Source organism: Genypterus blacodes, unplaced genomic scaffold, assembly GCF_046128005.1.
Source record: "Genypterus blacodes isolate CSIRO-AG114 ecotype Tasmania unplaced genomic scaffold, CSIRO-AGI_Gbla_v1 ptg000077l_1, whole genome shotgun sequence".
In the NCBI taxonomy this organism is placed as follows: Eukaryota; Metazoa; Chordata; class Actinopteri; order Ophidiiformes; family Ophidiidae; genus Genypterus; species Genypterus blacodes.
The window spans coordinates 356,689-407,734 of NW_027466886.1; the positions used below are offsets into that span (position 1 = coordinate 356,689).

General features: G+C 46.3%; 3 protein-coding genes across 8 annotated transcripts; all 3 read right to left on the reverse strand.

Annotated features, from left to right (window-relative positions):
- Nucleotides 1–894: 894 nt before the first annotated feature.
- On the reverse strand, nucleotides 895–7,256 carry klhl8 (kelch-like family member 8). Of its 4 annotated transcripts, XM_076158466.1 has the most exons (13): nucleotides 7,172–7,256; nucleotides 5,200–5,419; nucleotides 4,953–5,014; nucleotides 4,436–4,601; nucleotides 4,034–4,354; nucleotides 3,763–3,949; nucleotides 3,424–3,567; nucleotides 3,219–3,330; nucleotides 2,975–3,143; nucleotides 2,736–2,895; nucleotides 2,137–2,338; nucleotides 1,898–2,036; nucleotides 895–1,639 (listed from the first exon to the last, which is right to left on the reverse strand). In XM_076158466.1, exons 2-12 carry the CDS (start codon nucleotides 5,395–5,397, stop codon nucleotides 1,913–1,915), a joined length of 1,845 nt encoding a protein of 614 aa, XP_076014581.1. In that variant the 5' UTR covers nucleotides 5,398–5,419; nucleotides 7,172–7,256; the 3' UTR covers nucleotides 895–1,639; nucleotides 1,898–1,912. The 4 variants fall into 4 exon arrangements, with proteins under 4 accessions (XP_076014581.1, XP_076014578.1, XP_076014579.1 ...); XM_076158463.1 differs by having other exon boundaries at nucleotides 895–2,036; XM_076158464.1 differs by lacking the exon at nucleotides 7,172–7,256 and adding an exon at nucleotides 5,831–7,162 and having other exon boundaries at nucleotides 895–2,036.
- A 252-nt stretch (nucleotides 7,257–7,508) lies between these two features.
- sdad1 (SDA1 domain containing 1) lies at nucleotides 7,509–12,868 on the reverse strand. The gene is made up of 21 exons (XM_076158469.1): nucleotides 12,685–12,868; nucleotides 12,471–12,575; nucleotides 12,295–12,393; nucleotides 12,080–12,190; nucleotides 11,780–11,851; nucleotides 11,555–11,655; nucleotides 11,409–11,466; nucleotides 11,239–11,313; nucleotides 11,040–11,141; nucleotides 10,665–10,734; nucleotides 10,477–10,580; nucleotides 10,295–10,352; nucleotides 10,127–10,185; nucleotides 9,889–9,965; nucleotides 9,641–9,738; nucleotides 9,441–9,517; nucleotides 9,067–9,193; nucleotides 8,672–8,954; nucleotides 8,481–8,565; nucleotides 8,236–8,397; nucleotides 7,509–8,145 (listed from the first exon to the last, which is right to left on the reverse strand). The coding sequence occupies exons 1-21, from the start codon at nucleotides 12,772–12,774 to the stop codon at nucleotides 8,098–8,100; spliced, it is 2,061 nt and encodes a 686-aa protein (XP_076014584.1). The 5' UTR covers nucleotides 12,775–12,868; the 3' UTR covers nucleotides 7,509–8,097.
- Nucleotides 12,869–14,273: 1,405 nt separating this feature from the next.
- On the reverse strand, nucleotides 14,274–49,178 carry ptpn13 (protein tyrosine phosphatase non-receptor type 13). Of its 3 annotated transcripts, none has more exons than XM_076158412.1 (49): nucleotides 48,748–49,178; nucleotides 44,079–44,198; nucleotides 41,623–41,789; nucleotides 40,076–40,141; nucleotides 38,762–38,947; nucleotides 38,261–38,348; nucleotides 35,347–35,973; nucleotides 30,562–30,654; nucleotides 29,226–29,325; nucleotides 28,048–28,264; nucleotides 27,875–27,949; nucleotides 27,559–27,730; nucleotides 27,307–27,457; nucleotides 27,073–27,211; nucleotides 26,813–26,965; nucleotides 26,518–26,700; nucleotides 26,210–26,372; nucleotides 25,232–25,676; nucleotides 24,580–24,686; nucleotides 24,395–24,454; nucleotides 23,767–23,856; nucleotides 23,552–23,659; nucleotides 23,311–23,442; nucleotides 22,651–23,183; nucleotides 22,149–22,265; nucleotides 21,206–21,299; nucleotides 21,026–21,111; nucleotides 20,762–20,930; nucleotides 19,861–20,075; nucleotides 19,657–19,755; nucleotides 19,145–19,524; nucleotides 18,908–19,061; nucleotides 18,647–18,802; nucleotides 18,383–18,554; nucleotides 18,076–18,286; nucleotides 17,894–17,976; nucleotides 17,751–17,812; nucleotides 17,445–17,600; nucleotides 17,164–17,329; nucleotides 16,867–16,947; nucleotides 16,675–16,781; nucleotides 16,507–16,562; nucleotides 16,316–16,413; nucleotides 16,070–16,218; nucleotides 15,887–15,977; nucleotides 15,451–15,788; nucleotides 15,150–15,365; nucleotides 15,012–15,074; nucleotides 14,274–14,923 (listed from the first exon to the last, which is right to left on the reverse strand). In XM_076158412.1, exons 2-49 carry the CDS (start codon nucleotides 44,191–44,193, stop codon nucleotides 14,846–14,848), a joined length of 7,767 nt encoding a protein of 2,588 aa, XP_076014527.1. In that variant the 5' UTR covers nucleotides 44,194–44,198; nucleotides 48,748–49,178; the 3' UTR covers nucleotides 14,274–14,845. The 3 variants fall into 3 exon arrangements, with proteins under 3 accessions (XP_076014527.1, XP_076014526.1, XP_076014528.1); XM_076158411.1 differs by having other exon boundaries at nucleotides 22,134–22,265; XM_076158413.1 differs by lacking the exon at nucleotides 22,149–22,265.
- Nucleotides 49,179–51,046: the final 1,868 nt, after the last annotated feature.

Here is a 51,046-nt window from a genome sequence, read left to right on the forward strand (position 1 = left end):
CCGGCGTAGAATAATGATATATGCGCAACTTAAAGCATCATCTGCAGAATGAAATGGATGATATGTTATAATAAGTGATACAGGAATCAAGAGAAGAGACAAGTACTGTAAACGTTTAGCTTTAGGGTGTTTTCTGATCCCAGTTTATGGCCCATCATGACCTGAAGGTAAATTCCATCAAACTTTAAAGAAAACAGAGGAGTCCCGTCAGTGAAATAGATCTGCAACTTTATTAAAACAACTTATACTGGTACCACGTAAATGAACAGCACAACATGGAAGAAGGAAAACAAGTCAAAATACAGCAACTTCTACAAAAGGTTGTGGCTCATTTTGCTTACAAGTAATGTGCAGTCATATAAAGCCAATTTAAAAACTAAAAAAAAAAAAAAAAAAGTCACCAGCAACAATTTATTTTTTCTCAGAAATGCCACAAATAGGCAACAGTTAAATAAACATCTTCAAACTTCAAGTCTAAAAAACAGACATATCAAGTAAAATGACACCAAATTCTCTATATAGGACAAAAATATACTCAGACTCCACATCTATTCTAGGAAAATAGTGCACAGCGATGGATAAGATAGTGTAAAGAATAACAAGATACACCTATTTTATTATACAAAATTTTCCATATATTAAAATATATCTGAACCATTTGCCAGAGACTGTTGAATAGAACTCAATGACTCACTAAATATAAGGCTCAGCATCCATTTTCCCTCAAAAACAGTCACAATTATGCCACTGTGGTCAAATAAAGGAAGAAAATACAGTACAAAATGTCCAAGCTGACTGTAAACACTTTCCTCGGGAGGTTCAGAGCTCGTCAGTCAGTGTGTGTACAATGGGTTCAGCATTTATCACGTTATTGTTAAGTATAATTTATCTCAACTGTTGATCTGTCGGCGGATCGGGGCCCCGTTTCCCGTTAAGTATTTCATGGGTTAAGGAAGTATTTGGGTTTATTTGTACATATAGCTTCTTGATGGCAGCTCTCCGTGGTTGAAGATGATGTCGCCTGTTCACGCCAGCATTTTGTTCAGTAAAGATTGTCACACCGAGGACGACACAAACGCGTCCTTATTTACAGTCATCAGTCAAGAGTTTCCAGCTTTGCATTTAACATGATACTACCGCAAGGAACTAAGTTTAAGAGGGTAAACTTGGCAATTATGCTGCTCCAGGCAGACATTTTCCCTTTACAAGAATGAATCGAGCACTGATTGTTATTAAAAATCTCTACAACTTAAAAGGTGGGACTGATGTTACCAAAGTGTAAGCAAATGTTGATTTATAATCCATATTACGGAAGCGTTCGATGATGTGGCCAGACAGCACCGTGCTGCATTCATGGTCATGGCTATTTAGAAATATTAATATTGCCTGCGTACTGACACAATTACATGATCGCACATATTGGCACAAGTCAGTTTTTTGTTTTCTTTCTTTTACTCTCTCTTTCTCTTTCTTTTACTATCTCTTTCTTTCACTCAGCCATACTGTGAGCTGTAGTTCAGTTACTGACCTTATTGATCATCTGACAGCAGGGATTGTTGACTAATATTTTCTGCCATGCCGCTTTTCTTGTTGCAGGAGTGTGTGATTGTAGTTTCAAAAGAATGTCTGCTTCTTTCTGCTGCTGAATGGCAAAAACTGCAGTGAGGCACAATTTTGTGTGCCCTGATGGTCACGAACGCAAATCCACAGTTTTACTAATGAAGATGTTGTTCCAGCGATGTAGGCCTAATTGTTTCTTTATCATCTGTGGTACATTCAGCCTTATTAATCTAATTAGTTCTAAAAATGTGATGTTGTGATGTCTTTTGGAAACACTCATGAAAGTCTAAGATGCTTTTGGGACATGGGCCCGGATGTGATGGTGACCTGCAGTCACCTGGGTTGTGGCGTGTCACATGCAGTTGACCACGTTGCTGGAGCCCTGGCCCACATCCCTGATCTTGCTTACGTGAGAGTCGCAGACGGCCACGCCAGCCCCTGCACGGCAATGAGATACTGAACCAACCAGCTCCCACCTAGAGAGGGTAAAGGACACTCGTCACAAAAACAAAATTGTAGGAGGAAGAAAAAGATAGACTCGGCACGTGGCAAAGTTCTCATCCATCTTCGGCTTACCTGTTCATTCGCGGCTCAAACGCCTCCACCGTGTTCAGGTAGATGTTCCCGTTGTGACCCCCGACGGCAAACACCCTCCCCATTACCGTGGCGACACCAACGCCGCCACGTGGCGTGGTCAGCTCAGACACGTACTCCCAGCGGTGCATTCGAGGGTCAAAGCGCTCGACGGAGCTCAGGGGCGAGTTGTCGTCAAAGCCACCTTTAGGGGAGACGGAGGCGTAAATGAGCAGGAATGAAGGGAACAGGAAGCTGTGACATTACTGCATGTAAAATAATTCACACACAATAAACGACAGCAAAGCACGCAGCTCTCAAGGTAAAATGTGACAGCAGAGGTCAAAATGAACCTGGAATGACTCGTCAAATTCTAAACGCTACAATAAAAATCTCTCATGCTTTGGCTGTAAATCAGTAACTAGATACATAACATGAACTTTTCTCTGAATCACACATTTGTGTTTCATATTGTGGGAGGTTTCACCCTGGAGACATGAGATCTGAATGCTGCACACAAAAGATCCACTTAAGAGAAAAACACATTTGTAAAACCGTCAAACCAAATCAAGTACATTTCCCTTTCCTGTCCTTCATCTCACCTACTACATAGAGGCAGCCGTTCAGTTTGCTGACGCCGTTCCCGGCCCGCCTCTGGCCCATCTCCTTCACCTGCACCCACTTGTTGAGGTGCGGGTCGAACCGCTCCACGCTAGACAGCGACGCCACGCCATCGTTGCCTCCCACCGCGTACACGTAGCTCTGGCAGGGGGAGAGGGCAGAGGTCAGCCGAGCACGGAGACGGGAAATTAACAAGTTTGGGTTTAAGCTTGTGTTTTACCCCGAGCGCCACGGACCCCACGCCTCCTCTGGGCGTGTTCATGGCGGCGACGGCGCTCCAGCGGTCGCACTCGATGTCGTAGCGCTCCACGTCGTTGAAGCAGGAGTTGTCGTCCAGGCCTCCGATGGCGTAGATGGGACCGCCGAGAGCTGCCAGGGCAATGCCCCTCCTACGACATCACACAGATACAGAGATCAGATAAGAAGTAAAGTCCCGTCCAGCTCATGCCGTCGCGTCTTCCTACCTCTTTGTGTTCATTGAGGCTTTCATCATCCATTTGTTGGTGAGAGGGTCAAACATCTCCATGTTGCCTAAGTGTTCATTACCATCATGGCCTCCTACAGCATAAACCTTCCCTACAGAGACAAACACCACAGTTTCTCCACATTTCCTTTCATGAACACATAAAGTTAAGAGTTTCAGGTAGGATTACGGTTCCTCTCTCTCACCTCCTACAGAGATCACGCCCACGTGACGCCGTCGGCTGTTCATCTCAGGGCCGAAAAACCAACTGTTCTTAGTTATGGAGTAGCACTCGATGCTGCGAAACGGGTCGCCGGAGCCACCGCGGCCGCCCACGCAGAACAACACGCCTGTGGGAATGTATGTGAGGGGAATATTACACCTTCTTGCTATAAAACACGGAAATATGCCGGTCAATAACACAGGAACGATCACAGAGCCACACGCTACGGGGAGTGACCTCGGCAAAAGATGCTGACCGCTGCTCCAGGTGATATAAAACCAGTAATGATGCCTTTCAGAGCCAAACAGCATATAAATCCTACCTGCTGTGTGTTTCCGGGGGATGGTGCGGACCGAGTACTCAAAGTCCGGCACCACTTTGTTGCTGAGGTGGAGGTGGTAGTTCCTGGCTTCGTCCAGCAGGTCGCGGCAGCTCAGGTTGCCTTTGATCATTTCCTCCTTGGCCACCTTTCCCGTCAAGAAGTCCACCGGGAGCAGAGGGAGGCGCACCTGGAGAGGGGAAACATGTGGGTGTGTATCGCTGTCTTAAAAAGGGATTCTATGGGGTTGTAAGCATGTAGCAGTGACTCCTACCTCAGACATGATCTGGTCCAGCCAGGCCTCGTGGTGCTGCGGGTTGGATTTGAGCCACTTGACCGCCGCCTTGTAAACCTGCGTCTCAGAGTGGATGTTGAGCTCGCCGGACGACAGCAGCGTGCGCAGGTGCTGCGGCGACACGCAGGTGAAGTCCTCGCAGTCCACCACCTCCGAGAAGTGCTCGCAGGCGTAGCGGTCGGCCATGTCCATCAGGTCCACACGGTTGTGGCTCTCGGCGAAGGTGCGCACCGCCAAGCAGTTGGTGGGGTGGAAGTGGGCCTTCATGTACTCACAGCAGGCCCTTGCCACCAACTCCACCTGCAGGGAAGAAATAGAACTGATGATTACCAATCTACAACGCAGGTGTTGGTGTTGCGTCTGTGTCCGGTGATTCCTCACCTGAAGGATGCAGGCGGCGTACAGCAGCGGCTGGACATTGTCCACGGTTAAGGTGAGCTTGGAGGAGTAAGCAAAGTGCACTAGGTCCTGGATGGCGTCGCCGTCAAAGTCCTTGATCTCAATCAAATTCTGCTTGGCCTCTGACATCTCTGACAGGAACATGGCCCTGAGGCAACAAACACACGCTCAGACAACAGACCCACAACAGATCCTGTCTCCTCCAAATGTAAGCTTCATGTTTACACAGTGATTCTGGAGCGACACATGGTCAACTGAGCTTAGAGGGAGGAACCTGCCTGACCTGCCTTTGTCTCCAACCAAATTAAATTAATCTGTGCCTTAAAACTCCATCAACATCCGGATGGAAGTATAGGATTATTGAGTCCATTAATTGTGTAAAAAAAATGGAAATGAAGCAGAGACATGTCGACACGTCATATTATGGCTTTGTGAAAATAGAGAAACAGAAGTGAATGCTCCGGTTAAAGAGGAAAGGAAACAATCAAACGGAAAGCACCTGAAGTACGGGATCACGCAGGCCAGCACCAGCTTGTGACACGGTATCAGCCTACTGCCCACCTGCAAAGAGAGGAGAACACGCACGCTTCAAAACGGAGAGTGTGACTGTCATTTCAGCAGCAGAAATAGCAGCACCTGGAAATCCAAAACCACACTCTGCTCTAAATTTAGCATTGAGAGAGGCTCAGATCTATAAAAACTGAACCTGTTGGCCGCAAACAAGAAGGAACCAAAACTCTGCTCACCTTTAACGTGACATCGCAGAGCTCCCCGACCTCGTAGAAATGTCGGAGGGAGTTGTGGAAGTCCTTCCAGGCCTCGTGAGCCTCGAACACGAAGGAACCGTCGGCCTCGCAGTCGGCTTTCAGGGTCTTGCCTCCCGCTCGCTTCTCCTTGGGCTTCGGCTGCTTGGCATGGTCTGGCACCACGTCGCCTGGTGCCATAGCTCTCTACGCAAACCGGCACCTTGACAGAGAGGCGGCAAGAGGAGGAGGAAGATGAGATGATGATGCTATTCGGACAGAAAGCAGAAAGCAACCTGGGGCCAAACAGACACTCTTGGCCGTACCAACTTGGGTGTGAGGAGGAGACCTCAACGGGTGAAACAAAGGGGAAAGTTGTGTGTGTGTGTGTGTGTGGAGAGGGGGGTGGCATTTCCTGCCAGCTGAGCAAGTTTGGTCAGTATTCCACCCCCTCTTAGTGTCACTTCCCCTTTACCTCTTTCTTTTGTGAATGAAAGCAAACGTGAAGAAAAGAGGAAGAGCAGATTGCCCCAAGCTACTGGAAGCATAGCAGAGTGCATACACACACAAACGCACTAACATACAGATACCCTGTCAAGAAAACAAACCAAACACCCTAACATACCATACTTACCAACTGGTGAGTGGGAGGAAAACTCCGCTCAGTTGATGATCCAGCCAGAATTGAGCAATGAGCGAGTGAAAGCGTGCAGGCAGAGGCCAGAGGCTCCTCCCACTGCTTACACATGATGCACTGTGTCTCTTTGAAACTGTCCTCCTGCCACTGAATAGACTCAGTGTATCGCCCCCTCATCACTAGTCCCCTCAGCTATAAGAGCAGAGAGCACTCAGTCCCATCATAGAGACTCAGCCACTTCTGTCCTGATTCAAAGGCTCATGGCCGAGCCTCAGCTGTGACCTTTGGGTCTCTCAACCACAGACTAGAGGGGCTTTGACTCAACTGTAGACCAATCAGGACGATGAGGGACACTTGCTTTCCCTTAACATGCCAACATACTTAGACAATATATGATTCATAAGCAGTAAGTAGAGCGGGAGTCAATAATTCAGCAAAAGATAGTGGAGCATCTCTTCAGCTCAGCAGGAGATCTCACACATTACTACAGTCCATCGTTCAGATTGGACGACCCGCAGGCGCCCAGCATGCCACATTAAGCACAAATGTGCACAGAGGGAGGGACACACACACGCACACACACACAAGAACACACTTTTGTCACATCAATTAGTTTATCCTGCACCAACAAAAGGGACAGGGACGCTTCCTGCCGCAACTCTACTAGAAAGAATGAGCTGCATTCTTCTATCAAGCATTCCCTCATCAGTGTTCATTTGGGTTGAGGTCTGTTGACAGCTGTTGCCATGGCGTCTGATTTACGGATGGAGACAGTTATTCTGGAAGAGACCAATTCCATCAGGAGTGAATGGTTTCATCTTTGATCTTTGATACAGTTTTGATTTAGACTGACCCTCCGCTTTAAGAAGACAAATGGACCCAAACCACCTGTGTATTAAGAAGTTCACTAGGTTGTCACCCGACACAAAACAACGTAGAGACATCCGTAGAAAAGGCTCAATTAAAGTCTGCACCATAAGTTTGAGTCGCAAGAAGAAGCAGAAGTCACCGCAATCCCTTCGGACAATCAAAGTGACCAATTCCGCTACCAAACCATGACGAATCTTGACCTCGCAGAGCAAACATACAATAAATAAGTCATGACAATACTGAAAACAATTTCAAAGTGTTTCAAAAGTAAATGAATGTTAGCTTATTTGCTTAAACAACCATCAGCCGAGCTAGCAGGGGAACCAGCTAGCTAACATTAGCTAGCACCAGACAGGACGCAGGAATTAGCAGTCACGACTTCATCAGTGAGACTAAACGAACAGTTGTGTACGTTTCTTTAACACTGGGTTATCCTTTGCGTGAATGAAAAAGAATGAATGTTTGTACCTCATTTCGCAGAAAGATTGAAAGCGCCGGCTGTGTGGCTCCGAAGCGGCGTTTGGCAGCAGCACGTTTGTTGTGGTTCGCGGTGGTTGATGGGAAATGTAGTTTTACAGCATAACCAACAGAAAGAGGCTATTTCAAGTTCATCAAGTTTTATATTATATAAAATAAAATATATGTATATCATTCTATTTCGACAGCTTCATCCAACTAATATATGTGTTCATTGATAGCATATGAAAAATCTAAATGATTAAAAATGTGGCCATGCAATTTCTCACCACTGACCAAGAATTATCTTACTTTGACTAATTAATTCAATGAAATAAATAAAACAGTATTGAAGCGTATTCAGAGGCTTTATTTGATTCTTATGAAGGGAACTTAGTTGACTTTGCTTTGTTTTCCTCCATCTCATCCAGCACTAGTTACAGCACTAACATTGTTGTGGGCACTAAACCAGCAGAATGTGCAAAGTAAGGAAATGTGTGTCCATAATCCCTATTGTTATGTGACATAAACTTTATTCTCCTATGATATTGCTCCTGAAATTACACATTAACACCTAACTCAACACCCACAGGTTTGGTGAACGATATAATTTAGATAAGTGTTTGTACACGCCAACATACACATATACGTTAAGTGTTTGGACAACTGCATGCATATCTGCTATTCATGTGCAGGTCTGTAAATTTGGTTTAAGAGGCAACGCAAAACAAGCAAATAGAATTGACCTGATAAATAAAGCATCGTTGTGACTAACTGGTATAAATTCACAATCGCACAATTATCAAAGATGATTTATTTCTATGCAATCAATCCACTTGAAGAATACAATAATAGTACAATATTCTTTGACACAGTCAAAGATCACGTTTGGACATTCAGATGTCCAGGATGACAACTTGAGTTTGTCCTCACATGTCCTACTTATGCTGCCTCTTCCTCTTCAGGAGTGCGTCTCGTAGAGCAATCTGAACGAGAAAGACAGAAAATAGTTGGAGGTGGTGGCTTAGTGTTAACATAGCGTAAGAGCACAGCTTTTATGGGCAGGTGTGGCTTACCTGTTTCTCTCTGAAGGAGCGTTTGCCTTTGCTTCGGACATTCTGACTGTGTCTCATCATCATGAAGTTCTTGGTCTTCTTCTTCTCCTTGTTGCTGGTGCTGGCGTGTGGGTTGAGTTTGGTCCGCTTCCTGACAAACTCCTTGCGGTCGGTTCGTCCTGCCTAGAAAAGTCAAACGCCGAAATGTAACGTCTGCAAATCTAAAAGCTGTGTGGGACTTCATCTACAGATCCACGGGTGTTTACCAATGCTGTTGCCAGTCGTGTTTCCTTGTCAGCTTTTGGTTTCTTATGCAGTTTCTCGATATTCCTCAAAGTCAGGATCTCCCCTCTGAAAGCAGATACACACTGTATTTACCTCATTTATCCATATTTTGATCACCATCCGAAATCAGACACCGTCATGAATATGGAGTATAAACAAATAGCTTGCTAACCTGTTGTCCTCCTCCTCATCAATATCCACATTCTTCCTCTTCATGCCTTTGCCCGGTGCAGCGTTGACCTCCTTGGCCATCTGGACCAGGCGGATCTTCTTGAAGTCGTCCTGGGTGAGGAGCCTGCTGGCACTGACCGCCGCCGCCTTGGCTTTCCTCTCCTCCAGGGGCATCGCCTGAAGCTTCTCCGCCACTTCGCCCGCGTCCTCGTCAGAGGAGTGGTGAACGTCCACCCACTCGCCGTCTTCGTCGCCGTCGCTGATGCTGGCGCTCTCCCAGCCATCTGTCGGAGAGGGGGTGGGGGGAGATTAAGAGTGAAGTAACAAAAGCCAACTCTTGTCACGTCTTCATGTATCCGCCACTGGAATCCAATCATTTACTGAAAGAAAAGTTACCATCTTTATCTCCTTCTTTTTGCTGCTCCTCCACCTCGAGGACTTCAGCTCCAGGTATGTAGTCTTTAGCTTCCAGCTCTCCGTAGTCTTTGACCTTGGTCTCTGATGACGCCTCTGTTGGTCTCCCCTGAACAACAAGACACATGGTTTCCAATGACGTCTGGGTCAATAATTATGAGGTCGTCTTCTTATTTGGAAAGAAAAACAACTACAAGGGTCATTTCTTGTCCGTGCTCACAATACCAAGTGCACACTGTGTACTTTTAACTGGTGCATGATCTGTGATACCAAATATGTGATTACCAATTTTTTTTTTTGTCTTCTTTCTGACACAACAATCACTTCTCAGTCTAGAAACTCAAACGCCGCCTCACCCTGTCTCTCTTGTGCAGCATCTGTGGATTCAGATTCCTGAACAGCTGGATCAGTCCTCTGGCCGACATCATCACATCTGAGACAAATACGTAAATACATTCAGTCTCAAAATAAACTTACAGCTGTGTTAATGAATGCACTGAGGGTTGTTACCAAGGTAACGTGTGTGTGCATGAGGTCACTGTCTCGGTCAACTCACTCTTGTCTTTGTGGGTCTTATACTGGGCCAGATCCTGCAGCAGGTCTCCAGTAATGGCGAGTGGACAGCGAGCCGTCACCTCCTTGATGGCATTGATACTGAAACACACACATTTATCACAACACAACCACACTGTAAAGTTGTTTGAGGTGTTTCCTATAAAAGGGTTAATAAATAGTCTATAATCACATTTTAGAATATTAAAAACAACACAATCTTTAAGAGAGACGATCCCAGCTGCTACTCACCCCACAGTCATGACCTCGCCCGAGTTTCTGTCCGTCACAAAGTTGTTGGCAATGGTCATGATCAAAGGTTCGATGACCTGTGAGGATGGGAAAGTTTGAACAGCGTTAGATCCCCGTGCGGTGTGTGTGTGTGTGTGTGTGTGTGTGTGTGTGTGTGTGTGTGTGTGTGTGTGTGTGTGTGTGTGTGTGTGTGTGTGTGTGTTGCCTCTATCGAGTAGATGAGTGGATGTGGACGTACCTCTGGGGGTACGAGGTTGTGGGAGGATTGGGCAGCACACAGGAGAATCTTCGTCACCTCTGGAAAGACAACAAGATGTCAGAATGAAAGCTTAAAGCTGCATGTATCCTGCTCAACCTCAACACAAGGGATAAGAGTCAGGCTTCCTTTAATAAGGGCGACTTTTACCTCTCTGATGGGGCTGGATGAATCTCTGGATGAAGGGGTAATAATTGAAGAGGAAAAGCTGTGGGAGGAGGAGGAAGAGGGGGAGGAAACAAACAAGCAGCTTATCACTCACTTCTAACACTTATTACTGGATAATAATGGACAATAGTGTAGAGCAGCTTGTGCGATGACGAAAGACTCACCTCGTGGATTCCAACCAGTCTGGATATGAGCTCCATCATCATGATCTTCACCTCGAAGCGTTCTTTAGAGTCTTCCAGCTGCTTCAACATCTTCTCTGAGAAATCTAAACAAGGGGAGAGGGATCAGCGTCACCCACCCAGAGCACTAAAGGGGGCCGAGCTGTGGGACCGGGATGAGCCTGACCCACCTTGAGGATCGTGGATCAGATGGATGGCAGAGAAATTGAACACTTCCGGCTTCTTCTTCTTCTTGTTTTTCTGCCAAAGTGCATAAAAAGAAAAGTTGATTCATCTGCAACAGTACAGGTCATATAAAGGTCATATAGACGGGAGGCAGTGGCTCAGTGGGTAGTGCTTCTGCTTGGGAACCGGAGGGTTGCAGGTTCCAGCCCCTGCCGAGGTGCCCCTGAGCAAGGCATCGAACCCTCAATTGCTCCCCCCTCTGCGAAGGGTGCTAATGTAATGTAAGTCGCTTTGGATAAAAGCGTCTGCCAAATGATCGTAATGTAATGTAATGTAATGTAATGTAATGTAATGTCATATTGTATCAACAGTAATCACACCTTCAGGACTTTCATGGCTCGCTCCATCTTCTTCTTGTTTTTGGTGGTTTTCTTGCCGGTGGAGTATCTCACCATCAGGTCTCGGGCTGAAGGTCCCTCAGCCTGGAGATGAAAACAATTCAGACAGCATCCATGGTTACATCTGCTCTCCTTTCTATCAGACTGATCCATCCTTTCTTTGGTATCTGTGATAACTTGCCTCAGAGTCTGAATCATCCGAATCCTTCTCGTCTACATCTTTGCCCAAGAAGAACTTCATACCTCCGACCAGGATCTAACCAGGGGAGAGAAGAACATGATTGAGATCAGGCCCATCATCTTACTCAGCACGGCGAGCGGAGGATCAGGCTTTGAACAGGAGGAACACACCTTTGTCACCTTGGAGAAACACGCTGTTGTAATGACATTCACTGTTTTGGCATCATTCCTTTGAGAGAAGTGAAAGAGTTCTTGTAAAATAAGACACTCACACTCCAGTCCTGCTTCATGACATCTATCTACAGACTGAATCTCACCATATGTTCCTTTTGTACAGCTCACCCATCACATCCAGGGAGATCTTTGCTGCGATGGGATTACTGTCTCTGAGCATTGTGTACATGAAGTTCTGTAGCGTCTGAAACACACACACACACGCGTCCCATAACAGACAGCAGACAGTGGACAAATACAGCTTAAATACTACACACACAAGTCCTGGGTGTGTGTGTGTGTGTGTGTGTGTGTGTGTGGATCCTTACCGTGTTGACCTTGTTGTTCTTGTGCTTGGCATTAATGTTTTTGATATCTGCTACAATGTGCGTGTACAGGGTCTGTAGGGATGAAGCACAATCTTCATCAGGAAGGTGAGAGAGAAGAAACGGTGACAACAGTGACAAGCTAAAGACTAGTTTCAATGTGCAACATGTGTTCAAGTTGTTGTTATGATGCATTTAGAGTCCATTCAGACTCCACCTGAAATCTGAATGGTTGGAGTTTATATCTTTAAGGGGAACCTTTTAAAGGGAAATTAACGGAATGAAGGCTTTGGGTTCTCTGACCTTCCTCAGGAGTTTGTCGTGACATCGCAGCAGCTCAAAGAAAAGCTCCAGCAGACCTGAAGGGTTAATCAGATCTTTGTTCCTCATGAGAATCAGCGCTTTGCAGAAGGTCTAATGGACACAAGGAAACACACAACCTCTCAATACTCAGCATACAAGACACACAAAGTGACTGTTGCTTGGTTAGTGTGTGTGCTGTGTGTGTGTGTTCTTACCATTCTCAGGTCTGACTCTAGGACTGTGTGATGGTTCATTAATAACTCAGACAGCTCTTGGGGGAAGTTTGACAGGTGCTGCTTGTAACAGTGTCCAACCTGCAAGACATGGAAAAGCTTTAACAACAATCTGCGACGAAAACAAAGACAGAATCTCCGACTTCACACGTGTTTACCTGAGCGAGGAACATGACCAGGTCTGCCAGCTCCTTGTTTGGTTTGTCAGGCTGCAGTTTGAAGATGTGCACATTTGACTGGTAATGTCTGTACTGCTGCAGAAACTGAGATCAAACACGTGAACAAGTGTTATTGTAGTGCGCTGACTCCAAACACAGATCACACTTATTAAAGGGTTTAGCTGCTAGCTAACGGCGCTAGCTCGGCACTTACCTCTTCTATATACGACGGAGGATCTCTTTTGATCAGATTCTGGAGTTGCGGCAAGTTGTTCGGCAACTTGTTGTTGTGCCGACCGGACATAATTTCAGGTGATTTTGTGAAATGGCGATGAGAAATATTACTATTCACAAGACCAGCATGGCAAAACAGTAGGCTACCATTTAGTTTCGCGTCACATCCGGTTTTGGGTAGCTTCCGGTTTCTCTGTTTACGTTCAACAGCGCTTCAAAGACTTGGAAACACTTTTTTACTGTTCGACTTACTTTATATCTGTCCGTATGAATCTGAAGACGACACAAGCTTTATATAATACCGAAAGACACATTAAAACTCGTGGAAAACATGGAAACTACCAAGACAATTGTTCACCCAAATGGCGATTTTACATTTTTTTTATTAAAACGATTGATTTTAGAAAATCACAATGGAAAACAAGTAAAAAAACGAAATAAAAATAAATAACTGTAATCGTTTTTCGAAATATTAAACGTTCTTGATGATGATACTCACACAAAATCGATTTTTTAAAACTTAAAAGTTCTGTACATCATTCATTGAGCTTTCTACTGCGCTGATTACAATATTTTTATTACGAGTTTTGCTTTATCATCCCAAAACTCTCATTGAAGATATCTGATCACAAAATGGATGGCCAATTATTAAATGTATCATTTTACGGCGATGAGACGGTAATGGCGATTTTGGCACCACCTCGTGGCAAAATCGTGTAAACACTTCATATTACATGTACGATTTTTCGGCGATGAGACGGTAATGGCGATTTTGGCACCACCTTGTGGCGAAATTCCCGTAAAATGATACATGCAATAGGTAGTGTTACACAATTTGGCCACAAGATGGTGCCAAAATTGCCCTTACTGTCTAATCCCCGGAAAATTATACATGCAATCAGTAGTGTTACACAATTTGGCCACAAGATGGTGCCAAAATCGCTATTAATGCCTCATTGCCAAAAAATATACACGCAGTAAGTAGTTACATAATTTGGCCACAAGATGGTGCCAAAATCGCCGCTACTGTCTCATCCGCGGAAAATGATAAATGCAATAAGTAGTGTTTACACAATTTCGCCACAAGATGGTGCCAAAATCGCCATTACTGTCTCATCGCCGTAAATTGGTACATGTAATAGCTAGCTATGGACTTTGTTAGTACTTCACGTGACAGCGTGGCTTGCTAAGTGTGCCAGGTTATTGCCCAGCACAGAAGAATGCCAAGCAAAAAAGACAACTCAAGTCCAACTCAATATTTGAATTTTTACACACATGCCTCAACCTAGCAATGCTAATTCACCCAGGGTAGTTATGTTCATGGCATATTATGAACATTTATAATGTGTATGCATTTAAATGAAAGGTCTGGCCATACACAAATGTTTTGTTCTTTCAGAGGCTGTAGTTATAGTTAAATTGTATTCTATAATCATTCTTACTTTTCAGCCTTATGTATATTATAAGTATTGCATCACGACATTTAAGTGTCCTTCAATACACCACCAATGCAGCCGAGCTTTGGTGGGCTGAGAGGTGATGTGCAGGGAAATAACACAAAGACCAGCAAATGTTTGATTCTTGTTTAAAAACTGAACTTTCCTCTACATCACATTTAAAACGTATCCAGTTTAATTTTCAGGAGATGAATATGTACACTTTTAATTTCATCAATGACCTCAGGCAGTCAGCAATTACTGTATAATAGATTTACAAAGCAAATACTGTCATAGTATTCTGTCAAGGCAAGTTCCAGCATCAAAATAGGATTCAAAATACACAAGTACAGTTTTGTTCCACATAAAATGTGAAATCACGTAGAACGTTCATAATTATTTTAGAATATCTGGGATAAAAACAATAGTGTTCTCTTGTAGGGGGACGACAAGACGTACAATCAGCAGTTCTCATGAATGCATTGAAAGGGAGTAGCAGCCAAGAAAGGGAATTCGAAAAAGCAGACATAAAAATATAGACTTCTTTAAAGGAGCTGAATGCTTTAAGGCATTTTTAAGAACTTGTTCTGAAATTTGGCAACGTCTGCCTGTGTGGACTGTCCTCTGTTTCTGTTCTGCTCTTTAAAACAGTCAGCCAGCCAGCCAGCCAGCCAATATGCGGCTGAGACGTGTGGCTTCTTCTTGCTATCCTGAGATGTTTTCCTCCGATTGAAGACATCTGAGGACGTACAGGATCACGTGATAGCAGAAAATATACTGGTCCTGTGGAGAAAAAAGGTCAAGTGTTAAAGTGTGAGCTAATGTCATACAGTTGGACAACAAAGGCAAACAGTTTGTTTTTTTAAATGACCTCTGTCTGGACCATTCCCTGTCTCTGCAGTCTCATCGTCCTTACAACATCTGAAATATCAAACTGAAGAGAAGCCCATAGTTAGAACACTCTCCTTCTTCATGTAGAGATGAATAAGATAAAGACTATTATACTTACATCAGCATCTTTACTGATGAGACCCAGAACCACGTCTATACAGATGAGGGTCCCTGAGCGCCCGATGCCCGCGCTGCAGTGTGTGATGATGGGCCCAGAGCGGTGAACGTGCCTCATGTAGGAGATGAAGGTGAGCAGCTGCTCGGGTTGTGAGGGCGTCCCGTGGTCGGGCCATCCCGTGTAATTCAGGTGAGTCACACGCTGGGTTTCATTGGTCTGCAGAGGATGACATGTATGTTAAAACAGCATGTAGATGTTTTAATCGTAGCAAGAAACGGATGGAATCGTCCAATTCATTCACCTGAACGTCTTTGACCTCGATGAGCCGGATGACAAAGTTGTCCAGATGCTGGTCTTTGATCAGTGTGATCTGTAATCGGTCGTCCACCATCTCAGCCGTCATGGGGGTGTCGGGCCAGTACCGCTGGCACTTCACCTTCCCTCCCTCTACCTCCTGGGTCATCATGGCGATCACATTAGACTTCTGCTCCCACACCATTTGCCAAAAGTCACCCAGAGTGGTGGGCAAGGGTCCCTGGCAGGCGATGTACAGGAAGTCCTCCTCCTTAACGGGCATCTTGATGAAATTGGCGTTGATGTAGCCCCCATCTTTTCCCAGCACCACCCGAGTTGTATCAACTAGAAAGGATGGGTGCATGCAGATGTTATTTCATCTCATACAGTCACACTGTTGGGGGTTAAACTGAGTCTGACAGAGCAGCGGAGTCTCGGCTTACAGGGAACAATATTCTTGTAGCGATTCTTCTTCTTGTTCTCCTTGGTCTGACCTATCAAACAGTCGTCCAGCGGCTGAAGATTCTGTAGATTCTGCCAGGGAGAAAACAGAAAACCACATCAGAACACATTCAGAAGAATTCCAGTTTAAAATGGGAGCGGAAGTAGAGATCGCTTCAAAGCACCTCAAACTCCTGCAGTGGGACTTTGTGTTCCAGAAGCCCCCTCAACATGCGGACCACCGTGTTGAGCTTGGTTCCCGTGAACTGTCCCTCTGGGATCACCCTGACCAGAGGCAAGGAGGTCAGCTCTTCCTCAGTGATGATCAATCCATCTGGGAGAGGGAGAAAAGGGATTCAAAGCTCAAAACTCCCACCTGGTTGATCATATTCATATTTAATCAAGCAGTCACGGTGCACATCCATCCCTACCGTCTCTTGAGTCAGAGTTCATGTTTTCAATAGGCAGCTCATCGCTCCCCCATGTGATCTCATCCTCCTCTGGCTGCCCGGCGCTCATTTGCAGATAACTGAAAAGTGGAAAAGTGGAAAGTGAAGCCATGTGAGTTCGTCTCCACTCATCCATATGAGAGGTGCCTATAGCTAACGTTTAATCCTCCTACTTCTCATTCCTTGGATCGTCCACGCTCTCCTCTTTCCATTCCGCCTTCCGGGAACTCTAATATCAAAAAAGGATCAAAAGTAACATTTTTTTATCCGGCGTCACCAGCGAAGGACGGCTTCAGTGTTTCACATAGGAGGGAAAGCAAACGGGCGGGTTTGATCCGTACCTCAGGGGAATCCTCTGGTAAAGAAGAGCCGTCACAGTCGGTGTCCTCAGAAAGCTCTGCGCTGTGCTCCGCCTCTCCTCTCCGCTCCAGGGATCCACCGTCATAGTCTAAGAAACAAACATCAGTCGTTAGTTCATTCGTTTTTAGCTGGAAACTTGGCAACTTGTCATTAAATTGCGTTCTGGCTTTCACCGATCGGGGGAATGATGGGGAAGCTGCCCGACTTCAGCTCTTCGCACAGCTTCGTCTTCACTCCGCTGTCCTCGCTCAGGTCTGAAAACATTCAGGAGTGGGTTTAGTGCAGATAGGAACTCCAGTACGTCAGAAGACCCTGCTGTGTGTGCTGTGTGTGCTGTGTGTGCTGTGTGTGCTGTGTGTGCTGTGTGTGCTGTGTGTGCTGTGTGTGCTGTGTGTGCTGTGTGTGCTGTGTGTGCTGTGTGTGCTGTGTGTGCTGTGTGTGCTGTGTGTGCTGCGTTAAGCTGCCGGTACCTGCGTTTCCATTGCACTTGTCGGAGTTGATAGGCAGGTAGGCCAGGTAGGTGTTGGGGTTCTGATCTTGTGGTCTGGACACTAAGAGCTGCACCAGGCCTTTGGTTTTCCGGATGGTGGTGACGGCTGTAGTGTGCGACACGCCCGTCATCAGCTCCTCATTCACCTGCAAGGAAAGGAAAGAACACACAAATGAAAAAGCTCTTTATGGTTGAAGAGCGTTCCCAGATTGAGAAATGTATGTGAACGCAAACTGACTGACTGTTGATTGTCACACTCACTTTCAGCAGGCGGTCTCCCACTTGCAGCCGGCCTGAGGACTCTGCTATTCCTCCCGGTGTGACCGACTTCACAAAGATCCCCCTCTCCCCGCCGATCACGGAGAAACCAAGACCCCCCGAATCCGGCTTATCTAACTCCAGACTGATGATCTCCTCCTGCACGCATGACAATCACCTTTTATTCACCACTCTACACCTTGGTAGAGAAATATCACTAAGCGGTCAGGAAGGGCATCAAAGCGGTCGCTCCTGACATCACAGCCATTTTGACATTTACAAATCAAAATGTCATTTCACTGAGCTTACCTCTAAAGGACAGAGAGATGAGAGAGCCTCTGCATCCGGCTCATCTTCGCCTGTTAGGTAGCCTGGAACAGAATGTGTTATCTTAAACACTGTAACAGTCGTATAAAGACGTATCACAGGTAGGATTTAGAGTGGAATCTCACCGTTGACGCTGGAAACCTTGGGGCTGATGTTGTTATTCAGGTAAGAGACATTTTTCTCCCCTGGGTAAACCGGCTTTCCATCCCTTTAAGACGGAGCAGAAACATTGATTTGATTGAATGTAATGGTATTTCAGATATGTGGGGTTAGAGTGTAAAGTGTGTGTCGTTATGCTGTGGCCTACCTGGTGGCCTTGACAGTGAGGTCCTGGAGGGAGAGCTCCAGCAGCCTGCAGCTCTCACTGAGGGTCAGGTCCTGTGTGGGGGCCCCGCTGATGTAGTGGATCAGGTCCAGAGGTCTCAGGCTGCCTTCCTCAGAGGCCAACGTACCGGGCAGGACGTCTTTCACAAACAGGACCCCGTACTCGCTGTCCATGCCGCCGTCCAGCACCAAACCTGTGGGGGGGGGGGGGTCATGGTGAGAGGATGAATAAGAGGGAAGGGAGCCTGGAATAAATAAATCTCTTTAGAAACAGGGCTTTTTTTCTTTACCGAGTGGTTTTTCATCGCCCTCAAAGCAGATATCAGGCAGCAGGTGGGCGTCTATGGGCGGCTTTGGAGCCTCCAGGACTCTGCCCACCACCAAATCCACCAACCGGGGAGCCGCACGCACAAGGTTGACCACCTCAGTGTGGCCCAGGTTGGTCACATCTGAGTTGTTCACCTGTAGACAAACAGGTGTTCATTTTGTGAAATTATGACAAAGTTGGAGAGGAATGGAGGATCAGGAGTCATGGAGTCAGGATGGATCAGCACCATGATCATCCGGTCCCCGGGCCTCAGTCTGCCGTCGCCTTTGGCTGGATCCTGGACGATGTCGTGGATGTAACATCCGTGATCGTTTCCTTTAGTGAGGGTGAAGCCCAGACTGCCCTTGTCTGACTTCAACAAGGAGACCTTCAGCTCTACATCCTGACAACAGAGGAGCAACACAGTTACAGCAGACCAATCACCTGAATGAACCTTTAACCCAGGATCTACATTGTGTGAAGCAACAGTCCCTTCATCTGTTCTTACCGGGACAAATTCTTCCGTTTCCTGTCCGTTGCCCGACACGGTGAGGTTGAGGGGCACAGGCAGTGGAGGAGGGAGAGGATCTGGACTGGGGGCATTGGGGGAGGACAGCACAGGCAGGGGAGGGGACTCAGCTGTCATGGAGGAGGAAGGAGACCTGTCCACAGAGATTTGGTTGTGAGAATTACTCAAGAATGGTAACAGCATGTAGTGGATCTGAACGCCCGTGAGGTACCGTACCTCTTGCTCAGATCAGATCTGGTCATGGACAGGTTTGGGGAGTAGAAGGCCGAGGGCGTGGTTTCCTCCAGCAGCCCGGAGCTGTCATAGTGCTCCCCCAGGTCCAGGGTGGCGCTGGGGGTTTGGTAGACGCTCCGATCCCAGGCCTGTCTGCTGTGCTCCAGGGTGCTCGGGGGGCTGAAGGCTTCCTCCACCTCCTCGTCCCCCTCACTGCTGTCACTGTAGCTGTTGTGTCGAGCCGGCGTTTTATGCAGCAGCCTGTCCAGGGCGTCTTCCACCGGGCCCAGACTCCTCTTGCCTTTGCTTGCTGTAGACCTGGTCAAGACCTGGCTGGGAACTGCCTGGCTCACTGGCACCTTTCTGGGGGAGGGCATGGGTGTCTGGGACAGGGGGGAGCACACAATAAGATCCAAATCTAAATGCACATCTCTTACATGAGAGAGAGAGCGAGAGAGCGAGAGAGCGAGAGAGCGAGAGGAAGAGAGAGAGAGAGAGCCAGTGAGGATTCTCACCAGGGCTGAACCGTCCAAGTCGGGAAGAGCATTGTGTTCCGGTCTGCAGAGGAGCAGTGTCACCTCCTGGCCGGTTCCTCGCAGGGCTGATATCACTTCCTGCGTGCGCACAAATGAAGCCATCAGAAACCTCGCAGCACTCTCATCTGTTCATCTGCTCACTTGATCCCTCACTGCCACAGAGGGAGATGATGTGTGACGTACGTGTTGCGAAAGTCCTTTGAGGGAGGTTTGATTGACCCGCAGGATGACGTCGCCCACGTTGATGCGGCCGCTCTCGGCAGCCGGCTGGCCCGGGAAAAGCTTCTTCACCCGCACCATGCTGGAGCCCGAGGGCCCGTCGGGGAGATTCTCCTCCCGGCTGAAGCTGAAGCCCAGGCCGGACGTGTTCTTCAGCAGGCACACCTCAAACACATTATCTGGAGGCAGAGCAAGAGGACACACACACACACACACACACACACACACACACACACACACACACACACACACACACACACACACACACACACACACACACACACACACACACACACACACACACACACACACACACACACACACACACACACACACACACACACACACACACACACACACACACACACACACACACACACAGCTTTAAATGAGGTAAGTGACAGGAAGTTGTGTTGCTTGCAGACTGAATCAAGCCTCTGTTTAACTCTTTATGTCACTAAATTCAAATCGACATTTATGAATGTAAATATTTCCTCCCTGTGATCTATTTATCACTCTGTTCTGTGTTTTCACTCATGTTTTATCATCGTATTGGATTAAGTTCTGTACGATTTAATTCATTTATTTGTTTTCTCAATGTATTAAGTCATCATTTAATTATCTGTATGATCAATTTAATACATTTAATTTTTAGATTTTATTTCCGATGTCATTGTATTCATACACATTATACATTATTTGTATAGCTTAAGTGTTTAATTTGACAACTTTTTTCATTTCAGTGACTCATCATTGGTCTTTGTGGTCTTTCATGCAGTTTTTGTATCTTTTTTTAAATGAATGTTTGATCCCTGTTTGAACCCTGACCCTAACTCAACTCCATCCTCCTGCCCGAGTGTCTCACCTGGTGTGATGAAGCTGTACTCTGGTTTGGCTTTGACCTCAGGCGGCTGCTCTTTAGACTTGGCCCGCTCTCGGCTGCTGCCCCCGTACGGAGGGGTTTGTTGAGGCGTGAGGGGAGCGTGGACGCCATCTTCGGGCGATTGACCCTTCTCCAGCAACAAGTGTACCGTCTGAAGCACACGGGGGAATGATGGACACACTGTTACGGCTCAAGTGACAGGAAGCAACGTGGGTGTTTGAGCTCGCGGCAGAGGTCGCCTCTCACCTGCCCCGTATCTCTGAGCGCCTCGACCGCTTGCTTATGCGTGGCTCCGTCCAGACTCTTTCCATTGACCGCCACCACACGATCGCCTGTAGTGTGGTTTACATACATGATGAAATGAGTGTAAAGGCTGTGGAATAAAGCCAGAGCGTCACATGAAGATCAGTGTTTTCAGGTGTTTACCTTTCTGTATCCTTCCATCGAGCTCAGCCGCTCCTTTAGGGATGATGCCTTTGACGTAAATCCCTCCGTGTCGGACGGCGGTGTTGACTCCCCCCTAGGAGACAAACACACAATCAGTCCATCTGACCACAGAGAACACAGATCATGGTGTGTTTGCTTTGGGAGGTGAGATGAATGTGGAGGTTTTTACATTTCAGCTGTAATTGTTAAACGATAAATAATTTAGGCAATCCAAACTCACAGCCTCAACACAAATTTGTCACAATGTTGACACCCCATGTTGTTGAATGGCTGATTGATTTATTATACATCATAATTGTGCTGACCACAGATTAATTAGATTATTTCTGATGCAACAGTCAAAGGAATGAAGCATTTATCATTGAACAATTACGATGAAGTGAAACAAAAATCCCCCATGGTGACGTTTACGACAATTGATGAGGTTAAATCTACATTTCTAAACATATGGTGGCGTTAAGCGAATGCAGTGGTTGTTAAGTGACTTGAAAACTGATGAATTGTTATTCTAACCAGATTTTTAAATGTGTGTGAGCAATCGTGACACACAGGGAAGAGTGACTGTGTTAAGTTCTGAATCACTTAGACGTTAAATTGGCAAATCACTAGCAAATCTCTTATGTCAGCAGAAAACACATAGCATTTACCAATAAGCAAGCATTTTAACAAAAATAACACCTTTACTTTGCAGACTCAAGTTTAAATCAGGTGTAACTTTATACTAAGAATACAGAGTGATTAAACAATCATTTTAAAGTGGCATGCAAAGACAGTGAGCCGATTCCCACAAGAGCCTCAAGATCCAAGCCCACACAGCCGACACCAAGCAAACCAAACCAAGCAACGTGAGCTACTCAGATGAAGACAAGATGAGGGGAGGGGGGGAAACAAAAGAGAGGGTGAAAACCTTGTCGAACAGTACCGTGACACTTATGCCCAGGCTACTGTCTATTTTGGACAGCTCAACGTCAAATAGTTCTCCTGGACTGAGACTACTGACCCCTGGGGCTTTACCACCTAAATTTTCCATGATGCACTCCTGCAAACAGAGAACAGGGCATTAAGTTGAATTATCACAAGCAGAGACATGCAGGGAGTACAAAAAAAAGGATCAGAGGAGAGTGAGGAAGCTAAGGAAGGTAGAGAGGAGGGCAGCACGTTCAAGGAGATATACAGTATGATGCCACGCATTGCCGGTGTGAATGCAATGACAGGCAAAGGTTGAACATAACAGGAAGTTAGGCGTGGGAAGCATCTGTCAGGTATTTAGTCATGCTTGTTTATGGAACAATCCTCGACATACAAGGACGTCCTGTTCTGGTCTTTATTGTAGCAAAATGACAACTCTGAGTGAGATCTCCTGGAGAAACAGCAACAATGTGAGTGAGAATAAGAGCAGAGATAGAGCCAGATGCACGCCGTACCTTTTTCACCATGAGGTTCTCTTGACCGCTGGAGTGAGTGTCCTCGTCCATGTCTGAATCCCCCCAATCGGAATGTTCGGGAACCTTGGGAACTTCAGGGACTTTAGCTTTCCTAGTTTTGGGCGGCAGAGCTGGCGGTGCCGGATCCAAACCCATAATAGGTTCTAGTCGGTGTTGCTGGGCTACAGATGCAGCTGCAGCAGCTGCAGCGGCGGCGGCTGCAGCAGCTCCATCTGGCACCTGGTGGATTCCATTAGCAGGGGGTTGACTGATTGTAGCGACGCCACTTGTCCTGGAGTCCTGAGAGTTGAGGCTGTTGTGCTGGCGGAGCGAGGCGGACGCGGAGGCGGAGGAGGAGGAGGAGGAGGAGGGCGTGGGTGTGGGTGTGGCGGTGCTGTGGATGGGAAGGTTGGGGCTTCCTGTTCGCACCTGCTCCTCTGACGATGACTCAAAGTCTGGATCTCGTCTTTGCACAGAGCTAAGCCCCTTCAAGGAAGACCTGCCCTGGTATGGAAGATAGCTCAGCGAGGAGTCTGCCAAGACAAGTCAAAAGAGAATCATTAGACAAGTTATTCCATGTAGAAATGAGAGTCAGTACTTGATTTGACAAGGCACTAAAAATACCTAAGTGACTTCTAGCCAGTGGAAAGAGAAAGGTACCTTTGTAAAGCCTTTCTTTGGGCTGCGACACAACCAGCGTCACATCATCGGGGGCGTTTTGCAGGATATCAACAGTGGCAGCATGAGGGAGACCGCCCAAGTTTACATCATTTACCGAGATCAAGCGGTCACCTGCAGCGATAGTATCAACGGTCACTCGCACGCTGAGCAAAAATAACACAGAATATACACAGAATTGTGATATTTCAAAGGTCCGGTGTAGCAAAGCCCTGTTCTGCACCTGGTTTGAGGAAGCCATTGACGTCGGCTGGACCTCCAGGAGTGACGGAGCTGATGATGGTACCCAGGTCCATGTGACCCGAATTCTCCCCTCCCACTACCTGGAACCCTGGAGAACACACACAAGCATGAATGAATAGCCGCACATCCATTCAAAAACATATCGGCTGACTGTGCAAAATTAATTCATTTTTAGAAAAGCTAATTTGTCCTTACCAAGGCCGTACTTCACATCTTTTTTCAGGTTGACAGTTGTGATTTCTCTCTCTGGAGATGGTAAAGCACTGAGCTTTTTCTTCAGCGAATCTGCGCACACACACACACACGCACAGAGACACACAGACACACACACAAGGCATTTGTTACATGTAATCGAATATGAATGCAAGCGTTGTCGTTTCTGACAGACGCATTAAAATTCCTCTATGCGCAGCGAGAAATCCAGATGACTCGCTTCCTTACAGAGCTGCTGTTGCAAAACTGCATGGGACTGTACTGCTGGCTAATGGCCCTGAAAAGAGGGGCTAAGCTGGGATCAAAGGGAAGGTCATGAGTTTAGTGCCAAGCATGGAGCTATTAAATGTTGGGAGGGGGCGGGGGGGCACTGAAAGCGCACAGGCTCAAGTCTGCATTATATAATTCTGATTTAGATCAGAAAACACAGGCTTTAATGGTTTGCATATCCGTGCTTGGCCGTGCTACACAGTCCGGCCTGTGGTTCAACGGGCTGCGGAGGCTTAAGGACATTAGGGGGCGTTGGATAATTCACTGTGCTCAAAGCAAAGCAAAGTCACACAGCGGTCTACCATCCTGGGAAAACAGGGCGGGGAGATTTCATACCCACCAGTAACAGTGGAGGAGGACGGGGATGACGGCGGGCCGGAGGAACTGTGCATACTGACCCCTAGAACACAACAGAAGAGATTAGAATTGAGACATTTACCATCAGTCTATAATCATTGAACAGCCAGTTGAAAGTTGCATGTGTCTAGATGTCCATATGTTCCCCACGCAGGTCCACATCCTTACCTACTACATACGCTAGACCACCGTCGTCTAAGGAAAAAGAGTCAGGTTCCTTCTTGGAGTGACTGAGGCTCCAGGCCGGGCTGCTGTGTGACACCGTGCCAAACGATCTGGGATTGGGAGAGCAAATGAAGGAGGTTTACCCTCAACAGCAACAAATACAGGAGATAAAAAGAAGTCAATGTAAAAAAAAAAAGATTTTCTTTTAACTCTTACCAACTCTGAGACCTACTTGCATTCATGCATGGAGAATTCTAGGCACATGCACAAAAACAAGATGGATAAAAATAAAAAAGAAACACACCCTGGTGCGCACAGCCTCACGAAAATACACAAACAGGCGCACGGCCCCCTGGAGGCCTCATTAGTGGCTGGAGGTGAAGCTTTGTGCGTCTCTGCAGTGTGAGGCAGAGCCTAATGCCAGCAACAAGCTCACTTTGTGACCTCGGCCTGTTTTAAGGTGAGGACACTGACAATCAGGTTTACAACCTGGTTGACTCACATTTCATATCTGCAGTGCAAACAATCATACACTTGATACACGTGATAAACCAATACAGCTCCTTTGGGAACTCTGAATGCTCACACACCCACACTCACAGTATGGTTGTACTTGGACCATTTGAGTGCTTTTCTTTCTTAAACCGTGACTCACTTGTCTGGCTGGTGAGAGACAGAGTTGCGGATGGAGTCTGTGTCTGAGCTGGCACGGTGGTGCTGCTGGAAGTGAGAAGCCATTGGGTTGGACTGGATTTGGCTTAGCCCGCTGAGCGATTGCCCACTGAATGACTCCGGCACTCGGTGCTCTGGAGACTCTGGCATCTGGTGGAGGTTGTGGTGGGAGCGGCTAATTATCCGTGGGTTGGGGTGGGCCGAGGCCCCTGGATTGAAACCTGGAAAGAGAACATCATCTTGGGAGAGCAGCGGGCCAGACTGCGCCTTGTGGAGCGCGGCCTCCGAGTAGGAGATCCTCTTCAGGTGGTCCGGGTTGGAGCGCGTCGACAGGCTGGGGCCCAGGCTGCCGGAGCTCACTGCACTTCCTGGCGCTTCTTGGCTCCGAGGATCAAGGGAATACTGCAGGCTGCTCAGGGGGGAGTTCTCTAAAGACCAGGGAGGATGTACAAACACAACATTACAATGTTGCTATCAAAATGTATCACTATGACATCTAAAATATCAACAGAAATAATTCCAATGAACTAAGGAGTTCTGCCTGCACAGAAAGGTTGGACCCTTTGCTGGTAATAATAACATGTGGATTTTCAGCTGTCAATCATCATCAGTGGTCGATCAATGATTGATTTACAACCTAACTGTGATATCATGTTGCTGATTTGTGAGATACAACATGTTATACTCAGCTGTCATAGATGTTTGTTCAGCCAAGTACGACAAATCATATCCAACTGTGAAACTGATCAACCAAATGTAGTTTGATGACACTAGCATTATGTTGCAAATTTTTATGAGTTTTGTTGGACATGGATGCTTTGTCCCTTTTGAGTCTGGGTGAACATCGTTATCTGACATGTTTACCTTCCCTCTCAGGGACTTGATGTCCACTTAGCCGTGTGGAATGTCTCTCTCTATCTGTGAGCTTTACCCACTCAGACGTGTAGACGTTCTCTCTTACCCAGGTCCTGAAGCTCCTGGTTGTTCTGGCGGGCTTTCATCTGCAGGTGGAACTTGTGCTGGTCGGAGCACAGCTGGTGCAGGTACTGACAGGTTTTGTTGCTGTCTGTCTGGAAAAGGTGCTTGATCCCATCTGATGTGTTCTGGAGGCAAATCTTCTTTTTCTTCAAGGAGAAAGTTCAAAATGTGAGGGAAGGTGAAGTCCAACTAGGCTAAGAAATCTTTTAATTTCACTTTAATGTGACATTATAGGGACAAATGTCAATTATACAGAGGCTACTGCTCAATAATTGGGGTAGAAGTTCTTACTATAAAGGAAATCTTTTTAGTCTCCCTCCAGGGGAACCTCAGTACTGGGGTACGGTTTCCATTAAGGACCTCAAAGATGAGCACCCCCTTAGAGTAGACACCCAGCATGATACCCGTCTGGGACCTCTTCTCAGGAAGCACCCGGTGGAAGTGGACACCATATTCTGTCAGTCTCTGGCTCACCTTAATGGTTAAAAAGTAACAGAGTTTACTCCATAAATGCACAGAAGGGAGATTTAGAGAAGTGGGAACTCATCCTTCAAAACAATGAATCCTATGCTTTGGTCTTGCTGACCTTGAGGAACTCAAACTCTGCTTCAGTCTCAGAGGCACCGTAGTAGTTGCTGTGAAGTTTGGGCAGCTCCTCTTTGATGGTCGTCTGGTCCAATCTATCCAGGACAGACACGGGCAGGTAGTGCTCCAGACGGAAATACGTCTTCCCGTGGAGCTGAGAACAAGATTATCAGCAGTCAGTCATGATGTCAAGACCTATTAGTTTAGAAATAATATACATTCAATTGAAGTATCCATGAGAAAATGTGTTGGAGTTTGTACCTCAGGCTGGTAGTCACTAAATTCGGCCTGCAGGGCAAGAGAAGACAGCAACATGGCGCTCTCTGTGTCGCAGCGCATCCTCTCCTCCAGCACATCCTTCCTCAGCTGTAGGTAGTACTGATGCTTGGTCATTGCGTGTCTGTTGGCGACAGAAAAACACAATATTGAAAACGTTGTGTGGCAGAATCTGGGCCTTCCTGCGTGTGACTCTAAAACCCGCGTATTGATGCTTACTGTATGAGGTTGACGTCGTCGAGGAAGAACTTGATACGTAGGAAGAGGTTAAAGGGCACGTCCACTTTCTTCCTCCTGGGGTCCTCCTTCCAGCCCTCTGGGGCCACTTTGGTCAATTTGGCATCCGGATCCACAAAGTAAAACTCATTATCTGTGGAATAAAGGAGGGAGTTTTTCCTTACAAAATCAAACCTGAGAGCTTGTGCATGTAGCAGTTATACTACATATGACCAGAAAACATCGCTTCCCTACCGCTGAGGTATGCGAGGCTAAAGAGATGGTGCTCCACCAGTCCCACGTGAGCCACCACCATATCCAGAACGTCTTTGCACACCGCCTTGACGTCGCAGCTCAGCTCCAGCTTCTGGCCGTTCAGCAGCACCACGCCAACCTTCCTCTGCACTTCCTCCGCCTTGCCACGCTTCTTCTCATTGCAAAGGAAACAGGAAGGAGGACGGGAAGGAGGGAAGTAGAAGTATGGGTGATGTGTAAAATAACATAAGTCACACGGTAACGCGAAAGGTTAGTCAAGCTCATAGGAATCTGACGTGCATGTGTACGTCCTCACCATTATTGAAGAGGGAACGGTCAAGGCAACACAAGGCTCAACAGCCATCTTTACAAACTCAGGTCCATGGAAGTTCTAGTATTGAAGTATAGGCAGGTGTAAATATAGAAAAGTTGTGGTTAGAGAAATCAAATATCTTAAAAACAAAAACTGATCAAAGCTTGTGCTGGAACCTTGGGTTTGCGTTGTGGCAGAGAGGAGGTGAAGTAGGGGTCGTGCAGGTCCAGCATGGACGTGCGTGACGGCAGCAGGGGGTCATCAGAGGAGTAGATGTTGGCCCTGGACAGCCTGCTGGCCAAGTGGGCCTGGAGCCGCTGCACCTCCTCCTCTTGCTTCTGGAGGAGCAGCTCGGCTCCGACCAGACTTTCGTCAGCCGCCCCCTCATACTGCCTAGAGTGGAAAAGAGCGCAGGGCAGACATCCGTCACACTCATGACTCCTCTATTCAGATGTGTCAGTTCTCTTCACAGGCTTTATTTTCTTTGTTCACACCATAAAGAAATTAGTTGAAAAGGAGCAGCAAGACGGGGAATGTGCGCCATAAAACACACAAAAGACGCAAAATAATGGATGACGGATATTCATTTAAGGTCATGTGGGAAACATCTTTACGCTGCCGTCACAATAGGTGGAATAAGAATGAAAACATGGTTCTGTTGAAAGTAAAGCAACAGCAGGGAGTTCTGGTCTGGTGTGTGATTAGTATGAGATTAGAAAGACAGAGATTGCTGAGTTTGGCTGTCATTTTGGATGACCTCACTGGGGAGGCATGGAGCTGAACCTGCTGTTCCACACCAGCAGGATCGTCTCATTGGCAGAGAGGTCAGGCTGTGCAGCCCACACACACCAGCACCTCAGGAGGACACGCAACATGTGCATACATTAAAGAAACAGCCACAAGAACGCACCTAAACACACACACACTTCCATGCAGGTGGGGAAATTAGCGCAGAATCATTTCCCATACAAACTCAAACAGATGATAAACTCCCCCTTACAACAAACATCTGTTCGAGTTGTTGCATTGGCTGAAGAAACTGAAACATAACTGGAGCAGATTCCACACACAGACACACACACACACACACACACACACACCCTTAAAATACTGAAGTACACAAAGCAACTCATTTGAGCCCAGACTGTTTCAACAGTGTTTATACATTCTGAGTCAGTAAACAGGGTAAAGTAATAAAGTATATATAATAAAATATAACGACAGTAAGCAGTAGAGGGGGATCAATAGGGAGACATTATGAGGTTTGAAGTAGGATGAGCCTCAGGCGCCTGTGCAGACATGCAGACCGGGGACTGGAGGTAAATTGAGGTATATGTGTGTGTGAGTGTGTCACCTGTGCCTGTGTGTGTTGTGGCTCGTCAGTGACAGGGCGTCATGCTCGGAGGAAAGGGCCGCCTGGGAGCTAAACCTCCTCACCTCGCCGGGTTTCCTTGCTGGAAGACACATGTGAAATGTTAACCATGCTCCTCAGAGGCTCAGTGGAGGGAATGCACACACATGTACTCACACGTACACAATCGAGCAAAACCCCTCCAGATAAGAGACGCCAACACAAAGCACAAGTGCCTGCATGGACATGTCAAAAGATTTATGACGAGATGAGAAAGAGTCATAATTGAGATCACAGTGGCAACACACAAGCTCTTAATGTCCACAACAAAGGCTACACAACAGAGAGACACATGTAAATAATTTATATCCCACTCGAAATATCCATAATTGCTTTCTGGCCGATGTGTACAGGATATTTCAACTCTTCACAGCTGGTTAATGGAGTGAGGGTGGCAGGTCAGCTTGAATCAACATGTTGGCCCTTGGTCATTTATTAGCACGGCCCCTTAATGTGCATTATTGTCAACAAACACCCGCTATTTCTACCCTAACCCCCATTGCTACTTCTGTGACGTTTGTGTAATAACAAAACTAATCCTTGGGACCTGCACGCCCACACAGGTGTTGTCACTGCCGGATGATTCGACTGTTCTTCAAGTCCATGTTAGGCGGGGCTGTGTGGGGAGTTTACCGAGGTCATAACAAGGTGAGTGTGCGCGCGTGTGTGTGTGTGTGTATGTATCCGGTGTGATGAATGCAGCTAATGAATCAGGAGAGTCGGGGAGCTATGGGCGATGCTTAGTCAGTAATAACCCACACAGTCCAGAGAGGAGGTTGAATCTGCCAAAACACTTGGGCGACACATTGGGTGTGGGCGACACATGTGAGGGGACACATGTGAGGGAAATAGGGAGTTTGGCTGATTGTTTTTTAAAAGCGTCCATGGTTTTCTCTGAGAAGCCACGTTTAGGTTTTAAACTTTGGTCCTTATTCGCAACTGAATCAATAACGTTATCAGCTACACCTGCCTTTCAAAAATGTCAAACAGAAGGGAGGTCAACTCAAGATCCTGATGATCCTAATTAAGCATCAGGAAGTAAAATGAAGTACCAGCTACGCCACGTGTGTATGCCATGGTAACACACACAAGAATAGGCAAAAGTGGACTTCCTTTAGTGGAAAATTCCTCACTTGCCACAGGAGCTGGACTAATAATAGCCTATGAATCAGCACCCGCCCCTCCGGAAAGCTTTGTTAGTTTCGCTGGTAAATTCGAAGGAGTGGGAATGATCATCATCGTTACTTGAATGTGCTGATTCATCAGACTCAGTACTTGCCTTGTCTGTAATCTGGATCCGAGGAGGCAACCGAGGGGCTCTCGCTGGATGAACTATAGTCACTGTGGTACCTCTGATGCGTGTGGACTGGATCTGAGGGAAGAGAAAGACCATCAGACTGTTTAAAAATATATACATGTACTGAAATATGAAGAGTGAAGAGGTACCATGCACACAAGACAACCAAAGTGTAAAAGGACCTTTAAGAGGAATCTCTCAAATCCCTGCATGGATGGGAAACCCAAATGTGAAGACATACAAAGAAGGCGTTAGTCATGCTGCCGGTAAACAAAGTTGATGGAACGCAAACGTAACCGCACTGAAAGCACCTTCTGTCTGTCAGTCGGCATGCTGCCCGTCAAGTTGGGGAGCTTTTTGTCAGAGGTTTTTGACGCTTTTGTCAGGGCCCTGAGTGAGTAAGTGCAGGGTAACTCTAGCCAACTATTTGCTTTCCCTTTGAACAATGCTCCTAACCTCAATAATGTAGAGAAACACAGTGGCAGGGACCAACATAAACAATACGCTCAAGGATTTAATGATATTATTTACCCAGTTTAGCAAGTCTCTCTTCCTTGAGCACAGAACTTGAAAGTCCTGCTCCCGAGTATCAGCTACATAGTTGGCATGAGTAGCATTCCACCAGTCATCGTCATCTTGTTCCACTGCACAATGAGCTCCTGACTGCTATCCTGTCTCCCCTTTGTAAACAACTTAAGTAAGAGGGAGCCGTCACCCAAAATACTTTCCCCTTTTTGATGGATAGTGAGTCATTTGCCATCTGTGGTCAAGCTACGTGGACGAGCCTCTTCTGCTCCCCTGTGTGTTAGCTGGCTTGGTATGACATACACACACTCTGCAGAGCACACACACTCTCCCATGCAAGTGCAAAAACATACATACATACACGGTTACATACGTATATGAAGTACGTGCACAGATACATAATCCCCTGACTTTCTGAGGGAGCAGCGACACGCCCCCACGCCCGGGGAGCTTCAGGGTGACACAAGGACTTACATCCACAGCACAAGAGACCGTCAAGGCTATTTGTGTCAGGAGAACGCCTCAGCACCCTTATCATTCAGCAAAGGTGCTAATTAAGAAAATTGGGGGGGACAATAAATACAATGGAACTGTTTTAATGTGCCAAGTAATCACTTTGAAGGCAGAGCTCTTTTCTTGAGTGACAGATCAGAGTCATAATGCTGAAAGTTAATAACAAACACACACACACTGGACAGCACAACAACAACTGCTTTCATGGATAGTGCAAAAAGTACGATCTGAAGCTCACAGGTTTGGCTGAACCTATAACCCAAACCTAAAACATCCCAACTGTGTGAACAAATCCCCCGTAAGCCTGCTGCTCGTTTCTCAGCTCATCTTACAGAACAAAGCGCTGAACTCACCTCACCTCACCTTTAAGGACTTAAAAGAGTGATTTTGAGTGAGATGAGATGTGTTTGGCGTATAATGTTGTGATTTTGTAGATGTTTCCAATGCATTTCGTCTCAGAGACCTTTCTTCATCAGATCTTAGCCAAACCGATACCTCAATCTCTCTCAGTGATAGTGCAGCGTTTTCTCATTCACTCCCTCTGATGGTAATCGTGATAAAAAGTAAAAAGGCGTGTCTGATTAATACCTGAGCTTTATGTTACACACTTGAGAGGCTGGATTAAAATCCATTATTCATGGCTAGACCAATAAACAACAGGAATGGAGCTGCTGTGGAAAAAAGAAACCCTAGCAGTGAGGAACTGTGTGCAAAAATAAGGTCCTGGTCTAGCCATGGGTGTGTGATGCGGTTGCTGGTGAAACCACAGAGGGAGGAATGATGGCATTCTGAACCTTCCCAAAAAAGCATTTCACACGATGTCAACACCTTCTTTAAGCAACGAAGGAAAAGGGATGCAAACTCAACTGGAGAGACTGAGATCTTGGCCATGGCGTGAGGATTTCACAAGAGATCCAAACGTTAATTATTAAACATGAATGACATTTAACGTTATAAAAATGGAAGGGGATAAAAATATAGACCATAAGTCTTTAGAATGATACGCACAGAGACTCAAACGTTCCCAACAGGAGAAAGTAAACAACAGAGGGTTTCAGTCCTTGTCTACACATGTTTTAGTAATGATTTAATATATACACCTACTGACACCTCATGAGCAGCAGCGCAGAGGATCGCTCCCAGTCTAACCCCGACACTGGGAGGAGGAACAGCTGGAAAAACACAGGATCCTTTTCACAAAACAATGAATGCTGCATCCATCTTTGTGCTCTTCTGTCCTCCTACGTTCCCATGTCCGCTCCCCTCTCCCTCTTAAAAGCTTTCTTTGCACCATGGCCTTAAGGGTGCTCAAGCTGAGAGGGGACACAAACTCAGGCCTGGGGTTATTTAAAGACTGGAGGTCCCAGGAAGAAAGAGAGAGAGTTTCTTTGAATCGTGCTATGCCAGAATAGCAATCGATGTACTACAACTCACTTTACTGCCTCAGAGGAAAAACAAGGAGATTACTTTTTAAATATAACCAAACTTATCGTCGCCCAAAAGCCTTTTATAAAACCACTGCAAAATCTTCACAAACAAACTAAACTGTAATATAATTATGGCAATTTTGCGGTCACTGTCGCCCGTGTTGGCCCCGCCCCGGCCCAGAGGCACGTGACCGGCTGCAAAGTGCCGGAAAAGTCCAATAATGTTTGGAATTCTCTCATCCGCCACGCAGGACTCCAATTACAGCCTCAAGGCCAGCTAGGGAAACTGCTACTCACTGAAGCACCGTGGCACCAGAATTGAGGATTGGGGAGGTGTAGGGTGAGACAGAGGGGACCTGGTAGAAACATGCCCATGCACACACACACACACATTTTTAGTTATGCTTGTACAACAGATGAGTAATTCCTAAACATCACACACACACACACACACACACACACACACACACACACACACACACACACACACACACACACACACACACACACACACACACACACACACACACACACACACACACACACACACACACACACACACACACACACACACAGCATGACTTTATGCATGGTGTAAAGGGATGAAACCTGAGCGCACTGACCGCTCACTGCTGCACCATCATTTTCCTGCAGGAAAGAACAGAAAAAAGTGAAAAGAGAGAGAGAAAAAGAAAAGAAGTCCTCTGCCAAGTAACACATCCACGACGCCCTGCAAATGGTCTGCGCTCAATTACCGGCCCGTCCGTACTGTAGAAAAGTACGACTCCGGGGCGGAAGACTAAAATATTTTGGCTAGCCATCATACCACCTCGCAATTTCAGCGGGAACGTTGTTTTGGGTCGGCGTGGCCTCGGATATCATGCAGAATTTCACTACTGACACAAAAGGACAACAAACAGGGGCCACCAGCCATTCTAATTTCCATTTCCTGATTTTCTGGAGGACAGACTTTGGATTGTTGTTTCACACCGAGACCAAGCGTCCCAGATTAAAATCGGTAAAAGGGGAAACAGGAGGGAGGCAAAGGCAGCCAAAGGGAGCGAAGGATAAAAAGCCACAGTCGAGGAAAAGAATGCAGTCGGTCGGCATTAAAAATAGCTGCCAGGGGAGCGTGGGGGGAGGCTGCTGTGAGGAGGAGCCGCAGAGTGTGGACAGAGAGAGAGAGAGACAGGGAGAGAGAGAGACAGTGGAGGAGGAGGAGGAGGGAAAGGATGAAGAGGAAGAAGACAGTGGCTCATTATGCGAAACCGTTCATCCCTCGCGCTCCGCCGCTGCCGTCCTCAGATGGCCAGCAGACGCAAAGAAATAAGCCACATGTGACTCATTGCACAAAATATTTCTGCCTATGGAGACTTTACTGAGAACTCAATAAGCTCCCGGAGGAAACTTAAAGCTCTTGGGGATGACTGCTGAAGTGTTAAACAACTGTGGCATGTGTGTGTGCGTGTGTGTGCTCTTGTGAAGCATGTGATTACACAATGGGTGTTCTTTTGAGACTGCGAAACAGTAGCTTGGCTGTATGCATGTTGCATGTATGTGTGTGTGTGTGTGTGTGTGTGTGTGTGTGTGTGTGTGTGTGTGTGTGTGTGTGTGTGTGTGTGTGTGTGTGTGTGTGTGTGTGTGTGTGTGTGTGTGTGTGTGTGTATGCTTATAGGGGATCCAGCCAGAGAGGGTCTTGACTATATAATATGTGTGACAGTTAGCAGCAGGCTAGAATTAAGCTGGCCTGTAATTAGAATCATCTTGGAAGCTTTGGAAACCTGGACACCACTGACTCATACATTCTGTCTATACGCTGGTGCCCAGCCACCACCACCAATGATACTTCCTTCAATCCAGCCGCCCGGCTACCATTCCACACGGTAGTTACACATGGACACACAACCTGTAACTAGGGTGTCTGTTTGCTGGCGACATCCTCATATCTCCCACGTCTTCACCTCCCAGTGCAGCCCAGCTGATGGCTCCCAGGAGTCAGGCTGCTCAAACCCTTTTGACCAGTCACTTGTTGTGTATGCTGGTTGCTACAAAATTGGCCAGATCATTTTGCAAAGTCAACCACAGACGAGTGACGTTACAATTTGTACTCGTACCGCCTGCTATTGTTGGTATGTGTCTGATCCACAGGCAGTGTTAAAAAAATGCTAAGCTAAACATTCTGTGTATGTCACTGTCACATTATTGATGGATGACTTTGATTGATGATTTCAGTGACTGAGGACTGAAATCAAAACTGGAGGTGGGTCGAATACAACAATCCATACTTTGGCAGCATACTCACCGTCCATCGCTTGTCTCAGCACCTGGAGCTTCCTCTGTCTCTGCTTAATCCTGTCGTAGGCATTAGTGATGACCGAGCCTATAGACTGAGCCGAGCGGTGATGAGGCTTCCTGCTCTTCAGTCCGCCAAACTCGGCGAAGCGAGAATCTCTGTCCCTGGACACTCGCAAGGGTGATTTGTGCCTGCCTACAGAGTGGGTGCTCAGGGCTGTGCTGCCCCTCCGCGCATCCTCCAAGGCCCCAAAGCGAAGAGCGTCTGGGTCAATACAAGCTAAGTCCACGGAGGAAGCCCAAGACTTCCTGGGCTGACTTGGGCCTAGGTCCGCACTATGGAAGGGTAAAGATCTCCGGTCCAGCTCCACTGGTCGGCCCCTTTGCTGGGGGTGAAGGGGATGCAAATAGGGATAAGAGTGCTGGTGTTTGAGTGTGAGGGGGTTGTGGTAGAGTTCTGCGTTGGATTCAGAGCTGTGTTGGTAATCAGAATACTGTAGTGCTGCGGCGTCATCCCCCTTCAAGAGATCTTGGATCGGCAAAGAGCCCATGGATCGGCTCAAGCCGCGGTTAAGAGACGTCTGCTCCTGTGTTCGGGCTCGGTAACGCTCCAAAACCCTGGGGGCGGCACTTCTCCCTAAGAAGACAACAGAGACAAAGATAGTTATTAAATCAAACAGTTAATTAAATCACACATTAAAAACCATTTCAGCAGGAAGAAAATAAACCAGATTGACTGGGTTTCTTCGCATGCCCTCTTACAGACAGACTGACAGACAGACGGATCAGCTGCAATACAGCTGTTGTACTTCAAATGAAAGCGGCCCCAGCGGATCATATTTTTAGCACTCTGCTCCGCTGAGAAAGAAGGCAAATTTATGATGAAAGGATGATCTTAAGAGGGATTTACATGGGATTTTGTGCAATGCCTAAAGTGCCTCACTGGACTGTCACTCAGCTCTGTGAACAGCTACAGGATGACACGGCTATTAGACACGGCAATTCTAACAGCATCGCTCACATTTCATAGACACGTGTGTGCCCGTTTCCCTGGCTTCAAACAGACCACAGCCAGCAGGCCTGTCCATAAATACGTGCAGAATCAATCACAATAACAAATATGGCAACTGCATTAAAATGACAAGAAACACCCAGACATTATACTTTACTTTACATTACTGAAAAGTCTGATCTTGAACAACAAGATTCTTCTACCTTCAATATTCTTTCAATGAAGCACTTACTTACATTACATTACGATCATTTGGCAGACGCTTTTATCCAAAGCGACTTACATTACATTACCACCCTTCGCAGAGGGGGGAGCAATTGAGGGTTCGGTGCCTTGCTCAGGGGCGCCTCGGCAGGGGCTCGAACAGGCAACCCTCCGGTTCCCAAGTGGAAGCTCTACCCACTGAGCCACTGCCTCCCCTGTCGTACTTATACGAAATCATACGATTTCTTCACAGGAAATGAGAGCATTACTAGAACTTCTACAAAATCAGTGTAATATAGCTGCAGGGGGGAAACTAAGAGAAGGTTGGCCATTAAACTGTAACCGAACTAAATTTCAGGTAAAAAATTAGCAATTCAGAATAGTGATGCACCTTAACATTCCAGTTAGATTGTTTACATTTTTCAGTGGCAACATTTCCTCCCAAAATCAAAGAACAAAGCACCGTGTGTGAAAAAATGAACAGTTTATGTTGAGTACATTTCCATTGAAAACTGACTAATGATATTTGGAGAGCGCTTCCTGGCAGGGCTGCGTGTGCTGCCAGTGACGGCATGTTTCAGAACGCGCGACACACACACACACACACACACACACACACACACGGGAGGAAAAAAAAGGAGAGGAGCGCACGAGGAGAAATGAAGGCCTGTAAAAAACTCTGCATGTGGTTTAATGTACGAAGCACATGCTCGCTCTGAAACTGGGGAACACATCAAAGACGGAGCGCCCGGCGTCTTCCAGGAACTCAGGGAGGCACACGAGGACTAGACTGAGCAAAATATGCTGCAATCTATATATACATAAGCCATAAAGCTTTAGGTTTAAAGTGGTAATGGCGTTTACTGTCAATAAGGGAGTGAGGAAAACATGGAGCTGGAGTCAGCCTGAGGCAGAAAGGGGAGTCGTTTCCTCGGGAGGAAAGACGCTTAGGAACTGAGTTATACTCTGCATGTCCTTTCCCTAGGGCTGGCTGGTGCTCAACCAGGGGAACAAAGCGCTGATACAAACAGCAGAGCAGCCGCTTCACTGGTGACTACAAAATATGCATCTGTAATCAATGCCATGCCATGCTTACATAATGAGGACGACAGCCATGTTTGCGCTCCGCTCTCCTCTCCGTAAGCCCGGAAAAAAAAAAAGTTGGACTTCTCTCAGAAACCACTGGGAAGATTTGGTCATATTTTCCTAAATTAAATCTGTTTCTACGTTGCAGTGTGGTGCCGCTTGCACTTTCGATTATCCGTTTTGAAATTCAAACTGTCCAGAGATTGTTGTTTTTTTTATGTAATGTTCCTCACCATTTTATGCTGGCAGAAAGGGAGACTCTTAATTAATAGTAGCTTGTGTGAAGTGTGAAGTAATCACATGAGTGGCTTCGACAACCATCCTGCAGCTTTCTGAGAGCGACAGATTTGCTGTGATTGATGCAGGTTAAGAGAGGATGTGACTGATGTTCTGGAACCTGCTGAACAGCAACAGCTCACATTTACCGACAGGCCACTTCCTTATGTACATGCCGGCAGAGGCGGTATTTCAAAATGTCATCAGGAAGAACAAAGTGTGACTCGCTCATCGCCATACTTCAGGACGCAAACAACGAACATAAGTAAACGACGGCTACTTCAGCGACGTGTACACTCGGGATCCGGTTGCTCTTGCATGTGTGTGTCGGTGCAACTTGGCTTACCTGTGGGGAGGCCTTTGCCCCTCAGTCTCTCCCGAATCTCTTTACTACGCTCTGGGAGAGACTCTCTATCGGTCAGCAGACCGTCCAGCTGGGAACAGGCAGAGAGAGGGAGGAAGGGAGCGAGTGGAGATGGGAGAGAGAGAAAGAGAAAAACATTGAGGGGATTGGAGACAAAACTGAAGTCAGCGTCATCCATCAAACTTTCCATCAGCCTTCAGCAGCGTTCTGTGTCCAGCTAATCCAAGCTATTGTACTTTTATTCTACAGATGATAGACTTTTAACCTGCAATTATCTGCTCCTCATTGTGCCCCAGACAGCTTGGAGCAGGTTATGTTACCACAAAGAAACTCAAAAGACGAGCTTTATCATAAGCATCAGCTAAAAATATGTCTTGTGTCGCATTGATCGACAACCCGTGGCAGCGTCATTAGGTTCTCTTCATAGGTTCTATTTTTAAATTCTATTCGACAGGCTTTTCATCCATTCACATACACATGTACCTGGGAAAGGCTGCCCAGCACCAAACGGACCAGTTTTCTGATGTAGGTGAAGGGCGGGTCACAGCTGGAGTTCCGGATGTGTTTGCTGCAGACGTCCAGCACGGTGCGCACCGACATACGCGTCAACGTGACATCGTCGCACATGTTGAGAAGCAGGCTGTTGAGGTGTTCGCCCAACTTCATAGGCTGCAAAAGACATTAATGTTAAAAGAGTGAGAAGGTGACTGAACAAGCAATAATTCCACAATCTGAAATCATGTTTGAACCTCCACATATCTTAACTAGATGGTGCTCAACCTAATCACTCTTAGACGTGGCATTGTTATAGTTTTCCCTCCTGAATTCTCTTTCCATTTGTGCCACGTGAATACCATGGAAAAGCACACACCAGCTTACTTCTACACAAGCAACTTACATCATAAGCAGCAGGAACAACAACTATGATAATCACAAATGGTGCAGCTGCTGTGAACGCCACTGCAGTGACTCCTTCACGGGTGAGAGCCAGGAAACGACCAGTGGGAGCTAATCGCGCTTGAACCCCCAGTGAAGCTGAGCGGATGGCAAACTTGCCCAGTCATGGCGTTTCTAACCTGAGGGCGTTGCTCTCTCCCAAATGAGCCGCCGCCACGCTGCATGCTGCTTTCACACCTGACCGGCTTGCTGATATTCAGACGCCATTGCATGCCAGGCAGCTCGCTGGCATCAGATTCTTGTGTGTGTTTACACACTGCATCAGCAAAATCCTCTCATCCAGGTTGGACAGATGCAGATCACGTTTCAAAGAGTGATTTCAGTGTGTGTGTGTGTGGCTTTCGGGCTGTACACTGGCACGATTGAAGGATCAGGTTTGTGGAATTTTGGATTTAAGAAAACACGCTCCTGGCAGTTTCACATTTCTTCCCATGCGTCATATCAACGAAAACAATTGCTATCACTGCGTACATTTGGTCCTACTTTCCCTAGCTCTCACCAAGGCGCCACCCACCATCTGATTTTGGAGAGTAGCCATTGTCTCATGACTACGCCACTTTACATGGAGACAACACAAGTATCTCACAAGCCTTTCTGAGCAGAATACGGTACAGATATGTTCTCTGACGCACACACACATCTGAGCTCCATTTAATCCTTTTCAGAAAGTGATAGGCAGATCACAAAGAAAGACAACTGAGGCTTCCCAGGGACAGAAAGACTGAGGAAAGTGTGTCAGTATGTCTGTAACTGTGATTTCCAGCGGATAATGACCTATGTAAATGTCTACATTCAAATGGGAATGCAGTCCTGGATCCTGCATCTGTGTTTAGAATGTACCTGGCTTTGAGGGATCTCGTAGTCTGCGCCCCAGAACAGGGTCATCCCCAGAGAGTACATGTGCATCTGTGGAAAAGACACATAGGGATGTTACTTCAATAGAACACCAACAAAGTGAAGCATTTCTGAACACACAGAAGGTGGAAGAATGCAGTTTCATTAGACAGAGACAGAGAGAGAGAGAGACAGAGAGGGACAGAGACAGAGAGAGAGAGAGAGAGAGAGAGAGAAAATAAAAGAAGAATTCATTCTAATATGGAAAGGAAAATGAGGGAGGGAGACGCTGAGACTAAATCCAAAAACATTTTTCCATTTTCCTCTCCTTGCTACTCTGCACTCATTGCTTGGGAGAGAAATCACTTCCCCTGAATGTTGGGCTTGGTAGAGGAAAGAATAATTCGGGGATTGCCAAAGAATGCAACACAGCCTTCAAGGTCTTTTAGGAACAGAGCTCGGCACAGATTTAAAGGCACATGCGTGTTTACAGAGAATGCGAGAAAAAACGAGTCAAAGCCGCCCAAGGAGAGAGAGAAGTGATACGGCCCCGCTGTGTTGACAAAGAGTCAGAGGGGGGAAACCGTGGCCCTCACAGCTGATGTATATTCGCCTGCAGTGGTAGATAATGAGGGGGACGGATTAGATTTTATGCACTGAAATAACTCAGCTGAAGGAGACGGGACCGGGGTTGGAAAACTGACTCAGCACAAAACTGTGTTGAGGTCTCGGGACGGTGCCAGAGACAGGAAACCAGTCATGCAGGCTTTCAGCCCTTCTAATAAGAGGGGCAGAGTCAAACAGAGGGGGTGTGGTTCTGTACATGTATACACGAATAAAGGAACTTCTAGAAGGTGATATGTTTTAATGTAACAAGTTCACACAAAAAGCTGATTTGTAGAATCATTTCCACTGAAGAATTTCTCTACTTCCCTGTGTGTTGTTGAGAGTGTGACTAACTGCCACATCTGTCCTCTGCCTATTTGGTTTCCACGCCCGCGACTCAATAAGTAATCAGAAAAAGGCTGTTACTTGTGGAAAGTGTTCAAAATTCCCTCATTTAGTTTACATTCTATAGAGACTTAATCTGTTTTCTATCATGTGGTGAATGTAGGTTTGATGTCAGCCAGTTTCAGAGAGGGCGTGAACAGGCGGTGAAATCCTGCTGCAGTGTAGCTCGTCAGGCGGAGAGAGTGGGACGCTGTCAGATCTTTTTTAAAAATGAAGTTGTTATTCATTTGACAAATTCTAAAAACAAACCGCTTGGAAGCTGTGAAAACACTGACAACTGCTTCCCGGCGCTGCACATGAGTGCCACTTTCTGCACCATCATCCCAGCCTATAAAATGTGACACCACAGTGCCAAACTTCTCCTATGCCTCCATAAAAACAAACCATGCAAATACAAAGAAAATTGAAATGGAAGTGGAATTGGAAAGGGCTTCATTAATGTTCTGATTAAGCAGCAACAGTGAGGACGGGTGTGGATACGAGACGTACACACTTAGAAAGCTCCTTCCCATATGGAGGGACAGTATGTGTGAGGTTTCTACCTTCTCTATGTCGGAGATGGAACCCATGGCGGTCCCGTCCAGAACCTCTGGAGCGGTGAAGGCTCTGAGGTCCTGCTGGGTCACGTACTCGCTCGTGAATGAGATGTTTCCAGAGGGCATGAGGAGGAGGGACCAGGGAGAGATGATGAAGCCCATGGCTGAGGGGTCTGCAGAGGGAAGCGGAAGGATGAACACAGACAAATTACAGACATGACAATTGCTTTGTCGTTGCCGGGGGGTTGGAAACGCTGTGACCGTTCTTACACGCAAACATATCACATGGTGGTGAGATTAACACGCTGGTCTGTCATCATTTGGACAGAGAAAAATTCCTGGCTATTGTCACGCAAAACAAAAACACACACAAAGTGTTAAGGGTTGTTGGGTATACAGTGTTGAACAGTTCCATACCAGCATCGAATTAAACTTTGTCCGAGCAGTTATAGCATGAATGCAGCATCTGTAAGACGTCCGACCGCAGTGGAAGCTTCTCGCTCGGATTTTGGCATTTGTGGAAATTCAAGATGATTGGAGTAAACAAAAACACATGCTGCTTTCTTAGCCTGCGAGAAAATAGCTGCTCAAGAGGCATGGAAGAGGCGAGGAATGGCTACGCAGCGTAATTCTCTTTTCATACAAAGCCACAGTCAGCGTTATGGTTAGAGAGCGTTTTAAAAATATACAATGGAATGTTTGAGCAGCGCTGCAAAATTCCTTTCTTTGGCTGATACTTTACTGGGAGAGAGACAGAAGGGAACAGAGGAACGGGATTTGAGGCACCGAAGATCTGTTTTCCAAAGCTGGAATTCTCAACGTAAATAGATGTTTCCTGTTCAGAGCTCGTGTGACCGTTTGGAGATCTTACTCAAAAAAGGAGAATGGGTGACTGTGTGTAATTCACGCAAGAATCTGCCTCTGGATGAGCAAATCACAAAGACAGAGTCACAATACAACGTAAATAAGAGCAGAAACCAATCGTCGCTGCTCCTCCCAACTGGGAATGTGAAGGCTCCTTTGATTCTGCATCGGCTGCATACTATGCAGCACCCACGGCGCTACCAGCTCATTTTCCCACGATGTGCACGATGGGAATGTGTGTCAGACTGAACAATCAAGTTTGATAAGTGTGAATCGTAGCGCTACAGGAAGCAGGATGACGCAAACAGATACAGGCCTGCGTCACCATCATCATCGTCACCTCTAAGTGGGTCAAAGTGTAACATTTCCTTGCAGGCTAAACTGGCTGTGTGTGGACATGCTGTGCTGCATTGTCCTGGATAAACAACAACAACGGGTACAAAACACAGGAAAAGGGGTTTGAACCCATTACCAGAGGGACACACATAGGAGCAAACGGCCACTATTGACACATGCCAACAGGAGTGCCGTGATGATAGCTAACTGTTTGACAATGTGTTTCTAACAGAGCCAGAACGTGGCATGCGTTCGCGGCGGCGGCGTCTTGGCCTCCTGGAGACAGAGAAGTGGTGGAGGAGTTGGCTGCATCAGCTGGATTCTGGCCCCCTCCTGACATATGGAAGACATTCTGACAGTGCCTTTTATGGCTCTCCAGACGGAACCAAAATACATCTGAGGAGCGCCAATGATGTGCCGTATGGAATTCACTGAAAACGCCAAGTCGTCAGCTGCCTCCGCACAACTCAGACCTTTTTTTTATGAAATCTAAACCGTAAGCGACGCACGAAAACCAAAAAAACAGCGCACGTCTCTGACAGCCGGCCGAAGAACCAGTAGCACGAATACAAGCGTTTCAATTTGAGATGGTTGTTGTTATTAATCCGTCCATGTTCTTGGTTACAAATTTCTTTACATAGCTCAGTGACTATACAGTATAATAGGTGGTTCCCACATCTGCTTTTGGCATTTCAGCTTCACTCAGCAGTATAAAACCATGCACACAAGAGACCACAATCTATTCAGTATGGCAACATGACTGCACGCAGACATACAGTCAGTATCAAAGAAACGTCCCAGGAACATAATGAAGTAGCCTCATATTGTCTAAAATACTCCAGATATTCAACTTTGCTTTCTGAGATTCCTTGGGAGTCTAAATGTCTTGTCTGAATTGATCGAATTACTGGATTACTGGTTTACAGGAGCGTTTGTGCTCCTAACGGACGACTCGGTATCAAAAAGGCATATTTAGAGGCCGCACTGATAAAAAGGAATTCTTCCTGCCTGCCAGGGATCGTCGGCAGTGAAACCAGTCAGAGGCTGATACTTAGGGGGGTCAAAAAGTTTCAAGCTTCCCAAGGAAATGCACCACTGGAAACGCAATAACACAATTAAGGACGAAGCAACCAGCTGCACTGGTTTGGTGAGACATGAGAGCCGTTTGCAGGGGGGTTTGTGTACAGGGGTTTGTGTACAGGGCTTTGTGTGCATCACTTCCAAAGGGGCGTCTTTGCAAATTTGAATCCACATGTTCATACCTTTGTGAAAGAGTTCTTGGAGGCTGTCTGCACTCTGGCTGAGGACTGCCCAGACCTCTTCCTCCTGGAGTGGACCTCCTCGAACCTCCAACGCTTCAGCCAGAGACACATGCATCTTCCCTGTGCAGGCAGAGCAAAGAGACCGCAGGGTGAATTATTTACCAGCACAGTACAGAAATATAGAAATAGGCTTAAACCAGTCCAGAACTCAGTATGTAATCAGGAGTACGTATATGACGCCAGGTAACAATTAACTGTGAGGCACACAGCATGTCAGACCTCAGCTCTACATACGCTACCTCCTAGTTGTTTTTCGACATTCCATTCAAATCCCTCATGACACAGTTATCCAGTCGGCTGTTCGACTAATAATCCTTTCAAAACAATGTTTTTCTCAGAGTCTATACCCTTGAAAATTTTAGCACTTATCTCCGTCTTCCAAGAACCTAACGTGGAGTTGTTTGACTGCACAAGATGAAAGCAGGACAAAGCGCACACTGCTGTGTCATTGCATCCTCAGGCGTTTGCGTGCATTGATCAACAGCTTTCCTTACACCGTCATTCCCTCGGGACAAACTCCTCAATCTGAGGCATCTAATCATGCTCTGCAGCTGATGAGGTAGCTCAGGCATATGACAGGCACATGGAAACGCACAAACACAAACACACAAACACACAACTCTACTTGCTTCCATCGTGGGAATCATTCACCGGCTTGTAAGTGTCAAAAACAGACAGCGACAACGCAGGGCTTAATAAGTGGAGGAGCTGCTGTGCACATAAGTACAAACACATGCTTCCACTTCCTGATGACACGTCAAATCACCTGAAACGTGATCAAGCTCACGTCCGGTAGTTTATATTGTCTCGTGGAGAGAGTAGAACAACTATACCTTGCAGGGACTTATGCATGTCACAACACAGTATGGCTGAGGAGGATACTTCACTTGTTTCATTTGGTGTAATATGGTGGCACGAAATAGATTAAAATATTTGTCAAAGTTTTTGATGTGACAATCACTCTAGGCACCCCAAATTAGATGAGGATTTGTGGGCTTAAAGTGCCATTAGAGAGCCTTACATGACCCTGAATGGGGCAAATGACAATGTTCATCTCCACATAAAACCTGAGCTGCTGCCCTGTGGGATTACATCTAACTGGGCAAAAAAGCCTCAGCACTGCCGCAGGTGTGTGTGTGTTAGGAGACATTTATTTGATCCAGCCATTGTTAAGCTTGAAGAATGTGCCAGCCTGCAAAGTGATAAACAGTACTGTACTCCTGCTGCTGATTTCAACGTGTAAAAAAGCACAAACCTGGTGCGAAACTCACAACTGTAAGTGTGTTTGCCTCTGTTCTCTATACATTATATGCGCCGTTAACCAAGTACAGGTGCAACCTTACAAAGTCTTTCAACATTTTAAGGACGGCTCCGTGCCAGGAAATTAGATAAAATGTCATGTCAGTAAAACCCAACAAAACTACTCGGAAGCTGCTTTGATCTCCTTAGTAATCATCTTTTATTGTTACAAAATTTGATTATAATCATATCATATCAAATGAAATAAGCAAAGCAGAAGGCCGTGACTTTCTTCCAACTCATTTTCTGCATTGAAACTATCAGACCTCAAAGACTTGACAGTCTAAATATATTACACCAGCCACACAACAGCCACAAACTTATGAAGCATAAAACAAAACAATAAATTGAAGATTTAAAAAAACGAAGCAGGATATCGCAAGAAGCTATAGAAGGATTTTGAATGAAAAGTTGGTGGATAGAAAATCGCCCTGATGGTGACAGTATGACAATAACACTTTTTAAATTTCATGTTTGGGAGACGGAGTCATAATTGGAGTACTCGGCATTGGCGGAGGGATGCTCTCATTGCTTTCTTGTTGTATTGGTATTATTAAATCCAATTAAATTTGTTTGTTTTGTCTTTTGGCACGGAGATCCAACTTCAACAACCTTGAACCATTTCCTAGTTTGGGATCAATAAAGTCTATCTATCTATCTATCTATCTATCTATCTATCTATCTATCTTCAGCATCACGTGGCGTATCCATCAACAGGCGCTCTTTCTCACTCTGCTTAAACTGGTTCAGCTTGAAGGATGTGAAACAACATCCTCCCTGTAAATCTGGAGTTTTGGAGCGTGTTAATGAGTAAGCATGTCACCGGCCTACATGTTTATGCAGGAATGCAGGTTAACCATTCCAGTCAATGGGAGGCGTGAAGTGTCAGGCGAAGTGGGTTACTACCCATCTCGCTCATTACCCATGAGAATGGGGAGCGCGGGCAGTGTGAAGGCTGATTGTTTTGCGCCCCTTGTTATTTCAACAGAGACCTACAGTGGAATGTTTTTATCCGCCGCCGAGGCTGCTGGGTAGGCCAACTCCTCTCCTATTGGATTGTGGTCCTGCTCATTATTGAGGGGAGCTTAGGAGGCAGCGGCCCAAAACAGCGAGAGCAGATCAGCCTTCAGCACCTCTCCTTCTCATCCCCCCCCCTTTTATCAAACAGTGGAGATGTTTGTTCCCAGGTATTCTGTGTATTCCCACACTCCAGCTACAAAAGAGGAACATAAACAAAGCTCAGTCCGATGCGGCTGCTCACTGTTTCTAAGTCCTGGACTGCGGTCACAAGGATTTTTAAGAAAATAATTCCGGAAACGTGATAGCGCTCTTTCCTCTACGCTTAGGTGAAGCCTTTCCTTTCCTCCCCACCCTCGCCGTCTGTGACACAGCTACAAGGCATGAAACAGATTTGAAAACAAGCCCCAGAAGAAGAAGAAAACCCAGCACTTCAGCTGAGGAGCCCATAACAAAAATGTACCACAGCTAATTATGTTTTCCGCTGCTGTCTCTTAGCACTTCGTTCTGTACATCTGCCAGTGACAGAAAGGGGGATTCAGAAAGCGTTTGCAACCTTCTCCCAAAACACATCTCAAAAACCTGAGTAGCAGAGCGACTATGCGACAATCAACCGCGAAAAATTCAATCCAACAATAAAACGCAAATATACAATGAGGAATTTGTTCATATCCTCTGAACATTAGAGCTGTGGTTGCAGCTGGCAAAGACATTTGGACGAGATGCTGGTGAGGAGATGTCCTCTGCCAGTATTGATGTGAAAATCTTCCTGGAGTCGTTGACGCCAGGAACATTTGACAACAAACTCTGGATGAACCTCAATTCCCAGAATCATTTTATACAGCCTGCAAGCAAACACTTCAAATTCAAAACATACACACACACACACACACACAGAGCAGAATCCTGGTCGAGGCAGGACTCGATCAAATTCTTACCAAGCAGCTTGATGAGAATGTAAAGGCAGATACTTTGGAAACACATACCATAGCCATAAGAATTAATACAATCACATCACAGAGGATATGAAGTGATGTGAGAAAGCACCTGTCAGTCACTATAGGACAGGAACCTATGACAAAATAGAGGTTTCAGGGTCAAACGTAGAAAAACACTTTAAAATCGCGTTCTGTGGATCCATAGTGGAGGGACCTTCAGACGGACTCCCGGTTTAACGGAGATCTGGTCACTGTGCATTGAATATGACTGAATGTTCCCAGTTATATTGTCAGAAGTGTGACTCACCTAGTGAAAGAGAAACACCAAGTCACAAATTTAAGCAAACATCTGACATCTTAACCCAGATGACTTTACAGTGACTTAGCAGTGAACATGGTAGTTGATGGAGAGAGTGTTGGCCGTTAAGGCTCTGACCCTAGGACCTTTGGGTTGGAAAGGTCACTGTAACCATTAAGCCACGCTGGAGGCCAGACCTGGGTTTAAACTGGTCCCAACTGTCCCATTATCGGCCTACACTGGACCAATGGTCCTCACTTCTCATTTTGGTCCCGACCTCATCCGCTCCAGTCCTGTTAATCACAGGGTTGCTATGAGTACCGTGACATGCAGTGCATGGTTTTAGCGAAACCACCCTCCAAACCCCCCCTTTCCACCCAACAGACACACACACACACACACACACACACACACACACCAGCTGAAACCAGTCCGCTGGCTTCTTTCCTCCTTTTTTCCAGTGATGCACACACCATCTCCACCATGGGCACATCAGATGAGAGCATTCAAATTGCGCAACCATGGAATCTCCCCACCTTATCCTTTGGTCTTGCAAAGCCAAAACCCTCGTGACCTTTGACCCCAAGTGACTTTACTACTTTTCTATGGTAATGAAGGGGGAGGGGGTACAAGCTGCCCTCTTATAAATCCTTCAGTCTGTGTGCCAAACCTTCAGTCTGCTTGGCTTTGGCATCAGCAATTGTTTACTTACTTGAATTGACATTTTTGAGCATGTTGCATTTCTGTTTAACCGAAATAGCAGCAATAGACGATGAACTTGAAATCCTACTAGAAAGCCTGGTGGGTTCAAAGCCAAGATGATCTGTGTCATACACCAGCATGGGCGAACAGCAGCCAGTTTAATACACCATAAAGGCGAAAAATGCGAAATCATACCAGAGACGAAGAACATTCTAAGTGTTACCCGCATTTTAAGGGTTTCTGATTCCTAATGTTCCCGTAAGAATGGCTGCCGACAGATCCGCTAACTCCCAACGCGACAAACTTTTTGGGTTAACTGATATTAAAAGTGCTTTGGAAAAAAATAGCAACTTACCGGACGAGTACAATCACAAATTAACTTGAATTGTTCGTATTCCGAGCAGGCTAGGAGTGCGCAGACCAACGGGACCGGACGCCATCCCGTCCACAAAGCAACATCTTGGGGGAGTTGTGGTGGAATATACGACGGGCGGGCAACAGGTTTACCTTTCCTCGGCGCATCCGGTTAAAAACAAACAAAACAACAGCAAATCCCTGCAGGGAGAGAGTTTTCCAAATGTTTCGCGAAATACGTAAATCTCTCGTTTTTGGTGACCACTAACAAGGTTTTTTGCTCCCTTCCAGGCGCAGCCAAGTTACCGTTTGTGCGGACGGAGGGAGCGGGCTAACTCCTCCCTTTGCCCCGGCGAGCGTGGGCTGACTGGGAGTAACCAGACACCTTACCGCCGCCGACCATTGGCTCTCCGCTCGGGGGACTGTCACTTCACCAAGAGGCGTCTCTATAGTAACGCACAACTGGGCTGTAAACTAGGACCCTATTTTTTAGTGTGTGTAACTTCTCAACAATTAATACATAAATAAATGTATGTTTAAAAAAAAGGGTTAAAAATCAATTTCTGTGCATTATCTCTAAAAATACAACTTGAGGGTCTAATACATAAAATGTGTGTAAATAATACAAATGAGCTAATTCTGCGATTTTATTCACAGGATGAGAATGAGATTGTTTGGATTGTGTGTTAATTCATGTATTTATGCGAGCTGATGTAATAATCACATTAGACGAAGTGTGAATTCTTATTATTTTCCCTTTAGAAAGTGTGAAAGTTATAACAACAACAGACACAGAGAGTAGAAATTAAGATGATTCATATTTTCTTGTAATTCTCACCACATCAAAGTCATTTGGGCAACACACACATCTAGGCAGTCAGGAAGCAATTCACAGCTGAGTACTTCCTTCCCCTGCTGTGGCACAAAGCTGACCATTTATGGGTTTGTCTTTCGCCATCTAGTGGCTATGAGTGCTCATTACATGTAATTGTTCTCCTGAAAAAGATTACATGTATTTAGCACAACCATGGGCTGGAGAGATAAGAGTGGATTCTTTATTTGATTAACATTGGTTTCCACTTTAGAAAGTGACAGCAGGCATTTCTGCCGTCTACACACAATGAAAGTGGACAGCCTAAGATGATTTATAGAAAAACACAGAGGATGGAAAAAGAAAGAGTAAACCTGTCTCTGGCAAAGGCATGACAGATAAGGATAAGGGATTGTATGCAAAAAGGACTGAGGACGTGTACCTCAATATTTATTACATTTTAGCTACGCCCCTGTCTATGGTACTGTATATGTATTCAATGAGATAAATAAGCCAAAATATTGTGGCACCTTGTCCATTAAAGATTGAAGTGTTGCTGGTAAGATTCAGTGCGGTCATTCTTCTGTTTTGATCGCACTGTGGTGGGACGCACCGCATCGGATCACAGCGATGCCTCACACACACGCACGCGCGCGCGCGCGCGCACACACACACACACACACAAACACAAACACAAACACACACACACACACACACACACACACACACACACACACACACACACACACACACACACCCTCCCTTCCACAGAGCCTCCATGTGATCTCTTCCTCTTTCACCCTCTCTATCCGGGCTTTGACGTCAGACGTGCTCCTTTTCGGTTGCTATGGTAACATATTTCCCTATCCCCCTTCCCCTCCCTCCCTCCCGCTCTCTGCTCTGGTAGGTCCACAATGGTACAGCCAGCATCTTGCAGCACAATGGTTGCAAGGTGGTGAGCTGGGGAGAGTGATTCAGCATCAGCCAACCTCCGTTCCGTCCACCTCCGCTTTTTTGGTTCCTCATCGCTTTTTTATTTTCCGTTTCCCCCCGTTAATTCGCCATCTTTAGTAGATCAAGCTTTTGCGCAATGGTCACTGCATTGTTTCCAGTCGGGATGTTTTGAAAGGACTGTCACCGGACCAGCCTCGTCATCATCTGGCACGGAATGGTAAGGCCGGGGGTGGGTTAGTTTAATGGGGATGCTGGACCCCCCAGTTGCCCGCAGGATGGAGTGATGAATATTGATTGGAGGGAAAAGGTTAATGAAGTCCACTATAGCGGTGCTACTGTGTGGAGAAGGGGACGGGTGACGGGGACAAAATCAGCCGCATCCCTCCACATCCACCGGTGTGCACGTTGTTTTACTGTGCGGTGTTTGATCCGCGTCGAAATGATGAAATGTTGTTGTTTATCCGTTTTCCATCTTCCACCGTTGTCTACATACATCCTCCAGCAGGCTAACATATCATAAAACAGCTCCATCTAC

Excerpts from the sequence above, each read along its gene's own strand:
- klhl8 (XM_076158466.1), bottom strand. The coding sequence starts at position 5,397 with ATGGCACCAGGCGACGTGGTGCCAGACCATGCCAAGCAGCCGAAGCCC. Across the intron at positions 4,355-4,435 it reads ACGCCGCCTGCATCCTTCAG|GTGGAGTTGGTGGCAAGGGC; the intron begins GTGAGGAATCAC and ends TCTTCCCTGCAG. Across the intron at positions 3,331-3,423 it reads GGGCGTGATCTCTGTAGGAG|GGAAGGTTTATGCTGTAGGA; the intron begins GTGAGAGAGAGG and ends TTGTCTCTGTAG.
- sdad1 (XM_076158469.1), bottom strand. The coding sequence starts at position 12,774 with ATGTCCGGTCGGCACAACAACAAGTTGCCGAACAACTTGCCGCAACTC. Across the intron at positions 12,576-12,684 it reads CTCCGTCGTATATAGAAGAG|TTTCTGCAGCAGTACAGACA; the intron begins GTAAGTGCCGAG and ends GTTTGATCTCAG. Across the intron at positions 9,739-9,888 it reads GGCGAGGTCATGACTGTGGG|TATCAATGCCATCAAGGAGG; the intron begins GTGAGTAGCAGC and ends TGTGTGTTTCAG.
- ptpn13 (XM_076158411.1), bottom strand. The coding sequence starts at position 44,193 with ATGCATGTGTCTCTGGCTGAAGCGTTGGAGGTTCGAGGAGGTCCACTC. Across the intron at positions 18,803-18,907 it reads AAACGGAAGAATTTGTCCCG|GATGTAGAGCTGAAGGTCTC; the intron begins GTAAGAACAGAT and ends CTCTGTTGTCAG. Across the intron at positions 17,330-17,444 it reads TGGGAGACCGCCTGCTGAAA|GTGAATGAGGAGCTGATGAC; the intron begins GTGAGTGTGACA and ends CTTTCCTTGCAG.